Source organism: Trachypithecus francoisi, unplaced genomic scaffold (genome assembly GCF_009764315.1).
Source record: "Trachypithecus francoisi isolate TF-2019V2 unplaced genomic scaffold, Tfra_2.0 Lachesis_group8, whole genome shotgun sequence".
Lineage (NCBI taxonomy): Eukaryota > Metazoa > Chordata > Mammalia > Primates > Cercopithecidae > Trachypithecus > Trachypithecus francoisi.
In genome coordinates, this window is record NW_022681473.1 from 32688979 (window position 1) to 32760822 (window position 71844).

Consider the following 71844-nt stretch of genomic DNA (forward strand, 5'->3'; position numbering starts at 1 on the left):
TGTTTCTCTTTCCCTTCCACAAATAATGCATCAATGAATAACTTTGTAGTCAAATTTTATACAACCCGTAATTCTTCCTTCACAATGAACTCTCAGAGTCAATGTTAATTTTTGTCAAGAGAAGAAGACAATAAGACTGTGTTTAAAATGTTTAAATCATCTGTGGGCCTCTTTGGTACAGAGGAGAGGGGGCTGTAACCCAGCTTGATGCTTTTTATTTCCAATTCTGTTCAGCCTCCAAATTTTATCTCAAGTGTCACCTTGTTCCTATTAGACAAACTTAAAAAGTGAACAAGACACAGCCCCTGTTCTTTGAGATTAATACCTAGCAGCAGAAATAAGAGACACAATAACTTATTATCGCTAATAAATGAGTTTTCCTTCTCATTTAGCATAAAAGCACCTGACTTTTCATCATGAGAAGCAAGAGAACAAAGATGGACAAAAGTATTAGGTTGGTGCAAAAGTCATTGTGGTTTTTGCCATTAAAAGGAATGGCATAAATTAATAATAGCCAATGTTTAAGAAGAACTTACCCTGTCTAGGAACTGTTAATATATTAAATGGTGTACGTTCATCATTTAATTCTCACAGTCAGCCTATGAGGTAGGTTATGATGTTAGATTTTTGCAGAGACTGAGATAGACTCTATTTTAAGGGAGCATTCTATAGTTCATTACTAGAGATTTCTCTGAACATGCAGAGCACTGTATAATAAAAAAGTAAAATAAAAAGAAACAGAGGTACAGGGAAGTTAAGTAATTTGCCAAAGGTAATTTGCTTAAATGGCGGAGCTGGGATTTGAACCAAGGCCCTTTGAGGCAGAGCCCTTTGCCACTGAAACAGGCTGCCTTTGGGTTGGGAGACAGCATCATGGTGACCCAGAATAAGCATTGTGATTTAATCTTCTAGGTACTGTGGCCTGAAAACCAGCTTGCAGTCATCCTCCATGCTGGGGCTCATGGTGGCCAATTGGTGTACCTACCACACACCTATCGGGTTTCCTCAGATTCCAGTGGCTACCTTGGCTGTGGAGAAAGTGAGTCACTCCAGTGTGTATTACCTCCTTGCTCTATTTCCACCTAAGCCCACTGAGGAACTGCCCTCCGTAGATCACCGTGACCTCGGTGATGGCTTTTTCTTTGGCCACCCTATGTTGGCACAGTTTGATGCTCTGGCCTGGTTCAAGTCTTTGTGAATCCAGCCACCGGCAAGCCAATAAGCCTTCCAGAAGACTTCTGGAGGGGCCTCCTGCAGCTGATGAGGCCTGCGTCCATGTGAATCATACATACTGTACATGGAATTGTGTGTGTCATAAAATAAAGTTCAGATTATTCTCTAGACAATTTCTTTTGATTTCTTTGCATATATTTTTGCCCTTAAAATGTCAATTCATTAATACTTTTTATAACAGAGTCATCTAGCTCCACTGATCAAGTGCCTTCTTGCATCAGGGCTCGGGGCTAAGAGCTTTCTTCTCTGAGCCCTTGTAGCCACCTTATGAGGTAGGTACTGTTCAGACCTCCCTTTTACAGAAGATGTAAACTTTGGTGCAGTAAAGCCAGCTTTCTTTTTATGTTTAAAACAACAAACCAATAAACCTTTGACACTTTTCTGTTAAATCCATAACCTCAGTTGGTCACTCATGCCATAGATTGCAGTCTAGAAGAACCTATGAATAAAATAAATCTTTGATGCTGAAATACATAAGGACCCTACTAAAATATGCTCTTTATGTATTTATCATAATAAAAATATCACAATAAAAATGGCTGCCATTTGCTGAATGCCGAAGACACAAAATGCTTTACAGTCATTGCTTTAATTGATCACCATGACTGTTCTATGCAGCAGGTGTTATCACCATTTTCCAGATGAGAAAGTTGAGATTTTAAAGAAGACAGCTGAGTCAGGTTCCAGTCCAAGGTCTCTCTCCACCTCAGTGCCACAGGGAAAATGCATGGGTTTAATCTCTCTGGGCCTCAGTTTCCTGATTTGGAAAACATAATCCCCAGTGACCTCTTCCATCTGGATTCTTGAATGCTTTTTGCATGTATGGAGACTCTCCATCTGCTGTGGAATTGAGTTTCAAATTCCTGCCACGTATAAATTTCTTTGGAATACCCTCACCATGATAAAAACAATTGCCAAGTGCTATTCCTTTGTCATTGAGGCCATTCAGTTCAACCTAGTGATAGATGGATTTTGAGGTTTTAAAAATGCTTCACATGAATAATTCTAAAGCATGAAAAGATGATTAAACAGCAGCCCGGTGTTTGCAGGGATTGATTACCTGAACTCTGGCACTTGACCTGCTCAGGAGGGTCAACAGGGAGCAATCCTTTTATGTGTGTGTCACTCCCCAGTCCTCAAGCTCCTTGCACATACATTATCTCACCTCATCTGCACAGCTACTCTAGAAGCTAGATATTATGATGATGATCCCCACTGTACAACAGAACAGGCTCTTAAGGAGGAGGGTAACCTGCCGAGATCACAGCACTCCTGAGTGGCAGAGTTAGAACTCGAATTCAACCAGGACTTTGGACCTGTCTTTCCATGCTACCAACTCCACATCTCATCACAGTAATCCTGAATTTTCAAATGACACCATGCTCTCCCACCAGTTTTCAAAATTGTGGTGATAGCCCTGTTGGTTCCACTAAGAGGCTCCTGAATCAGAGGCGGTATAGTGGAGTGATTAACAGAGTAGGGTCTATATTAGAGAGACCTGTAGTTGTATCCTTTATCTACCATTTCTTTTTTTTTTTTTTTTTTGAGACAGAGTCTCACACTATCGCCCACTTGGGCTGGAGTGTAGTGCCGTGATCTCGGCTCACTGCAACCTCCACCTCTTGGGTTCAAGTGATTCTCCTGCCTCAGCCTCCTGAGTAGCTGGTGATGCGTGCCATCACCCCTGGCTAATTTTTTGTATCTTTAATAGAGATGGGGTTTCACCATGTTGGCCAGGCTTGTCTTGAACTCCTGACCTCATGATCCGCCCACCTTAGCTTCCCAAAGTGTTGGGATTACAGGCTTGAGCCACTGCGCCTAGCCTTATCTACCATTTCTAAGTAGGGGAACCACATGTCTCTGTTTACCCAAGACAGTCCTGGTTGCCCCAGCATCATGGCAGGCCATCCCCTAATACTTCTGAGCCCCATTGTGGGAATAAAAAAATGGAGGTCACTCTATTATTGTTCTTCCTACCAATGGGCTCCATGTAGGTGTGTGTGTTAGTCTGTTTTTGTTGCTGTAACAAAATACCTTAGACTGGGTCATTTATAAAGAATAGAAATTTATTTCTCACAGCTCTGTAGGCTAGGAAGTCCAAGATCAGAGCCCTGGTAGGTTTGGTATCTAGTGAAGGCTGCTCTCTGCTTCCAAGATGGTGCCTTGTTGCTGGGTCCTCACATGGCAGAAGGGCAAAAAGGAAGCCTAGTTAGTTCTCTTGAGCCCTTTTATAGAGGCACTAATCCTATTCAATGAGGGCTCTGCTCTCATGAACTAATCACCTCCTAAAAGCCCCACCTCTTAATACTGTGAGAGGAAAATAAAAACTTGGGATCCCAATTCGCTCTGCCACAAGGAAAAGTTAAGCTGAAAGCTGAGTCACGCAAGAGGCTGCCTTTCCTTTTGCTCCTGAGCAGATGCCTACCGATAAAGGTTAAATATTTCCATAGGTAGCTACTCTATATTCCCCTTACTGTATGTAAAATACCGATTTACTGAGCAGGAGATGAAGACATAATTGACTATTCCCCTACCTGCTCTTTTTTCCTTGCAACCTGTGGATTTCCATATCCTCTCTCTTTCCCCTGCAGCCTATTTTTCCCTTTAAATATTGAAGCCCTCGAAATCATCCTTGGAGAAATGCACAGACCACAGGCTGTTTCTGTGATTCTGTGTTTTGTTTTGTTTTTTCCTCCCAGGCACGTCCTTAACTTTGGCAAAATAAACTTCTAAATTGATTGAGACCTGATGCATACTTTTTTGTTACAGTATCGTCATCTTGGGTCTTAGGTTTCAGCATATGAATTTTGGGGTGATTCATAGATTCAAACCATAGCAGTGTGTGTGAACACCCCAGCCTGCAGGTTTACATCGAGTCCACCCCCCAACATTTGCCCATTGGCCGTCCTTTGGGACTAGAGGTGGGTAGGCCTGCCACGTTGCCTGCCCTTTGGAAGATATACCTGGGGAAGAGGCTGACCCAGGCTTTGGAAGAGACTTGGGGTCATTTGGGCAGAGAGTTCTGGAGTCATATGGAGACTTGGGGCATGGTCTGGAAGCAGGAGACACTGGCTCTGAAAGGGCAAAATCCTTTGGCCCATGGACTTCTCAACCCTTGGGGAGGAACATAGCGAGAGGAGGAGTGGAATGGGTCTTTACTAGTCCCAAAGTGGGCAGAGCAGGTTGACCAGGATTCAGGGAGATATTGATTAAAACGCCTCCCTTTCATTGGCAAAGGGGTCCTTGTCTGGACAATCAATTACACAGTCATCTCTTTTGTGAGTTGTGTGGCTTTGGGCATGACTTCCCTTTCTAGTTCCCTGATTTGTAAGATGGGAAATCCACCGTGGTAACCACAGATGCTGCTCACCAGTCCTTTCAGCAGTAGGATCACATTCTCCTGTTCTCTTGAAGTTAGATGTGGCCACATGACTTGCTTTGACCGACCAATGTCAGTGAGCATGCGTGACAGGGGCCACTTTTAGGTGGCAGCATTGGATTGCCTGTGTGGGGTCTCCAGTGGATACGGGAGCTTGTGGGGATGCCTTGCTGAGCTCCCACGCCACAGACAACCGGCCAGGCCACAGCCGGCTTTGCAAAAGCAAAGATTATACCTCTGTTGCTTTAAACCACTGAGATGTTAGGGTTGTCTGTTACTGCAATATAACCTGGCTTCTCCTCTTTCCTACAAGTACCAATCTCAAGGGCTGCCGTGAGGGTTACATGAGAAAGAAATGTATGTATATGCTTGGCACAGTACCTGGTACAGAGCTATTAGTGTTTATCCTAGGAGCAATGAAATGCGTAAGTGCTCACTGCACAGACACCTTTGAGGTAGAAGGGAGCCAGTCCTTACAGCCATTTTCTTTGACAGACTTCTGTGGGAGAATTAGACTCCATTTTCTATTTTACGTGAGAAAAATTACAGAGGTACTAAAAGCACATGGGGTGGTGGGACGCATTACACCAAGGGTATGTGTCCCCAGCCGCGGACCCTGGGACTGACCAGAATTGACAATGGGGATGGCTTCTTTGGAAATAGCCCCAAGTTCATGTAAATCTCACGAGTTTACTGATGACACAAGCTTTCCAGCCAGTGCTTAGACTTTTAATACTTCAGTGTGAGCCAAAGTGATGAACATTATAGCACTCATCGGTTTTTATGGGAATTCTATTGCTATAAACTCATTTCAGTACTTCAGAGACAGTCAAATCTCAATTGCATGTTCTTGGAGAAACCTGAGATTTTATTACGAAAGTGACAAAATAAATCTAGAAGGAAAAAAAAAAATCCCGTCAGCCACTCACTACCTCATTCCACGAGACATTTTAGCTGAGCTGCTAACAAGCAGCCACACAGCAACTGTTTGCTGGGCACTTCTGAAAAGATACAACTCATGTGTTTGCTAACAAGGGAACAAACACCATATTCCAAGCAGGTGAAGAAAACCTTCAGGTATTGCAGATTTTCTAACTACATTTTTGTGACACTTGAATTCATTCGAAAACCTACAGTAAGAGACGAGGGGTGTAAAATGTGTGTTCATGTTTTGCTTGGACAGACTATGGCTCCTAGCAATTAATACTTTCAGTCACATTAAGCATTAAATAATGCTTTGTGACATTACAGTATTTCCCATTACAGATCAATTTTGTAGCATTTGCTCATAATCAGACTTGAAATGTTACCTAGAAACAAAATATGTTTTCCTTGAAACAGTCAGACCTTATTAGAAATCTAAGCTTTTACAAATCACCATGTTAACAGTTATGTCCCCTAGCTAAGGTTTTCTTTCTTTAAATAGTGTTAAATTCAGCCCCAGAAGCTCTAGTATCTTTCAGGGTTAGTCTTGCAATGTGTACTGACTTGAAAGGAAAAAGTTAATGCTCCAAGTATATTTAATGTCTTACCACATATAATAATAAATCAACTATATTCCTTTTTGGAGGTGAAAAATGTCATCACCTTTTAAGTTGTTGTGCTTATAATTAGGTTACACAATATTATTTTCTCATTTTTTAAAAAACAGCTTCTCATTACTTTAAAAAAAAAAAGCCATCAGCTTATTTATAGTAAAGCAGAGTTATTCTCATTTCCTTACCACATTATCATATGCTGTGGGTGAGCAAAGAAAGATAAAACATATGAAATTCTGAGATTTGGAGCAGCACAACTTAAAGCTAAATGGAAGAGAACTTTGGAGCCAGGAACACCTGGAGTTGATGTCTTGCCTTGCCATTTAATCATCATGGAATCTTGGGCAAATCTCTCAAATTCCCATTTAGCAATTGTTGGCTATTTTAATATTTTTTACACAATTTTTTTCCTCGGAGGGATATTCCCTTTGATTAAAGCCATCAGCCTCTCACTCATTCAGCAAATAATTCCTGAGCATTTATTGCTGCTAGACTCTACTATTCTACGTCCTGGGAAGCAGCAGTAAATCAGAAAACGAGACTGTTGGTCTCATGGTTTATATTCTAGCTTGGGAGAGACAAGCAATGTCCAAACAATATAATGTCAAGTGGTGTAGTAGGTTAGCTTGAATGGCGGCCCCCACCCCTGCAAAAGACTTATTCACCTGCTAACTCCTGGAAACTGTGAATGTGATTTTACTTGGAAAAAGGGATGATATAATTAAGGACCTCAAGATGAGACCATCTTGGATAATCCAAGTGCGCTCTAAATCAAATGACAAGTGTGCTATAAGAGACACACCAAGGAGAGACACAGAGAAAGGAAAGGCCTTGTGAAGACAGAGACAGAGATGACGCAGTGGAGTGATGTAGTCACAAGCTAAGGAACTCCAAGGAGTCACCAGAAGCTGGAAGAAACAAGGAGGTATTTTCCCTAGCGCTTTTAGAGGCAGAGCAGCCCTGCTGACACCTGGACTTCAGACCCTGGCCTCCAGAACCATGTAAATTTCTGTCACTGTAAATCTTTGTGGCAATTTGGACAGAAGGCATGGAAATGAATATAAACGGTAATGCATGACAAGAATAAAATGGGGACGTTAAACTGGGATTCAAGTTGGGATTACTTTAAATAGTGGGGTCTGGAAGGCCCCCCCGAAGAAGCATCATGTTACCCGAGGGTGTGAGAGATGGGTATTCTGAATGTGAGGGGGCAGCAAGTGCAAAGGGCCCAACCTGGGAATGACCTCGGTGTGTCTGAGGACTAGAAAGTCTGTGAGGCCAGAATATAGGGGATGTGAAAGGGAGAGAGGTAAGGAGATGATGATACTGCTGGTAGGGGCCAGATCCCTTAGGCCTCCTCCTGCAGGGCCTCATAGGCCCAGGGAAGAAGCCTAGATTTTCCAGTTGAAACCTTTTTCAGGAAGATTTTGTAGTTAAAATGACCTACAGAAGAAAGGGCATTAAGCATATTCATTTATTAAATTAGTAAATATGAGTCTATTCTGAACATTCTAGTAATTGGACGAAAAAAAAAACAGAACCTTTATAATCTTATTCATGGAATCCAACCCCACCGTTCTACACTATACGAATAATAATGTCACAAATAGCATCCGTGAAGTCAAACACCACAGGACACAGTACAGAATCCTTAGGGGGATCCTTTATTTCATTCACTTCCTCCTTACAAGGTGAAATTTCAATCTGTACAGGTTGTGTCTGCCAGTTCAGTCCAGAGCTCAGAATATCACCTTGTCCTCATTCTATAAGCTGTTCTGTGGGGACAGGTCCGAGGGTCGTGGATTCACTGGACTGGATGGGACATGATCCAGAACTCCGCTCTGTTTGGCTTCCCAAGGATCCCACCACCTCATTCTAATCAGTGATCATTGAGGAAATGCATTGTATTCCTATTCACTATTTCAAAGATCAGGCCTACCTCACTGGCATATCAAGAAAGTTTTCTCAAGTATATTTAGCGTTTATCATTTTACTGTAGTTTTTCAAATGTCTGACATTCATCTTTTCCCTACCTCTAAATTCCTTTCTTTTTCACATTATCTTTCTTGATTGCTTTTAAATAGAAAAACAAAGACATGGATTTATTGTGCATATTAGCAGATCCATACTGGAAAATGCATGGAGGTTTCATATACACCACTTACAGTAAGGAACAGCTCAGAGTATAAAGTCGAGAAGAAAGAATCTGAAATATTAGACTTGTTCTGAAATAAGCTTACCTAGGATGATACCACTTTTGCTTAATCAGAATTTCCCCTTTCCAACTATTTAACAGTGGCAAATATAAAAAAATCTGGTAGTGAAAATACATAGCAGTCACTTCATATTACTGCCTCCCCCAACCCACTCAACTTCTGAAGAACAGGGGTTTTTCAAGTTTTGTTCCCCTTTAAGTTTTAATGGGAAAAAAAAAAAAAACCTTTTAAAAAGTCATGTTGTACCAAGATATCCCCAGAGACAACTGCAATTTTACCAAGGTTTTCATGTGTTTTGAGAGAAATCTTACTAAAAGAATAGTGATGTCCATTTTCCAGTAAATACTGAGTGAAAAATAATTTTTATACCCCAATCTGAGGTACAAACTTGCTTTTTGTGGGAACACAACTGCTGTAAATTAGACAATTGCAGCAACAATCCGAGACAATAACAGAATGCCTATGACAGTCTGCCATATTCTGGTGAGTGTCTATCAAAGCTCATCATGATTTTTTGTGAGATCTTCCCCATAATTGGTAGCTTGGCTTCCAACGAACATGTTCCAATTCTCCAATATTTCCTCTTTAGTTAGCTTCTCATCCTATAGAAGAGATGAAAGAGCTCTGTCATGGAAGCTCTGATAACTGTACTAGTTCAGCATGATGTTCATGTCATTTCATTGATTTGCAATGTTTAAAATACTATATTTAGCAATTCAGAAGCTACTGGGCACCTCCTTCATCTACCATGACTGCACTGCAAAACTCCAAATCGGAACAGCCTCTTGCTATAAAAACTGTGCTAACATGTGTCAGGGAAGTCCCCGAGTAATTCAGAAGCTAGAATCCATTCGTGTCCACAAGCAGTGTTGGTCTTCCCAAAATAGGCCCTCAAGAATGCCACTTCCCTCTTATGGCCTCACTGCCTAACCTGACTATTGGCATAACCTGAGAATTTGGGGGCAATCAGCAAAGCAGGGAATAGGCAGGACATTTTTCTAAATTTATTGATTTGTTTATTTGAATGTTTATCAATAGATACCGAAGTACTAGGCATTCAAGCCAGAAACCTGAGCTTGCCTGAGGATGTCTGGGCTTTAATGGGATGGGCTTCCTTGTTCCTGACACATCACAGATGTTTGATAAATATTTGGTGACAATGAGTGGATAAATAAGCTGATCCTAGGGCAACACGGGGTATACTTCTTAAATCGTGTCCTGCCCACAAAGTTCTGCAGTCCTAGGAAATGTGACTTAATGTAAGTCTGTGGCTCAGAGCTGACTTTCCAGGAAAGTTGGGGCCTAATAAGCTTACTGTGGGTTATCATGGTATTAGCTCAAGTTTACAGGTCTCCACAAGAAGGAAAAGTCAATAAAGACATAGTCATATGGGTCAATGCTATCGCCGAGAAAAAAAGCCAAACCAATCTTATGTAAACTGTCTCCCTTCAATCAGTGATTCCAGAAGAATGGGAAATACCTTGTTTTTGTCTGACTCATATACCAGATGCCTGGCCTCAGCCTGTGCATGATCATAATCCTGAGGGAGGATCCAGTGGCGAATCTCATCTTTGTCCAACTTCCCGTCCTTGTTCAGATCCCGGAATTCGTTAAACTGCTCCCGTTCTGATAAAACCCAGTCTGGCTCAGGGCCATTCTCCTCATGGGAAAACATATCCGCTAGAAGGGAAGGTTGTTGTTGGTTACAAAGGAAAGTGGGAAGGTAAACCACCCCCGCAAAAAAACTTGACCTCCTGAGCTTTAGGAAAGGCGATGACCAATCCAGAGACCTAACTCAAACAGCTGGTAGGCAGTTTCTTGGGGATAATGATGAAATAATTTATTCATGATGAAGGCCACATGGTGGAGTAGAAAGAACCGAGTTTCGAAGCCGAAAGATAAATCCCGGCTTTTGACTTAGTTCAGTGACTGAGCCTGAAGTTTCCTTGTCTGTAAAATGGAGATGATAATTTATAAATCACGGGGCTATTATGATCAAATGTGCCATTTTGACGTAAAAGCCCTCTACAATCCAAACTGGTACTACATAAGCGAAAACTAATAATAACGACTAAGATTGAACACTATGGTCCTGATACTGTATAAAGTGCTCTACACACATTTTTCATTTGATTTTCACACAACAACCTTACGAAGTGAGTGCTGTTATAATTCCCATTTTACAGATGAAAACAATGAGGTCAAGTCTTACCCAATGACCCACAGCTCATATGAGCTGGAGGCTGCGCAGGAACATGGCCACTCTGCTTTCAACCCAGAGTCTCAGCCACTGTGTTTAGTACTATTGTTTATATCATTTCCAAAGGGCTTTCACTTCTCATTTTATTTCATTCTCATAACAATTCTACAAGATGGATCATTATCCCCATTGTACAAAATGGCAAGTAAAAGAAAAAGGAAACGTTTTCGCACTGTGTGTGTGTCAGTAGCTCTTGGAAAAGAGAGATACCCTGCAGGCAGTTTCTCTGTAATGGAAGCAGAGCTTGGAAATGTCAGGTGGTGAAGGGAGCAGGTTGTAAGAGAAGGAAAAAAAGAGACAAGACCCCTGACTACAAGGTAGACCCCTAACTGACATGTCTACATTGTTTTTGAGAAAGAGCTGTAATATGTATTAGCTAATTCAAGCTTCATCGAATCCTGCAAGAATGGGCTAACTTTTTTCCCCCATTTTACAGATGAGGAAGCTGAGGTTTAAAGCCATTACATGATTATCCCAGGGTCACACAGCTAATTGGTTGAGAAGCTAGGGCTCCTAATTCCAGTGCCCTTCCTACTACACCTCCCCACCACACACTTTTCACTTGTCGCCTCCCCAAGAAGTGAAATGATGAGTCAATACATTGGGTTCCTCTGCCTGTGAGTCACTAGGTATTCGATTTTCAAGCGCAACGCCTCCACCTCCCTCTCTCTATTCAGTGTAAAGAATGGGATGCTTCTTCTAGGCAAAGCCACTCAAAGAGTTCTGCCCCTGACTTTGCACCACTTCAATGTACAGTTCCGGAGGGCTGAGCAGAGCACACACTTTCAATCAAAAGCACTACATTGTTTGTTTTAATCATGCAGTCTTTGCTGTCAGTCTCATTTCATCCCCAGTGCCACGGTGAGAGGTATGCGCCTCTGAACGTGACCCTCGCATGTGGACCCAGCAAGAGGCTGGCACTACTGCTTCCTCTGATGAGGGAGCTGTCAGCATATGTCATTCTATCAGGGTAGTGCCACCAACATCACTTTAATTACTGTGGCGAGAGCTACCTTGTCTGTTACCAATGACACATAAGGAACAGTGTTCGGCTCACGATCAAACATAATTTCTAATGATTAGAGGAAACTCTGCTCTTCATTGCTGAAGGCACTTGTTCTTGTGTCTGGGGTGGCAAAGTAATATAACCACAAAACCAGAGTCAGACAGCAACTCGGGCTCTGGGTTTTACATTTAAAGGTAATTAGTGGCTTCGATTAAAAATCTGTACAAAAATTATACATATTTCATTCCTCTTGTCATAGGTCAATACTTAAATCAAATGATTTTCTGGCTTTTACTTTATCGAGACTTGGGAAAAGAGCTGCCATGAGAAGGGAGCCTGCAGCTGGAGCCATGTGCCATAGCAGGTGGTAAAGATCAAATGGAATTGTCCTTGTTGCCTGCTCTAGTCCTTTCCAGCAGGGGTTGGGCTGGGGGGATTTGGAGCTACCAGGAAGCGCTCTAAACAGTAATGGTGGGTTCAGACCCAAATACATTAATTTGACTCTATGGGACTCCCAACCGAAGGATGGGAAATGAGGGGCACAAAATGACAATATTATTGGGGAATTGTGCACTCTATAAAACATTTATCTCTCTAAGAAGAATGCCTTTCTGCAAAGAGCTCAGACATATAAACAGTTCTGTTAATCACAGCTGCATCTACTCAGAGCTTCTACGCCCCATTGACCCCATTCAGTTTTAGAGTTTTTGCCCTGACACTGTCTCTTCTATCTTCACTGTAAATCTATGGGATCTCCAATGCCCTTTTGCAAAGGTAAAACTAGGCAGTGTGACGAAGGGCACCTCTCAGAGTCGTGGGGCCACCTGTTGGCCAGCCTTGTGTAGGGCCAGCCTTTTGATCTCTTCTCCACCGAGTAAGGTCTAATAATACTTCCCTGATACTACACCACTAGGGCTGATGGGACAAGCAGGCTGGACGTTCACAGGCGTGACTTACAGACTTCCAGCTGTTGCTAAAAGAGACGTCTGGGGAAAGTAGCCAGACATGTGGGTGGGGGGGCATGTGGCCCAGTCGGGAAGCTGAGCAAGACTCTAGGTCAGCACTCACCAATATACTCATCCTGATCCACAAACCCATCCCCGTTCTTGTCGATGTCCTCCAGGGTTTCCTAGGAAGCAAAGGGTAAAACAGAATGCAAGATGGCCATGTGCTCTAAGGAAGTCTGAGAATTCTATTGTCCTCCTTTATCCAGCTTTTACGGCTGAATGCTTGGTGACTTCTGGCTCATCTCCTTACTTCCCTGGGAACTAGTTTCTTATTTGTAAAAAATAGGCAATAGTTTCTGTTCCTAATCCCCCACTCCAATTTCAAGAGCAGAATGCTTTCTTCAAAGCAAGACGTACCTGTAACCCCAGAGGTGCTCTGATGATATCAGGAGGCCCTGCCAGGCCAACCAAAACACCCACTGGGGAACATGCGAGAAAACCAGTGTGAGAACCACTGGATTACATGACCTCAAGAATAGACTCCAGTGCTAACAGGACTATGAATACTGAGTTGGTGTCAGAGAAATGTGAAACAGTGGTCAACTAAAAAATAAAAGTATAATTGACTTTTTAATGTATTATGCTCTGTATTTAGTAAACTTGACCCCTTATTTACATTTTTTTGATTGGGTCAATAATTAAATGAGTTTACTGTTCATTGGCACAGCAACTCAGAGGCATCCTGGGCCAAACCAAAGAGAAAACCTGAGAGCAGAGAGCCACTCCCAAAGACTCGTCATCCACTGTGGATCGTTCCCCACCTGCACTGTCCTCTGCCACATTAGCTATCACTACATGGATGGTGAGTGGTAGAGAAATGATTCTTGGAGCCACCGCCCAGTCCTTACAGTCATGGCGATCACGAGGATGAAGCATGAGCGGACCCTTCCACCACCTGGATAACTAAAACCATCTACAGCTCGTGTAAACAAAAGCTCTAGCCATCTGTTTCCCAGGATTGAAACAGTTGGAACTGGCTTGGTGCATCTGCCCAGGAAAACAGGTGATGGCATTTATTTAATTGTCATGGAAAATGAAGACATTTGGGACCCAACAAGACACTATGGAAAGCAACTACATTCTGAGGCCTTACAAGCAGAGTCACTCCTCAAAGCCTAGGGCCTGATCCACCCACCCTCCAAAGACCTACCCTCTAAGGGTAGCATCCCTTCCAGCCATAATTTTTACTTTACATTTCCACACAGTTTTAACAATCCAATTCATCCCATTTCTTACTCTTTTCCCAAGTTCCTTAAAACTGAAAAATGGGGCATGGGGCAGAGACTAGCTAGTTGCTCACTTAAGCCATTTGCTGTTTTTCTTTTTTCTTTTTTTTTTGAGACAGAGTCTCGCCCTGTCACCCAGGCTGGAGTGCAATGGCACGATCTCAGCTTGCTGCAACCTCCACCTCCCGGGTTCAAGCGATTCTCCTGCCTCAGTCTCCTGAGTAGCTGGGATTACAGCCGCGTGCCACCATGCCCAGCTAATTTCTTTTCTGTCTTTAGTAGAGACAGCGTTTCACCACGTGGGCCAGGCTGGTTTTAAACCCCTGACCTCATGATCCGCCTCCTCGGCCTCCCAAAGTGCTGGGATTACAGGCATGAGCCACTGTGCCTGGCCCCTATTTGCTCTTTCTAGGCACATATCTAAACTGTATTTCCCAGCCTCTTCATATCTAGGAGGGACCAGTGTAACATAAGCGAAGAGGATGTGTCATTCCCTGGCCAGAACAGTAAACAAAGACCCTATCTTCTCATTTCCTCTCTTTTCCTTTGTTAGCCAGTTGGGTGTTGCCAGGATGACTCTGAAGCTACAAGATGGCAGAGCACAAGCAGGAGTGCTTAGAGGAGAACTGGGTACCCAATTGTGCAAAGAGAACAGCCTGGGAGGTCCATCTGACTGGAACAAACTTTGCTAGTGTTAAATGGCTATAACTGGGGGCTATTTGTTATAGCAGCCAGCCTGACTTGACTAATTTACTGGGTAGACAGGTATTCCAACAAACTCTACTTTGGAATCCTTCTCCAGTTCCCTTCAGGCTGAAAAATGTTCTCTCTTTGGAAGAGACAAGATTTGGAGGCAGTTTTCTCCCTGGTCTTTTCCCAGCCCAGGACCTTCACTTATCTTACCAAAACCACAATTTCCTTCATGTGTTCAAACTCTTCAGGATGCAGAAAGGCGGTAAACTCCTCCCGAGTAGCTGTCAGGTCACCATCGAGGTCTGCAGCTTTGAATCTTCTCTCGTCACGTGGCAGCATCTTTTTAAAAGTGTGATGATCTGAAGAATCATGAAACTCCGCAGGGTTTCCTGCAGGATGTATGTATGCAGAAACGGTTTTCAACTGTGCTGCCAAGAAAGGCGTTTCCTGCCAGATCACTCATCCTTCATGCTCAAATGGTACACACAGGGAAAAAAGGTCCCGACCTACTGAGTTCTTTAAAACATTTTATGTCAGAATGCCTCTAATATCAGTCCCCTCAAGCCACCCCGTAATCTAGGCCTCAGGGCATATTAGGGGAATTATTGCAAGTGGTTAAGAGCGCGGGCTTTAGACTATATCACTGCCATACTTCTCTTTGCAGAACTCTGCTTTCATCATCTCATTCTTTGATCTAGAACATACAGAGGCTCTTTGGTACCCAAAACATCTTGTCTCAACACCGTGCCTGGCTTTCAAGATCTCCCCGATTCTGGCCGTGTGCATGTATCTTTGGTTCTCCTCGGGCCTGTTTCTTGGCCATGCTCACCATGTACCCAGCAGGTCTGTACCCCGTACCTCTGTAATCTCACTTCTCCTTCATTCTCCCGGTCCTGTTTGTCTTGGATCCAAGCCCTTCCCATTACTGCATGCATTGCTGCATCTTTGCCCCTCCAATTGACCCACCTTCTCCAAATATAAATCCATTCTCCAAGGCCCCAGTTTCCAAACCACCCATACCAGGCAGCCTTCCCTGACTGCTCCGGCCCGCTCAATCCTTGCTATCCGGAATTAGGCAGCATTTTGAAAGTGTACCACAGACACACTTCCCTTCTGCTTTCTTCTCCCTGTGTGCCTCTGAGATGAAGTTGAGATGGGGTCACAATCTAAGGGATTTTTTTTATTAGCCCTCACAGTCCTTCACTCCCACCTGTAACTTCACTCACTGTAAGGAACTCAGTACGTTCCGGGTTTGCAGAGGAGGGTGTTATACAAGCACGTTCTACTTAGGAGGCTGTGACATCTCCCTGAAGGGAGTGGATATGATGAGAGAGGAGAGAGTCTACCAAAAGCTTGTGCCCCGGGCCCCCGCTGTGTCATCACTCCTGCAGCACCTCTTACCTAGGTAGTAACCATAGGTGGCTTGTTTGTATTCTTCCCAGGAGATTTTATCATCCTTGTCCCTATCATAATCCTTCCAGACTTTGGCGACATTATCGAAGATGTATCTTTTCTGCACCCGTTTGATCCAGGTTTTCAACTCCTCAGTAGTGACAAAGCCATCCCCATCATTGTCGATTCGATCAACAATCTTTCTGCAGTACAAAAAAAAAAAAGAAAAGAAACCTACACACATGCACAAGGCTATTATTAGGGCTTTGTGTGATGCTGGTCCAGCAAAAGATCAAACACTTGCACAATCTAAAATGCACAAACAACTACAACAGAATCAATGATCTAAGGAGGCTGGAAGGAATCTTCAAGTTTATCCTTCCACGGTTGATGTGCTTTCCCCCGACCAGTGCCGATGGCAGACACCGCTAATGGATTGTACCCCTCTGTCCTGATAAAACTAGAGGTGCTCTCAGAATTTTCAGCACTGTGCTCTGGTGATGGCCACTACCAATGCATCAGAGCTGATCTGTAAGATGAAACCTATTAATCTTCCCTGCTGTAGTCCAACATCCTCATTTTGGAGTAATGGAAACTGAGGCCCAGAGAAATGGAATAACTTTTCTAAGATTACACAGCCAGTATTTGGTAAAACTGGGGTGAGAATTCATGTCTTCTGGCTTAGGTCCAATGCAAAAAGTGGAAAATTGTATGTAAATCAAAAGATGAGTTTTGTTTTGTTTTTTTAAATCTCACCACGGTGGATGCAAAGACTTGACACTTAAAGCAAGAGGACATCAGATGGTGGACACAGCACAAATGTCAGGGCTGAAGGAGCCTTGACATCATGGAATCTACTCACGAAACTTGACCAGCTGATCCGCTCTAGGAACCTTAAACCTTTTGCCCTTAGGGTAAAGATTCCTGTACCAGCTCCACAGCTGGCCTAGGTTTCAGGAACTTCCCACTGAACTCCACTGAGGTACCCTAAATGCTAGCCCAGAGCAAACTTCAAGCTGGGAACTCACTTTTATCATCTCTAGATCAGACGGTCCCAAACCAGGACAGCATTCTGGTAGGGAACTTCACAAACACCCCCAAGCTATTCCTAGTGTTTAAAAAAGTTTCACCCTTGTAGTCCATTTACCTGGGAGGAGGTCATACAGGCTAACTCTAGATTTCGTTCTTTGTTTGGGGCTGGAATTCTATCAGCTTCAGTGGCAAAACTTTCTTACTTTTCAACAGACCTTCTGATTGGCAATTAATCTTTGATTAATAAAAAGTGGGAAACAAATTCATCAGTAGTTTGACAGAGAAAATCTCCTATAACTTTTCTTTTAGGTGGGGGGAGGGTGTACACGAGAAGGGGAGGAGTGAATAATCAATGTCTCCACCTCCTACCTGAACCCAAGAGCCCAAGCTCCTCTTTCTCAGGAAGGTGTAAACATCACTAATAGCTTGAAAGTGACCCTTCATTTGCACGTTTAACAGGCCTCAATCCTAAAAGATAGGCTAGACCTGTGATCCCAGTGCTTCAGGAGGCTGAGGTGGGAGGACTGAGGTAGAAGGCCAAGAGTTTGAGAGCAGCCTGGGCAACATAGTGAGATCCTGACTCCACAAAAAATTTAAAAATTAGCCAGGCATAGTGACACATGCCTGTAGCCCCAACTACCGCTGTGCATCATAGCCTGGTCAACAAATCAAGAACGTGTCTTAAAAAAAAAAAAAGAACCAAACACCGCATGTTCTCACTCATAGGTGGGAACTGAACAATGAGATCACTTGGACTCGGGAAGGGGAACATCACACACTGGGGCCTATCATGGGGAGGGGGGAGGGGGGAGGGATTGCACTGGGAGTTATATCTGATATAAATGACGAATTGATGGGTGCTGAAGAGTTGATGGGTGCAGCACACCAATATGGCACAAGTATACATATGTAACAAACCTGCACGTTATGCACATGTACCCTAGAACTTAAAGTATAATTTAAAAAAAATTATTTTATCCTTTTAGAGTTAATCCTAGTAAATGATGTGGACAATGGTTCCAACTTGATCTTTATCCTGATGGCTGTTTAGTTTTCCCAAAAGCATTCATTAAAAAGTCTATTCTTCCCCATGGATTTATGATATAATAAATGCCCAAAGCATATAGTTCTATTTTTGGACTTTCTATACTGTTCCAAGGGTTTGCTTTTCTACTCATGAGCCAGTACCACAGTGTTTTAGTTATTGAAGCTTTGTTATATGTCTTAATACATAAAGGGATATCTCCCCTTCATTGCTCTTGCTTTTTAACATTTTTCTAGCTAGTCTCATTTTTCCATGTGAACTTTAGGACCAGCTTGCCTAAAAACAAGCAAGTTAACAAACTAAATATCCTTTTAATATTTTACTGAGATTGCATTTCCATTTGTAAATTAATGTTTAGAGTATTTAAATCATTATGATGTTAAGTCCTTTAAGATGTTATGATTTTATTAATGTGGTATATTATTTCATTTAAATACATTTTCATTTCTTTAAAAAAAAAAAAGACTAAAACACTAAACTTCAAGCGTGTTCAGGCTTCTTCCCCCAGGAAATCATAGTCAGACACAGCAGAATTATTTTAACATTGTGCAGTGTTGAGCCCAGGTATGTGCCAAGCACTGCTCCAATCCTGGGGACACAGTGGAGACATGCCAATGGGTTACCCAAAGCCAACTGGGAAACAGAATCTCAGGCTAACGACATCAGACTCTACAATCCTCTTTTGTGGAAAGGACAGCATCTAATCTATGCCAAATAAACATCTAGGACAGAGCTCAGCCTGACATATAGTAAGGAATCAATAAATATTTGTTGCAAGAATAAATAAGATCTTAACTTTCTCTTTAACAATCTCAAGTGAGATCCTGGGAAAGGCAGCTAGCGTGGAGATGAAGCCCAGCACTTCCATCAGAACACCTGGATCCCCATCCTGCCTCTGGTCCCCATTATCTGCGTGATCTTGGGCAAGTGTATTGACTCTGAGTTTCTCCATCTGTAAACTGGACACCTACTTCACAGGGAATGTTGTGAGGAATAAAGGAGAGAATGCATGCCTTTCCTCACTAAAGACAATAATCTAGATCAGTGGCGGATGGTAGCTGCTACACAGAAGCCATTCAAATGTTTGTTGCATGAATAAATTAATGAAATCAAGGTGTTAATACAAGGAGCAAACCCAGACCAACTCCATCATCATTTGTTCTCAACACCAACAGGTAACAGAATGAGCAAAACCTCTCGATGGGACCTATGGCCACTTGGAGATACCCTGCTAGCCGCCAAACAGGGCTGACCAACTCTGCTGCAGAGGATGACTGACACACAGGAATAAAGGTGTCAAGAGAAGCCAGATATGGGGGTCTGTATGTGAAATCATTCAAACTTTAAATGTGGGCAAGTAATTTACACTGTGTGGCATATTTGTGAATGCATGCAGCCTACGGGTTCCCACTTTGCAAACCTCTGGCCCAGGTGTCTTTAGGGGCTTTAGAGCTGTCACATTTTCAGGACTGACAGGTAATGGTGACAAAGTTGCCTAGATCCAGCCACACTCATTCCTCCTCAGCCCAATCATGGAGGGGACTACTGAAACAGAAGCTGTGGACAGAGGGGCAGCTTCTCACACGCAGCCCCAACCCAAACTGGACCCATAATTTCCAGCACCTCCTACCCCGCCTCTACCCCAGATTTAACCTACAAGCAAATGGTGCATCCATCACCCATCTGGTGGCTTAGGCCAGAGACCCAGATGTCCCCTTGATTCCACCTCCCTCCTCTCCCCCTTGTTGAGTCAAGAGCAAGAGCTGCCAGTTCTACCTCCCACTGGTGTATAGATACATCGCCTCCTGGAATCTGGAGAGACCAAGCCCCTTTGGCATTTACCCCCTCTCCCCTGCCACTGGTCTAGTCTATACCTCGATTATGTTCTTTGCGTACTGCCTCATGCCAGCCTGACTTTCCCAATGAGTTTTGGGGATTATGACATTTTGACAACGTACAGGATAACAGATCTCCATCTCAGCAAGGTCCTTCCTGCTCTGTCCTTGGTTTCCCCTCCATTCCCACCTCTCACTTCCCTTCCCTGTCCCTTTGCAGACTCACCACCTCTCAGGCCCCAGAACACTTTTCAAACCCTTTAGAAATGGGCTGTTTTCTCTTCAGGAAGGCCTTCCCCTGCTGTACACCTGGCAGCCTCCAAGTCATCCTACAAACTCTGATCAGGTGACAGCCCTAATCCCCTTTCTCTAACCTGCCGCCCTGGTGGCTCCTTCTCCTGGATGTGCTCACCATAGGTTTTACAGGCCATCGTTGCAGCAATTGTGCATAATGGCTAGTTTGTCTGTGCTTCTCTCCTCCACATTTGCTTATAAGCACTTTGATGCCTAGATCATAAGGTTTCATCTTTGTATCTTCCAGTTGTCTAAACTGGGGCCGAGTACACAGTAGCCATTCAAATGTTTGTTGCATGAATAACTGAATGAAGTCAAGGTGTTGATACAAGGATCAAATCCAGACCAACTCCACCGTCACTTGTTCTCACTACTAGGCTGAACTGTCATGATGAAGGCATTAACTGGAAGCTGTAGAACCACACCTTATAAAGTTTTCCAAATCCCAAAACCTCTCCCTGCCTCCTCTCCAGTGACAATGTGGCTACCACTCAGGGCTACAGAATAAATCAGTCTTCAAGTGCCTCAAAGCAATACAATAGACTGAACTCATCAATGGCCCCCATTGTTAAGTCCTAACCGAGAAGAGAAAGTACTGTGCAAGATAAAAGGTAATTGTTTGGAGGTGACTTTGAAGTTCAAAGGTCTTGTTATCAGAGCAGGCAGATGGTGCACCTACACAATAGGTATAATTTATCCTCATATTCCAATGAAACACTTTGGCCTTTGGAGGGCCCCAGGAGCACAGGGATGGCTGTGTTCTCTTTCATGGGGCAGAACGTGAAGATCCTCCACCCCCAGGAATCAGGTTCAGGGAGATCTGAGACCTGGTGCCCAGTAGGCAGGACTGCTGGTTTCTTCCCCAGCCCTGCCTCCATCTGGGACCAGGCTGCCTGCTGGGTCCTCTGAGCAAGGACCAGCAGATATCTCTACACAATGCCCAAGTGTCTCCGCAGGGGGACCCGGGGAGGGTGTACTGAAATGTGCCAAAGTTTTGTTTCCCGGGTTTGGTTCCTGACTCAACGGCCTTTAACAGCCCAAGTGAAAATCCTCCACCACCAAGAGCACTCTCCAGCTTTTTGTCCCCAACAAATCAGTTGCCAAAGAACTGAGTGCTTATGCAGACATCTGCTGCCAACAGAAACGTTTCAGGCGACCCGTTTCCATTCCTGCTCCCTCGTGTTTCCAATCGGAAACTGCGTGTCCCCGGATTTTTGTATCCCTACACTAGATTTTATTTTATTTTATTTTTTATTATTTTTGAGATGGAGTCTCACTCTAGCCCCGGCTGGAGTGCAGTGGCGCAATCTCGGTTCACTGCTACCTCCACCTCCCGGGTTCAAGCGATTCTCCTGCCTCAGCCTCCCAAGTAGCTGGGATTACAGGCGTGTGCCACGACGCCCGGCTAATTTTTGTATTTTTAGTAGAGACAGGGTTTCCCTACGTTGGTCAGGCTAGTCTCGAACCCCTGACTTCAGGTGATCCCTCCGCCTCCGCCTCTCAAAGTGCTGGGATTACAGGAGTGAGCCACCGCGCCCAGACGACAGATTTACAGGGCGATTAGGCAAAAGGCAAGACTACCTGGCCGAGACTAGGAAGTAAGCCTGTCACTCGCCTGTCCCTTCATCTTTTATCCATTCATGTTCATCCCTGAGACCTTAGCGAGTGTCTCAAGCCCTTCTCGCCGGAAGTGGGGGATCAGAGAGAAACTGCGAGAGGGTGGGGAGGAACTCATGTCACTAACAGGCCACTGTGGACAAACTCTTCTTTTGTGCACTCTCTCCCTTCCCTTCTGATGCAACCCGGGGGAGGGGGCGGGCCCTCGCCGTCCTGGCTACCGCGGCCGCTGCCACGTTCTCGCCTCCCCGCGAGAAACCACCCAGGCCGGGGCGCGGCGGCGATCTCCACGCTGGGGTCCCGGGGCCCTCCGGCAACTTAGCCTTAGCCCCGGCGCCGAGTCGGGCAGGCCCCCGCCCTCAGGGCCGCCCGCGCGATTTCGCTTTCGCTTTGGCGGTGGTATCCCGCGTGGCTCCCACCCAGACGGCCCCCGGACACCTGCGCCGCCTCCCGCGGGGACCTGGCCGCGGCCTCACCCCAGCCTCTCCTTGCTCTCGTCCGGGGTGAGCTGGTCGAAGGTCTTGGAGTCCTCCTTGCCCAGGAAGGCCTCGTGGTCGTACTGGAAGCTCTGGTTGTCCTCAGGGGGCCGCTCGCCCAGCTCCGAATCGGGCCGCACCACGCGCTCCTTGCGCACGGTGGGCTTGGCCCGCAGAACCCGCGGCGCCAGCACCAGCGCCAGCAGCAGTCCCACTGCGAACCCCAGGCGGCGGCCACGGCCACCGCGCGCCATCGTCCGGAGGAGAGGGCGGCCGGGAGGGAGGCGCTGAGCAAGCGACAACAGCGGCAGCTCGGCAATGGGGGCTTGGAGCGCGACGACGGCGGCGGGGCTGGGGCCCGGGCCGGCACGGAGGAGGGGACGGCCGAGTCCCTCAGCCAGTGCCCGCCCCGAGCCGGAGCAGAGGGGCGCGCCGGGGCCTTGGGCTGGGAAGCTGCCGGCGGTCCGGCTCACGCGCCCATTGGTCGCTGCGCTGCCGGGGGAGGCAGGGGCCGCGGAGCCACGTCGCCAGCCGGGGTGGTGGGCGCGGGGCTAATGTTTCGCCCCGGCCCCTCCCCGCGATCTCGTTGCTAGGGGCGGGCCCGGGCGAACTGGGCTGGGGACTGGAGAGCTCGGAGGAGGACTGGGAAGAAGTTCTTTGTCAAGCAACAGATGTTCAGGATAAAATTCCCTCTGACTTCCTACAGTTCCGGAAAACTGTAAGGAAGGAGGCACTGCCCCTCCTCAACTTCCAACTGAGCCCTAGACCCTGCTCTAAAATGTGTTCTCAACCCCGGTTTAACCCCATGTAGCAAAATTTGGAGTCTAGTTACAAACGCGAGCCTGGTAGGAGACCAAGACGGCTAAGTCCCCTGGAAACGAGGGTCCTACTGTCAGTCGTCAAGGAGGGTCAAGCGGGAAACTTCTATATGACCGAGAGTGCTTCTAAAGGGAGCAGTACTGTGCGTTCTAGCTGCCAGGGGAACGCAGGCCCCACGCTGGTAGATAGTCCTGTTTCCCAAATGAAATCAGGATTTTAGATTTTTATGTTTTATTTCTAAATGTTGGTAACTCGTTTTACAAAAGCACTAGTTGGATCCAGTCTTACCTGTATTCAGGTGGTAATGCTACCAATACAGATATCTGTCCCATCAAACTTTCTGCAGTGATGGAAATGTGCTCTATCTGGTCTGTCCTGTAGGTAGTGGCTGTTGAGCACTTGATGTGTAGCTTAGTGTAAGTGAGGCATTGAAATTTTCATTTAAATTTAAACTTAAATTGCCACACCGGACTAATGGCTACCCTGTTGGACAGTGCAGGTCTCCAGCAGTCTCAGCCTTTTGAAACTCATTGAAAGCCATGATCCTCTTCCAGAAAAATGCACATACAGCTACTGACACAGGTGCTTGATTAAAGAGTCGGAGGGTTCATGGATCTTTTGAAGCCCCACCTATGAACCCCAGGTTAAGAATCCCTAGAAGGCTGGGCACGGTGTCTCATGCCTGTAATTCCAGCACTTTGGGAGGCGGAGCCAGGTAGATCACCTGAGGTCAGGAGTTCGAGACCAGCCTGGCCAATATGGTGAACTCTGTCTCTACTAAAAATACAAAAATTAGCCGGCCGAAGTGGCAGGCGCCTGCAATCCCAGCTACTCGGAGGCTGGCGCAGGAGAATCGCTTGAACCTGGGAGTGGAAGGTTGTGGTGAGCCGAGATTATGCCATTGCACTCCAGCCTGGGAAACAAGAGAGAAACTCCATCTCCAAAAAAAAAAAAAAAAAAAAAAAGAAACCCTAGAAAACTGAAACCATAGTTGAACCATGACAGCTAGATAGCTGTACTCCCAGAAATTTCCTCCATCTTGCCCTGCCTCCCACCTCCATCCCTGATGTTTTCAAAAAGGATGTCCTTCTTGCCCTTGCAATAAAGATGTCATTGCAGCATAGATGCAAGCCCCTTTCTTGTGACGCCCTCTTTCAGTCAATTAATAAATCATTACTGTCTTCCTACTACAGCCTAAGCACTGGACTTGTGCTGAGGATACAATGGGGAACAAGACAGTCATAGTGTCTGCAGAGCTGTAGCGTATATGAACGGATGTTAGTTCATTCATTCGTTCCATAAACAGCATCTGCTAAATATCAGGCTATGCTGGATTCTGGCTAAGATCCGTGGATCACAAGTCAGCATGACAAGGTCCTGTATGAGCTAGCAGAGGACAGCTCCGCGTTTAAGGCAATGTCTCTGTGACCCTGTACATCCCTACTGGCGGGCAGTGAGAGCTGGGAATCCAGTCCTTGAATCCCCGCTTCCCTTCCTAGTCCCCTTCTTTTCCTTGGATCCCCTGCCCCGCTTCCCACCAGCTGACTTTGCATGGGACAAGAAGTACTGTGCCTGAGACCAGACATGCTTCTCACAGCCAGCCTCGAAGCCTGAATTTCTAGCAATAGAGGAGCATTACCTTGGGCGTGTAAGAGCTCCCTGCTGAAATGCAAGTGTCCTAAGGTAGGCGGTGTAATACCTTCTGTGCTCATCAGGCAAGCAGGATATGAATTGTTGAGTGAGTGAGGGAGAAGGAGGAGTGGGAGGAGGAGCGGGGAGGAAAAGATCGGAGCTAGAAAAAGAAGGGGACTAGGAAGGGAACGGGAAAGCGAGTGGAGACTGGTGACAGTTTTTGCATATTCACAGCTTTGGCCACAGGCTGGCCTGGGTCCCTGGGATTGGTCCAGACTCTCCGAAACGGCATTATCTTTTGCCCTTGTTATAGTTGGCTTCCTGCCAGACACTGGTGGTTTCCAACAGTTAGACTGTTTCAGAGGTAGTCTTGGCTCCTGTGGGAATTACCAGAGAATTCTAGCACTGCTGTGAATCCGGAAGAATTTACATAACTTCCCCTGGGCTTGCCTACATTTTTTCCTTTATGTTTATTTTCATCTCTCCACCCTACCATGAGAGTTTAAGTCCTCCCAACCAAAGGACCAGGAAGGGTGATGGAACAGAATAGTCAAGGTATTGCATTGTGTAATTGCTTTCTTTCATTTTCAAAGTTGTTTTGCATCTCCCCCCATGTGTATGTTTGGGAAGAGTGACTAAGTGCATTGTCATGTCTTAGGTCTTAGGTTAACCTCCATTCTTGATGAAGCAGAGGAACCAGAACAAGAGAAGTAACATTTAGCAGAGGGTTGAACCAGTGAAAAGGAAAAGCGAGTTTCTAATGGGTAAACTGATCAGCTTAGGGTATGCTGGTCTCCTGCCTCTGGCTGAAAGTAGCTCCATCAACTACAACAAAAATCCAACTAGAAGTTACTGAAACAAGAAGAAAACTTTAGCATCTCATGTAACAAGAAGTCATGAGTTATATCAGTTTTAGATTGGTTAATGCCAGTGGTTTCAGGATATCATCAAGGAATCAGGTTTTTTTTGTTTTTGTTTTTGTTTCTCTCTCAGAAACAGTGGGGGAAAGGAATGTTCTCTCCTGTTCTTTGAAAAATAAGCTTTCCCAGCAGACTTTCCCTCATATCTCATTGGCCAGAATTGTGTCATGTGCCTATGCTGGATCCAATGACAGGCAAGGGGAATAGAAATTCCTTGATTGATTTCACCCAATCAAGACTCACTCCTAGGGGCTGGAAAGTACTGTATACAGCATCCTCTGAAGCACATGATTAGAGTTCTGTGGGAGAGAAAGAACAAGCCACATAGCTGTGTCTGCCACAAGTTTAAAAGCACTTTGAAGCCAGGAGCGGTGGCTCAAGCCTGTAATCCCAGCACTTTGGGAGGCTGAGGGGGCAGATCACCAGGTCAGGAGATTGAGATCATCCTGGCTAACACGGTGAAACCCCGTCTCTACTAAAAATACAAAAAGTTAGCCAGGCGTGGTGGCAGGCACCTGTAGTCCCAGCTACTTGGGAGGCTGAGGCAGGAGAATGGTGTGAATCCGGGAGGCGGAGCTTGCAGTGAGCCGAGATGGCGCCACTGCACTCCAGCCTGGGAGACAGCGAGACTCCGTCAAAAGAAAAAAAAAGAAAGAAAGAAAGAAAGAAAAGAAAGAAAAGCACTTTGAGCATCTCTGCCTCCCTCCTGCTTCTCCACCATTCACAATTACATGAACTTTTCACGTCCCAACTCAAATGTCACCTTCTCCATGAAGTTTTCCCTTATGCCTTAAATCAGAATTTATTATTTCTTCATCAATATGCCCAGAGCCTTTGTATCTCACATACTTTTCACAGTCAGCTTTGTATTAATTTTTCTTCCCTCCTAATTCTGAATTCCTTGAGAGAAATGATCACAGCTGATTCATGTCTATGTTCATCAATCCAGGGCCTAGCATGTTTACTGCCTCCTGGCAGAAGTTGATCGCCATAAGACGGATTTATTGTGAGGCTAAGACCATATTCTTTTGGCTCACCACTGTATACTCAACCTAGCATAGTGCCTGGCTCATAGTAGGTGCCCCTAAGATATCTTGAATGAATGATAAAATAATAATAGCTACTAACTTCTGCTTCTGGTCCAGATGGAGTGAAGGAGGGACTGGATTTATCCTCCCATTTGAAACAAACAAACAAACAAACAAAATATATGAAACAACAGTTTTCAAGACACTGGACACCAGGCAATGAACGACATTGGAAACAAACTAGGTGAGTCCTAGGATTACCCCAGAATTACCTTGGCAGAGTTGCCAGGTCACTGTGCAGAGAGGGAGAACTAACATGGATTCAGGCAGACTCCTGAAGTTGAAAAGACAGAGTTGAGTGTCCAGAGAGACCAAGTCAGCCATGGTTCTACAGAGAGAGCTCCAGAGAGAAGATGGCTGCACAGAGAGAGAATCCCAGAGCTCCACAGAGGATCCCCTTGGCCATTCAGCAAAGTGGTGAACAGTGCATGCATGTGAGGCTGAGGAATGAGCCATCTGAAAGGATGGTGGGTGCCAGGCATGGTACCTGTTCCTACCAGTCAAACTGGAAAAACTCATCATTCGTGGGGCACTGGGTACTTAGTAAGGTCTTGCCTCAATGGTGGGGAATAATTAACCCTAGGCTGAGCACTGCTCCAGAAAATGCCTCTCAAAGCACAAAGGCAAGACCTGAAAAGCTCAAGAAAACATACAGGAATACAAAAAAAAAAAAAATCCAGCACCCAACAAGGTGAGATTCACAATTTGTATTATCCAATCAAAGACACAACAAGGCAGGAAAACACAGCAAGGAGAATAATCGGTCTGTAAAAACTGACCCAGAACTGACACAGATGTTAGAATTAACAGAGAAGAACATCAAAACAATTATTGTAATTGCGTTAAATGTTTTAAAAGTTCGGAAGAGCCAGAGAAAATACAAAAAAGACACAAATTGAAAGCCTAGATATCAAAACTTTGAAATCTGGGATGAAAAATGCACCATATAAGATTAGCAGAAAGTTAGATACTGCAGAAGACAAATTTTTTAAATAATTAAATAGTTTATTGAATAAATACAATAGCAAAGAATGCATTCAAATGCTTTCTAAAAAATCAATTTTAAAGGCCTTTCTATTCAGGCTAATGATAAAGGCAGTAATGGCAGATGTGCTAGTTTAACATAATTGGCTTATTTCAGACAGCACTTTTATCTTTTAGTCCACAAGTATATTATTAAATGATAGAGAACATCTAATGCAACCATTTCCATGGGAATAGGAAATACATTTCTAAGAAAGAAAGATGTTACAAACCCCACCTTTTATACCCACACCCACAGTCTAACTCTAAAGAAGATAAAAACCAATGACTTTCTTCACAAGAGCTCACGAATAATGTCACTTTGCTATCAAAATCTGTATCTCTGATCCATTTTGAGCATTGAGACAAGATTCAAATATTCCCAAAGAAAGAAACACAAGGCACATTGTGATCACTTATTCAGCAACAGCGAGCACTGCATCCAAAACTGTCTCACTTAGGAATGAAATAAGGTCAGTCACATGCGTGGACATCTCTCCTGCTATAGTATCGTAGAAAGTCTCAGTGTCGTGAACAATCTATTTGTCTTCTTCAGCAGCAGTTTATATCCACACCTTTCCTCCCAAGTTAACCCCCTCTGCCAATTCTTTATTCTAATTGTGTGCTGTCTCACTTATGAGTCCACATCCTAAAGTATGTCAGTGCCATTTCTGAGTGCCATCTTGCCATCAACTGCTGCTGTCGATTCCTGTGAATACAGTTTTCACAATTGGTGGGGAGATCACAGTTTGTAACCAAAGACACTCATTGTTCATTCATCCCACGAGCCGACAAGTCATTAGTGATCACAACACAGCTTGACCCTGATCAGAAATCCCTCATGCTAACATGTTTTTCCTTCTAGTCCATATCATGATGCAGAGCAGGAACTGTGAAGTCCCTGGTGTGCGTTTTCTCCGTGAGCCTGCTCACCTTGCGTCTTGCGCTGATAAAAATCACAGCCTGTGTAATGGTCAGGGTTTCGTGGAAGTCACAAAGCATATCTAACTTTCATTCCTACAGTATTTCAAAGAGAAAGGTAACAGTCATTTAGTTTTCAACTTTCTTTTGTTAGATATTCATTCTGCTAGGTCTACTGATACATTGCACCAAATCTTAAGACAAAGATAACTTAAGAAAGAGGTCCCCCAGTCTTTACAATCAGAAGAAAATATTAATGAACTTGGAGGCAGAGCAAGAGAAACTGGCCTAAGTAAAAGACTCAGATAAGAATGAATTTTAAAAATTAAAGAGCATTAGTTATCTCTGGGACAAACTTAAATTTCTGTCTTCCTTGAGCTGCTGTGCCTACTGCAGGAGGGAGGGGCTGAAGATGTGTTGGTTGGTAGAGTCTCCAGGGAGGTAGGACTATCCCACTGAACCCAGGAAGTGGGATGTGCCACCTGGAATTATACATATAATTCGACTCTGTGAAGGGGAAGCAAAAAATATACATATTTGAAAAAATGATGTGAAAAAAAATCTCCAAACTTTATGAAAATTATAATCTGCAGATCCAAGAAGCTCAATAAACTCCAAGTTCAAGAAACATGAAGAAAACTCCACTAAGGCATCTCATAAACAAATTGCTTAAAACCAGTGATAAAGGGAAGATCTTGAAAACAGCCAGAGAAAAAAGTTAGGAATCTATTGTCAGTGTAACAAACATAGCAACTTTGATATCTTAAAACAAGTTATTTTTATTTCTGGTGCTATTGACTGAACTGTGTCACCCCAAGTTTCATATGTTGAAGTGTTAACACTGCCTCTCCTCTGCCCTCTGTGACTGTATTTGGAGACAGAGTCTTTAGGAAGTAATTAAGGTTAAATGTGCGGTCACGACAACTCATGCCTGTAATCCCAGCACTTTGGGAGCCTGAGGCAGGAGGATCGCTTAAGCCCAGGAGTTGGAGACCAGCCTGGGCAACGTGGAGAAACCCTGTTTCTACAAAAAAAAAAAAAAAAAAAAATTACAGGCATGCTGATGCACACCTGTGGTCCCAGCTAGTCGTGAGGCTGAGGTGGGAGGATTGCATGAGAGCATGTGAGGAAATTGTGAGAAAGTGGCTATCTGCAAGCCGGGAAGCAAACCGTCACCAAAAGCCAACCATGCTGGCACCTTGGTCTCAAACTTTCGGCCTCCAGAACTGTGAGAAAATGCTTTTCTGCTGTTTAAGCCACCCTGCCTGTGGTATTTTGTTATGCCAAACAGAGCAGACCAATACACCTGGTAATTATATTTCATAATTGTCCATGGCCCTGGTACACCCAGGTTATGTGTAGATGGAGAAGTGGATACCAGTTGAAAGGGAGCCTAAAAATGCAAGAAAGAGAGGGTAACTGATAAAGCACTGTCCTAGATCTATAGAGCCCTTTGGAAATTAAAAGAAAGCTAGGGACTCTCACCTAAAAATTGACATAAAGATTCTGCATTGCCTTCTGAAGATTTGTGGATTACCTGCAGGGCCTCATGGACTCCTCATGATCCCCTGGATCTGAACTGAAATAATCACTGTCCTAGGGAAAACCAGTTGGGTTAGGATCGAGAGCTTGGCTGGAGATAGGGGGTGAGGAGGATGATACACTGGAAATAAACAGCAGGGAGATATTTAGAGGTAGATGCAAGGGCAGTTGTTGGGCATGGTCTGAGTCAATACCGCCACAGAGTATGAGGAGGGTAGGGCAGGAGTGCTGGGGCATAAAAGTGTTGAAAAGATTAAGATCTACTCGAATTCAGGAAAAGGATAAGGAAGTAGGAATGAAGAAAAGAAGTGAGTGTTTTAGGGACAGCAAGCTGGGATCAGATTATATGATTCCATGAGACCCCAACAGCCTGATGGGTAATTTTCACCAGCTCTTTGAGGAGGGTTTTAGCAACAGCAGCAGTAGTGGGAGGAAAAAAAAAAAGTATTTGGGATTGAATGCAAATTGAAAACTGGTAAGGAGAGTGAGGGACGGATCTACTTGCTTTAAACTAGGATTTATTTTAGGTGAAAGGCTAACTGCAAATGATGGATAAGAAAGAGGAATAATGAGAGAGAGAGGAAAAGAAAGAAAGAGAAAAATAGAGAGAGCAAGGAAGGAGGAAATGCAGGCAGGCAGGCAGGAAGTTCTTTTATCCTTTATAAGGATTAAGGTGGTAGCTATCCTTGTCCTGCCCTGGGGCATTGAATTTCTTACTCTGAATATATGAAATTTGACTTCCCATTAGTAGGAAACTTTAAAAAGTCTCTTTTGTTTTCCCAAGGGTCATAACTAACCTCTGTCGGCAGGAAGTTACTGGGAAGGCTCTACTCTACTGGTAGGACAGTAGGGATCCACAGTGACCCCAACCCTTGCCTTCTCTGAGGTAGAGGAGCTTTAAGGCTTCCCTGGCTCTGTGTGGGCTGGAAAGATGAAGCCACTGCCATCCACAGAGTTCGGGGTTACCAGTGGGATCAGACAGGTGGATTCTGCTACCTGCAATCTTTAGTGAATCCTGGGCGAGCCGATGTTACCAAGTCTCCTGCACAGGATGCTACAAGAGCTGATAATGACTTTATCCACAAAAAGTACTTGAAACACACTCAGGGTTGTTATGGATAAACTAAAAGATTTTAAATTTTTTAAATGTTGTACTCTATGGAAAAGATTTTTTTTCTCCCCTTTGAAAATTGTACAAGTGACACATGTTCCTATAGAATAACTCTAAAACACAGATAAACAACAAATGAAAATCACCCCAAATCCTACCATTTGGAAATAACCACTTTCAGCATCTTGTGTATCAGACCCGACTCATTCATATGCAAATGTATAAAAATATGTTTTATGAAAGTGGTGTCATACTACATACATTTTTTGCAACCCGCTTCCCATTCCTCCTACAATTTCTCAGTCTATTGTGAACATTTCAAGTCAATATACATCTGCATCAGAATTCCTTTTTTTTTTTTTAACCACCCAAACTGCATCCTCTCCTTATTCTCCTGGAAGAGAACAGTCAAACATGGCTGTTCTAGTGATGCAATACCAAGAGCCGGTTTCAGGCTCAAGGGATAATGTTGTGCCTTCTCCTTGTGGTGTCCTGTGCTCTACATGTTCAGATAAACTTCTTTAGTAATGAACTATAGAAATGATCCCTGAAAGTATAGTCTTTGTATCAGCTTTCTTAATTGCTGCAAGGTATTGCACCATTCCTTAGCTGCTGAATGTTTAAACCGCGTTTGTTTCCAGTTATCCATTGACATATTGATTCCTTGTAATGAACAACCTCAATAATTTCACTGGCGTGCAAGAATAAACTGTATCGTTTACAAGTGTGCTGGGTCTTAGCTGACCTGGGCTCAGCTTGGCTGATCTCTGCTGGGCTGGGCTCACTCATGCCTCTGCGATCAGCTGCTGTTGGCTGGGCAGTCTTCCTGGTTTTCACTATGCTCTCTTACAAGCTTGGGACTGGTTGGCTATTGGCTCTGCTAGGATGGCCACAGCTGGGATAACTAGGACAATTTGGCTGTCCCAGGTGAGTTATACTCCAGGAGGCTAGCCCAGGCATGTGCTCATGGCCACTCAGCAGAGCAAGGCCTAAGCAGAAATGTGCAAGTGCTTTTGTAAAGATCTGCTGTGTCACATTTGCTCACATCCTGTTGGCCAAAGCAAGCCATGCGCTAGTGACAGAGTGGACTTACGGGGCAAACAATGTGAACACAGGGAGGGGTGGAGAATGATGTATTAGTCAGGGTTCTCTGCAGGGAAAGAACTAATAGGATAGAGGTATATATGAAAGGGAGTTTACTAAGGAGTATTGACTCACACCATCACAAGGTGAAGTCCCACAATAGGCTGTCTTCAAGCTGAGGAGCAGGGAAGCCAGTCTGAGTCCCCAAACCTCAAAGGCAGGGAAGCCGACAGTGTAGCCTTCAGTCAGTGGCTGAAGGCTTGAGAGCCCCTGGCAAACCACCAGTGTAGGTCCAAGAGTCCAAAAGCTGCAGAACTTGGAGTTCAGTGTTCAAGGGCAGGAAGCATCCAGCATGGGAAAAAGATGAAGGCCAGGCGACTCAGCAAGTCTAGTCCTTCCATGTTCTTCTGCCTGCTTTTATTCTAGCAGCTTTTCCTCCCAGACAAAAGGATGGGTTGGATTTCCCTAGGGGAAGGCATTTAGCTGGGATTGGAAGTGAAAGAAACTAGAACATGTCATCCCAAAATATGCTTCTTTGACATAAATATTTTTGAGCAAAAGGCAATTAAGAAGCAGCAAACAGAGGGAAAGCTCTTTCTATCCTCCTCCGCTTTTCCACCTAAAGACAGGATATAAATTCTCCTCTACTGGGAACAGCTGTTGTCCACTCAGATATGGCACAGGAGCAATCTGGAAAGAAACCTTACTCCATTGCTTTACCCCCATATATTTGCCTTCCCACAGTTTCCCACCTCTGGAAACCTACAACTGCTTTCCTTTGTCTTGTCACTTTTCTAAAATTTATTGTTCTTTGTTGAAGATGCTGCATAAGCCAGAGTTCTAAGCCACTGCTTGGAGTTACCTTTGTGAACAGAAAATTTCTGGACCTTCAAAATTGATTATGCCAAAGGGAAAAGTTAAGCCTTGGAAATAGAGTCATATAACATGCTTGTTTTTCTTCTCTGATGCATGGCTGTTTCTTCCTGACTTTTGTGTTGAGAGTTATATTTTACTAGACTTTCTGTTCTTCATTCAAACCTAGACTAAATGACTTTGGAGACAGAGATCCTTGTGACTGTTACCTCTTCTCGACAGAATGTTAAGCAAACTCCTTAGAGCGTAATTAAGAGTAGCCAGTCAATCTTACATCTCTATGTTAGCCTTTGGATGGAAAATATTGTAATTCTGTTCAGTGCCTCCAGTTTTGTCTGTATAAATGATCTTCACCTTTCCCCACACTGAGAATAGCGGTCACTATTCTTTGGTGTCCATGTCTCCTGGGATGACCAACTTCACATTTTTTACTTAAATCAATTCATTTGAACTGGATCCTGAGCCTTGTGGTTACGTTAGGTTGACACCTTTTATTGAAGTTTCTCCCTTGTGATGTGCACTGCACATGTTAATAAACTTGCTTGTTTTTCCCTTGTTAATCTGTTGCTAACAGGAGTCTGTCCCAAGTACAAATTTATGAGGGTTAAAGAGAGATTAAATTTCCTCCCAGACAGATGGATGAGTTGGATTTCCCTAGGAGAAGGCATTCTTTGGGCAGGGCAAGCATGTGCAAGGACTGTGACAGAAGGAAGCAGGTGCAGACAAGGATGTGAAGACTGCTGCAGCTGCAGTGGAGAGAGTTCAGAGAAGCTGGAGTGAGATCACCTGGAGAGGTATAAGGTAGAGGACACTGGACGTGCCTCCCTAGCAGTGCCTACATCCTTCTTCCTTCCAACAGAATCCCTGTTTTGTTCAGGAATCCATACGTCCCCTAACACAGCTTTCTGCATCAGGTGATGCTAACTTCACTCCCAGTTCCAGGTAGTAATTCCTCTCCCAGTTTATTAGTCCATTTTCACCTGCTGATAAAGACATACCTGAGGCTGAGTAATTTATAAAGAAAAAGAGGTTTAATGGACTCACAGTTTCACGTGGCTGAGGAGGCCTCACAATCATGGTGGAAGAGCAAGGGATGTCTTGCACGGTGGCAGGCAAGAGAAGAGCTTGTACAGGGGAACTCCCCTTTATAAAACCATCAGATCTCGTGAGATTTATTCACTATCATGAGAACAGCATGGGAAAGATCCACCCCCATGATTCAATTACCTCCCACAACATGTGGGAATCGTGGGAGCTACAATTCAAGATAAAATTTGGGTGGGGACAGAGCCAAATCATATCCCACAGTGATTGGTTTAGTTATAAGGGTGGGCCCCAATTCTGGCAAAAGAGAAATTAAGGAAAGTTTCACAGGGGACTTCCAAAAAACGTTTCCTCACTCTCAAGAACAAGTCACAAGAAAAGATGGCCCCTATGTGTTCCCCTGAGTGTTGTGAAATCTGGATGTGAAGCCTGGGCCTACTGCAGCTATCTTCCCCTCTCAGGAGGAAGCCAGCACCGAGGATGGCAGAATAGCCGTATGGAAAGAATCTTTCTCCTTGATAAAGGTTGGGTTGCTGAATCAGTCTGCCCTAAAGGCCACCCTACCTCAGGACTTCTGTTCTATGAGATATTAGAATTCCTTATTGTTCAAGCAAGGTTGAGTTTGAGTTTCTGTTACTTGCGTCAAAATGCTATAGAGGATAGACTGAGTTCCTGATATGGTTTGGCTGTGTCCCCACCCAAATCTCATCTTGAATTATAGCTCCCATAATTCCCACATGTTGTGGGAGGGACCCAGTGGGAGATAATTGAATCATGGGAGCTGTTTCTCCCATACTGTTCTTGTGGGAGTGAATAAGTCTCATGAGATCTGATTTTTTATAAGGGGAAACCCCTTTCACTTGGCTCTCATTCTCTGTCTTGCCTGCTGCCATGTGAGACATGCCTTTCGCCTTCCACCATGATTGTGAGGCCTCCCCAGCCATGTGGAACTGTAAGCCATTAAACCTCTTTTTCCTTATAAGTTACCCAGTCTTGGGTATGTCTTTATAAGTAGTGTGAAAACGGACTAATACAGTTTCCTATTTATGTTGTAAGCTATGCTAAGGGTTTTGTTTTGTTTTGTCTTTTTCTTTTTTTAATCCCAAAAATCAATGAAAAGTGATGAGAGAGTTTTAAGCAGAGGACGTAATTCACATTTTCACTCTTGCTGCTGTGTGGAGAGCAGCTCTAGGAGGCAAGAGTGGATGAAGGGAGACCTGTTAGCAGACCTTTCCTTTAGGAAGAGAATATGGAGTATCTGCCTTGGGCCCCACACTTGAGGTGAGAGGCTGCAAAATGCATATCTTTTTAGTGAACCATCATTAAAATTCAATTTTGAGTTTCTGTTTTTAACAGTATCTCCCAAAGCCAATAAAAGATGCCAGTGCCAGTACAGAGTAGCTCCCTTTTAAGGGCCAGTACTTTGGATAAACTCTGCACTGGCTTGAGTTGCCATGGGTACCATATTCTTCTAGGGATAGCCCCAGAGGGTGGCCTGGATAGAGGGTGACAGCAGTGGAGGTGGGGAAGAGTGGGCAGAAACATTTTAGAAGTAATATTTTGGTGATAGAATTAATAGACTCAGTCAGAGAGAGAGAGAGAAAGAGATGACCCTCAAGTTTCTGTGTAAGTGGAGGCAGTGAGGATGCCATTAGGTGAAATGAAGAAATCTGTAAGGGGCCCAGTTTGGGGAAGGGGTCGATTCTGAGTTTAGTTGAACATGTTAATATGCCTTTGGAATATTCAAGAAGAGGTTTCTAGAAGGTGGGATATGGTGCTCAGAGGACAGTTTTGGGTTGGAGTGAATAATACTTTAGTCATGCCCATTTTAGGAATTAATTGAAATCATGGACCTCCATGTGAAAGGGCTTTGGGAGAGAAGAGGCTTGGAAGAGAAGAAATCTAGGACCAGGCCTGGAGGACTGGGCAGAGGAAGATGGGGCCTATGAAGACCACTGAGAGGTTTTTGTCAGAGAGGTAGAAAAGGAACAGAAAAGTGACTTGTTACGGGAGCAAGGGGTCAGAGTATTTCAAAAATCAGATCATTCACTGAGGTGGTGATAACTGTTGAAAAGTCAAAGGAGAAGTGTGATAGTCTCCAAAGATGGTCCCAGGGAACTATGCCTGCTGAAATTCATACTTTCGTGTAGTGCCCCCAACACTGAAGCGGGGCAGGACCCGTTCGTTCAATCACTAGACCGAAGCAGAGGGGACACTACGTGACTATCAAGGTCACAGAAATCCTTGCAACATCCACCTTGGTCTCTTGAAATACTTTCTCAGTGCGATGCTGGCCCCCATGTAAGAGATCTGTTTACTCATAAACCCCCATGCTGTGAGGAAGCCCAAACTACCATGTAAAGGTGAAGGTACCCTATGTAAGGGCAAGGAGAGTGAGGGAGAGATCCCAGGCCCCAGTTGTTCCTGAGATCCAACCTGGATAGCAGCCTTGTGAAGAAAGAAGCCATCTAGGACATGAAGCCTTCAGATGATGCCAGCTCCTTAAGAGGCCCCAAGTGAGAACTCCTCAGCTGATTCCAGTCAATCCATGGAACTATGAGAGACAAAATAAATTCCCGCCTTAAGCCATTGAAGTCTATAACTGGAATAAGATGGAAATTGATCAAAGAAATATCTGCTTGATTCGAAGGAATGGAGGTCATTACTGTTTCTGGGTGTGACAGGAGCAGAAACCGGATCTGAAGAGAGGGTGAAAGCTGAAGAAATTAAGAAAGCAAACACAGCGGCTTTCTGGAGACTCATTCAGCTATGGATGGGGAGGAGGAAAGTTGGAGCTGCAAGAGGATGTGAGGATGAGGGAGAGATTTTCTGAAAGTGGTCTCCACCACGGGAGTATGTTTAAAAGTACTGCCTATGAAGTACTCTTGATTAAAAAAAAAAAGAAAGAAAAAAGGCAGAAATTTGGGGGATAGAGACAAAAGTTATCAGTGCTTTAAGGATGTGATCAGCCAAATCAAGGGTGTGGGATACTCTATGTAACAAATGGCCCAAAAAAATCAATGGCATTTAAAAAACATAAAGGCAGGGAGACTATTAGAGGACAAAAATAACTTAAGAGACAAAACAATGAGATACAGTATAAGAACTTTGCTCGATCTTGATTTGAACACCCCAACTATAAAAAGACATCCTGGAAACAACTGGGAAAATAAAATATGGACTGAGAATTAGGTGATATTAAGGAATCATAGTTATTTATCTGTGATAACGACCTGGAGGTTATGTTTTATAAAATTGGCACTTATCAATTAGAGATGCATAATATGATGGCCCAATATATAGACTTTTCTTTAAAATATGGCCAGGCACAGTGGCTCATGCCTGTAATCCCAGCACTTTGGGAGGTGGAGGAAGGTGGACCACCTGAGGTCAGGAGTTCAAGACCAGCCTGGCCAATGTGGTGAAATCCCGTCTCTATTAAAATACAAAAATTAGCCGGGCATAGTGGTGCATGCCTGTAATCCCAGCTACTTGGGAGGCTGAGGCAGGAGAATCTTAGAGCCTGGGAGGCAGAGGTTGCAGTGAGCCGAGATTGTGCCACTGCACTCCCACCTGTGCAACAGAGCAAAATTCTGTCTCCAAAATAAAATAAAATAAATAAAATATATACATTGATAAAACGGTGACAATTGTTGAAGCTGGCTGATGGGTAAGTAGGAGTTCATTTTACTAGTTTCTCTATTTTTGAATGTATTTGAAAATGTTTATAATTTTTATAATAAAAAGTTTAATTTTTTATAATAAAAAGTTTTTAAAACTATATTGAAACACATTATTATTATTACAAAAAGGATTTAAAGGTAACAATCAGGTTAACATTCTATTGTGGTAGCCAGGTATATAGTGTGTCTTCATTGATGTAATAATTCTCCTCCTGGGATATTGGAGAGAATACTCATACTAATTGCCACTAATGATACTCTACAAAGCCAAAAAGAGCCAAGGGGAAGGATTGATTGAAAGGAGGTGACTGAACACCCGGAAGACAGGAGGCATGTTGATAGTGTAAGGTTCCAAGAAGGAGTTGGGGTGGGATCCTAAGTCAAGGTGAAGGAAGGGGCCCATGTTGGTGGCTGAAAGAGGAGAGACATCTCATTTGGTAGCCTCAAAATCTCAGAGAATTAGAAGTGAGGTCAAGTACAAGAAGATTGGAGGATCAGCAATTAGGACATTTTAGTTTGAAGAGATTTGACAAAGTTATTGAGGGGGATGGGGAGTGTGTTTACTGGAGGAACACAGTAGAATTGCAAGGAAGTTTACAATACTTGCAAGATTTGTTATTGAAACAATGGACCAAGGACTTTAAGCTGGATATGTTGAGAACAATTGAAGGAAAATGCCCATGGACTAAGAGGAAAAAGAGGTGTTGTTAGTGTGGCTACCCTGATGATGTTGACGACTAGAACTACCTCTGCCTGGGCTGACATGTTGGCTCATGCCTGTAATCTCAGCATTTTGGGGGCCGAGATGGGCGGATAATCTGAGGTTGGGAGTTCGAGACCAGCCTGACCCACATGGAGAAACCCCATCTCTACTAAAAATACAAAATTAGCTGGATGTGGTGGCACATGCCTGTAATCCCAGCTACTTGGGAGGCTGAGGCAGGAGAATCGCTTGAACCCGGGAGGCAGAGCTTGTGGTGAGCCAAGATTGCGCCATTGCTCTCCAGCCTGGGCAACAAGAGTGAAACTCCACCTCAAAAAAAAAAAAAAAAGGAAAAAGAACAACCTCCAGAGATTTGGACTTGGTAAGTGTGGAATGGGTATCATTCATCTGTGTGTTTAACAAGGAGTCCAGGTGATACTAATGCAGGTGCACGTGGTTCTTAGACCATACCTTGAGAAACGCTTCCCTGGTGGTTGGATGGACAGTGAAGCCGGCTTGGGGCTGGAGGCCTGTCATTTCCAATGGGAAGTATGCAGGACAGACAAGAGAACATGGATCTATTCGTTATTTTTGGTGGCTCTGTAGTCTTGACCTGATGGATTGCAATTTGGGGGCCCAGTTTGTCCAAATGGACACCTTTGCCAGGGTCCCAGGTGGGCTCAAGCACAAAGGTAGGTGGCCCTGAAAGGAACCCCATCTGTGTTCTTCCTAGGGACTTCTCATTCAAGGACTTTAACCACTGGGGGTTTTGTTGTTTGTTGTTTGTTTTTGCAATTTTTGATTCTAGAAATAAAATTGAGCTTTCAAAATCAAACAACCAATCAACACTGTTGAGATTGGCACATTTGGGCTAATTGTTTTCCTTTTCATTTAGACTTATTACTCACTGTGTGTGAGGTAGCACTTTCAAGTAAATCTTTGGTAATTCCCAGGAATAAAGCAATTGCCTTCATTTCCCAGCAGGGCATACTAAAGTGGGCTCATTTGCAGAGAGAACAGGAATAGCAGTTTTTATAGCTTAAGGCCTGGAAGAAACTGCTTTTTTTCTGACAATCATAATCCACTCATGCTTTAAAAACATGTTTCAAAATCAAAAGGACTCCAAGAGTCTGGAATATGCTAGAAGGATATATTAAGACATAGCTTGTTTGCCAATTCATCTCTAATCTAGATAAATTTACCTCCTATTTCTCCTCTCTTGCAGCTTCCACAGCCACAAACCCGATGAGTTGCCTGGATGTCAAAGAATTGAGGCTTCCTTGAATTAGCAGAAGCAACAGAAATCCAGAGGGAATTGACCTTTTTTCTTTTTTCCCTGGTCTCCACTGTGATTCTCTGATTCAAATTTGCGGTGGCAGAATGAAAGAAAGGCGGGTGCTCCTGGAAGGGAGCACTACCCCAGCAGAGGCCCTGAGGGGAGCAGGTCACTTGGCTGATGTCCCGAAGGCCTGACTGAAGCAGAGCAGAAGCAAGGCTGCCTGGGTTTGGGAGGTGCTGAGCAGAGGGGCTTTGAGTGTTGTCTGGGGAAATCCTGCACCATTTAAATGAGCCATTTAAATCTGACAGACAAATTGGTGTTTTAAGAAGATTTACCAGGCAGTGATGTGCAGGATGAGGTGGGGGTGGGGCTGAGGCGGGGTTAGGGGAGTGCGATGTTAACAGGGGTAGGAGGAGAATGAAGCTAGGAGAATAAAGATTCTGCTTTGAGTCAACAAACACTTACTAAGCACCTACTGTGTACCTTGCCTTGCACCAGGCACCACCTTCAGGCATGCGCCCTCTCAGTGAATAGAATCAGCATCTGCGCTTTCATCTAAGCCAGAACCTAGTTTCCTTGGTGATGCCTTCCTCTCCCTTTTCTCCCCAATGGATGGAGTCCTCCTGTAATGCCGCCTTTTACCTCTGCCTCGTCTCTCCTAAGAGCCACTGACATCTCTCAGGGGATCCCAAGCCTCCAGTCTGCCCTCTGTAACTCCTCCACCTGGAAGTTATTGGGGTGGGCTGGTGGGGGTGGCCTGAAACATATGGAGGCAGGCCGCCATTGCCAACAGGAACCTCTCAGTGGGCTCCCCACTGTCCTCAGGGAGAAGTCCAAACTCTTTAACAGAACCTGGAGGCCCTTGATATCTGGGTCCTACTTAGCTCTCCTTTATTTTCAGGGCTCTTGCCCTGAATCTCGCCCTGCCTTGAATCTTGTGACTCAGCTGTGCAAAAATACTGTCAGTACCTCCTCTGAAGGGTCACATTCTTTGTCCTCTTCCCTGTGGTGATAATATTCTCCTTTGTACTCCTCTCCACTGACTTATTCTTCAGAATGCATTTAGAGACCCCTTCCTCCCACAGTTCTTCCTGGTTCACAGGTCCCTCCCAGTGACTTCAGGAACTCTCTCTGCCGCTCTTCTGGGGCTTACGACATATTGTCACTGACTATTCTCCTCTATATGTAAGTTTCCAGAAGGCAGGGACTGCCTCTTCCTCCTCACCCAGCACCCTCCTGACACATAAAATGTTCTTAACAAATATTCACCAAATGTGAATGAATAACTTTACCAGAATCTGGGGTGGAGGCAGGAGGGAGGTGTTGGTCCCAATTTACAGATAAAGAAACTGAGATTCAGAGAGCGATTTAATCATTGTTCAAGGCCTCTCAACTTCAAAGCTCAGAATCCACTTCAGGGTGCTGATTTCCTGACCAGGGCTTTTTCTTCCTCTTCGCAGCCACAGAAATGGAGGTCATTGAAGAAAAGAGTCCCGCACAGTGCATTCCAGTCTGGCTGGTCATTCAGCAAGCTTCCAGTAGGGGCCACTGAGGGAATGAACGCAACAATCGGTGGAGAGTCTTTGATATATTAGGAAGGGAGTTCATAAACTGGAGTATTATTCGGGTTAGAGATTGGAAGGGGCTAGGAGTCCAAATGAACCGTTTTCCAACATAATTTGAACATTCATTTCACTATGTATTATTCAAAACACAAGCCCTCTCTGTTTCTGAAAGCTGAAGAATCTGGTTGCATGTGTTCATTAATCTTTTTTTTTTTCTTCACTCCAATAAATGCTCTTTGCCTACCTATTTTTTTTTTTTTTTGATTGACTGGAAGAACCACATTGCAGAATGATGGATATTATTCATTTAACGCCAACATTTGCTTCTCCCCTAAACTGGCGTTCTGTTTGTGATTGATCAGACTTCTCCCCCATTTAGCACCCATGTAAAACATTGCAAAAGATTGGGTCTGCAGCTCGGATAACATTTTTGCAGCGATCTATTCAAGCCACAGCAGGCATGCCGAGTGGCATGGAAGCTCTTAATGAAACGTCGGCGGATATTAGGGTTTTATGGACTGGAAAACAGTACAAATCAGAGCACTTTGCTTACTGTTTATCTGTTTAGAACATTTTTATTTTCTAAACCTAGCAATGTTCATCTTTTTCATCCAGCATTTTGGTTTGTTTCTTCACGTATTGATTTTCCTGTTCACTGGCATGCCCTGATGAACTCAGAGTACTCAGGTGTGCTGTCTATATGAGCATGGGACAGGAACAGGGGCAGTGGGGAGCATTCTCTGCCCTGAGACCCCTTAACTCCAAGGATAGGAGAGAGCAGCACTCACTGTCTTTTTTAAAAAGAAAACTTGTCTTTCCCCTGTGTGGTTTTCCCTTGAGCCATCAGGATAGCTAGGCCGATCATTGTAGTATTGTCCCAACCTTCACATACAAATCCTACAGCAAAAGCTGTGTTCTCGCCTTACATTTTATAAGGAGATGTAATAGTCAGGGTCCCAGCATGAAACCAAATCCATCAGGTGGTTTACCCAGGGGTTGGCAAATGTTTTCCATAAAGGGCCAGATAGTAAATATTTTTGGCTTTGCAGGCCACATACAGTTTCAGTCACAGGTATGTTTAGACATACCTAAACAATGTACGTGCCTGCGTTCCAGTAAAACTTTCTTTGCAAAAGGAGACTGGGAGGGTGGTATTTGGCTTGTGGGCTAAAGTTTGCTAACTCCTGGTTTAAATGAAAAGACTTAAAGGAAAACGTATAGATACCTGGTCAGGGTCAAAGGAACAAACATGGGATGCTGAGATGTCTAGAGACTAGCAGCAGCAGGAGGCTATTACTCCCTCAAAGGCTTATAGACATGGCGTGACCAGCACCCAGAGGGAGTGGGTTCTGGAGAGGCACTAAGGCAAAGAGGATGCAGGGAAGAAATACCCCAACCTCTTCCTCCTCCCTCCTTCAGATCTCCTGCTGGTGCCTCCTGTTGTCTAACTCAGTCAGGGGCCAGCCAGCAAGGGGCTTGGTGTTGGAGTCCTCCGGGGTCAGCATCTTGGAGCACAGAGCAAGTGGAGCCGAGTGGAGAACAGATCAGGGAGGAGGTGGGGTGGACGCAAAAGGAGGCAGAGCCACGTGGAGACGTCTATTTGGGGACTAATTTCTTAGACCCACTCCTTTTTGAAGTGAAATTCAGCGTGACTGGCAGCATCCCTTGACCTTGGCCATGCACCATGACTTTATTCCAAAGAACTAACCGTCCCCCTCAGGGGATAGGTAGATGATCTAATTCGGGCCAATGAGACACAGGCACATAACTTTTTGAGCTGTTGGGAAGTAATCGCTTCATCAAAGGTTTGAACTTTGGCAGCCAACTGAACACGTGGTGGGGCCCTCACCAGGGAAGAGCCTGTGGTCATTATATACAAAGGAAGGCAGAGTGCATGGGGGTGGGAGGAGCCCCGGTCCTGATACTGTCTGTCCCTGAAGCCCTGGATCAAGCTGTACGTGAAATAGACACCTCATTTCTTAACTATGTGAGGCAATGCATTTTCCCCATCCCATCCCCACCTTTTTATATTTTTCTTTTGTTTTGTTTTGTTTTGTTTTGTTTTAACCAAGACCAGTTCTCTGTTTCCGGCAACTGAAGGGATCCTGCCTAAGAGAGAAAATCTAAATTTGTCTCTGGAACCAAGGTCTGCCCATTCCAGAGCTGTGTGAACTTCAGATGAGGTACATCTAATCACCAACACATGCAAGAAATAATGATTCTCCTGTGTGCGTAAATATTTTCATGTGTGTGTGCAGCTGCATTCAAGCAATGATATTTATTGCTGGCATATTCATTTCTGAAACACATAAAAAATCTTTCTGAATATCTACGTGGTAGGAACCTCATGTGTCACAAAGCTAATACATAGGTATGGTGAGATAACCATAGCAACCCAGCAGGTTCTGCGAGATCATGTCATGTGAATCACTGCAGCTCAGGGACACTGATGGTACCTGCCTAGGTCTATATTGTTTGGGTGACTTTTCCTTTGCTTGAACAGAGAGCTTCTTACCATGCGACACCTCCCATCAATCAGTAATTCATTCCCCAAATGCTGAATTTTGTGGACCAGTAAAATGTCCAAAATAGAGAACCGGAATAAAGTTGTCAACTTTTTATTTTGCTCAGTGAGGACATTTAACAAAAGAGATAAAACAAGCAACTACCATCTACTCTCATCCTCATTTTGTGAAAGAAAAGACACTTTCACAGTCTGAAATTACAGAATAAAAGAGAAGCCCTTAAACAGAACCCATTTATCTTTAAGAAAAATGCTCGACTTCAGGGATGCTGTCTGGTTGGACGCTTTTGCACAGCTGGCACACCTGGATGAGGGGCACGCAGGGCCCAAATCCAGTTCTCTGCTTGCCAAGCCATGCCCCCTGCACGGGCTGTGTCCACTCTGATGAAGAGGCTTGCTTTTCTTTACACAAAGGTCTCCCTGCTTGCCAAGCCATGTGCTGACAGGACTGTGTTTGCCCAGAAAGGGCAACCTTCTCTAATCTGTGCAAAACACTTTCAGAGCTGGCAGCGGCCCTGCACTACATTGTTCTGCTTTAAAAAATTTCACGGGGGCTGTGCTTTGACCAGTGCCTGGCGCTTAGTAGGTGCTCAATAAATATGTGCTTAATGGATGTTGAATGGCCAACGGGAACTCCATCAAGGACCTATCTGGTCTGCAAGTTGACGTTAGGGGCCATCGTGATAGTGTGCAGTGAAGCTATGGGAGTCAACTTCACGTAACTTTCTTATCTCATCAGTGTTCAAATGGAAGGGAGTGGAGAGAAAGATAAGAGAAGCCCCTCCTGCTTCTTCCCTCTTTGAGAGGACCATAAGGAAACCAGCCTTGTGCTTGCTATGTGCCTGTTAGCTTATTTAACACATTTGGCAGCTCAGGCAACTGAGCCTTTGAAGGGTTAAATAACCTGCTCCAGGTCACCCAGTGGCAGTGAGATTTTGACTGCAAAGTCACCAATGTGGCTGGGATTTGTATAGAGAGTTACCCCAGGTTCTTGCATTCAAGGAGTGCATCTGTGGATGTCTGCCCTGTGTCCCTGGGAAATTGCTCAGCTGTGGTGTTTGTGGTCAGTGTCTCCCCATCTCACTTTTCACTACCTCGGTCACTGGCTACCCCTATCAGCTCCCTGCCCCATCCCATCTGGAGTCATGGATACCATGACTAGTTTCTTAGGATACTGTAACAAATGCCCATGCACTTGGTAGCTTAAAATGATTTAAGTTTGTTCTCTCACAGTTCTGGAGGCCAGAAGTCCAATATGAGCTTCACCAGACTGAAATCAAGATGTCGGCACAACTGTACCCTCCAGTTTTTAGGGGGAAATCTGTACTGCTTCCAGTTTCTGGAGCTACATTCTTTGGCCCATGGCCCCTTCCTCCATCTCCAAAGCTAACTGTGGCATCCTCAGATCTCTCTCTGCTTCCGTCATCACTGCACCTTCTGATGCAGTGACCCCGATACCCTGCCCCTCCTTTTTTTAGGGACATGTGATGGCGTTCAGGGCCCATCCAGATAAGTCAGAATAACCCCTTCATCTAAAATCTTTAATTTAATAATGTCTCCAAAAACCTAACTGTGTAAAGTAACATTCACCACTTCCAGGGATTGGGACCTGATACCTTTGGCCATTATTTAGCCTACTACAGAGGGTAAAGACCTGCCCAAGGTCATACAGCAAGTGTGGGGTTCAAACCCAGGCAGACTCCCTCCAACCCACACTTGTCCTGCTAAAGGGATAACAGACCAAACCATGGTTCATATCAAGTAAGGGATGATTTGACATCCAGACATGGCTATTTGCATCAAGCTATTAAATTGCCTTGAATATTTTTGGAAGTGAAAACTAAATTAACCAACTCACCCCTCTGTGCAGCTAGGCCAGGTCTCTGTCATTTTTTTAAATGGACTTGTGAAGAAACACAAGTTTGTTCTGCTGTTTGTAGCACAGTCATTGGACTTGGGACTATTAATACATTTGGAATATCTGCTTAAGGGCCAGAGAGTGGAAAGGGAGGTAGGCACTTAAGGAGGGGGCAACATTAAATGCCCAAGAAACTGGGTTTCTTCTCAGCCATAAGCCTATCCTCCAAGCTGAAACCATTGGAATCTGGTGTCTTCTAGGAGGGCCCGAGGGCTGATGAGTGCAGAGGTTGAACAGAAGTGCCTGATTGTCTATTCACTGCTTGGCCAGCCTAAAAAATCTCCTCTATCTGACACTTTTCCTGCTTTGTCCTGTGTTTGCTAGTCACAGAACTGAGTAAAAAGAGTGAGCAGATTGTGTAAAATCTCAATGATCTCATGATTCCGATCTTAAGAGACCAGGGAACAGGTGAACAAATCCACTCTTAACATTTATTAAGAATCTACAGGCCGGGCGCGGTGGCTCAAGCCTGTAATCCCAGCACTTTGGGAGGCCGAGACGGGCGGATCACGAGGTCAGGAGATCAAGACCATCCTGGCTAACACGGTGAAACCCCATCTCTACTAAAAAATACAAAAAACTAGCCGGGTGAGGTGGTGGGCGCCTGTAGTCCCAGCTACTCAGGAGGCTGAGGCAGGAGAATGGCGTAAACCCGGGAGGCGGAGCTTGCAGTGAGCTGAGATCTGGCCACTGCACTCCAGCCTGGGCGACAGAGTGAGACTCTGTCTCAAAAAAAAAAAAAAGAATCTACTATGTGCCAGACACATTAATATAGTATTAATCTTCCTTAACCCCATTTATAGCTGAAAGAACTAAGGCATAGAAAGGTTAAGTGACTTGTCCAAAATAAGACAGTAAAGCAACAATCTGAACCCAGGTCTGGGTGGCTGCAAAAGTCATGCCCCACGTGACTGGTTTTAGAAGACCTGAATTCTCCCATTCTTTCTTCATCTGCTCTTTAATGTGGAGAAAGCTTACTCAACCTATGGCCCAAGATGACTATGAATGAAGCCCAACACAAATTCATAAAATTTCTTAAAACATTATGAGATTTTTGTGTGTGTGTGATTTTTTTTTTTTTTTTTAGCTCGTCAGCTATCACTAATGTTAGTGTATTTTATGTGTGGCCCAAGACAATATTTCTTCCAGTGTGGCTCAGGGGAGCCAAAAGATTGGACATCCCTGGTAGAGGTTTAAGGTCTGGCCTCTGGAGTCAGAATACAGGAGTTCAAACTCTGATTCACCTCCAGGCTCTGTAAACTTTGCCAAGTAACCCAACCTCTCTGTGACTCTAGGACGCTGAGATTCATAGCACCTACTTCAATGGAGTTCTTATAAAAAAGTAATGGATTATTACAAATAAAGTGCATGGAACAGTAACTGGCTCATTGCAAGTTTAGCTGTTACTATTATTATTATTACTATTGGCACATCCAGTAACTTAGGCAAGAGAGATAGTTTATCATCAGGATGTCACTAAAGGTCATTGACGTCAAGCCAGAATTGAGTACAACTACTAGGTAATAAACAGGACAAAAATCCATCTCTTTACCTGGTAAAAGGCATGCAGTTAATACAAATAAACACGAAACCCAGAAGCTGGAAGAACTGAGTAGTACAATAATTATAATACAACTGTGTTTTCTTTACTTTCTTGCAGATTTTAACTGAGAAATACCCCCTTAGTATCTGTGACATGTTTTCCAGAACTCAGGGTCTCAGCAGTACCACAGTGCAGGACGGGCACAAAAACAGTTTTCCGAGTTATCAGCATGATCGAATGTCTGTGCGACAGAGGCAGATTCTCAATCACTTCCCCATTCACTGTGACGGGAGCAGACCTCACCAACCGCCTTGCACAGCCTATGCATCAGAAACAGTCAAGAGGCTGCTCTGTGCCTAATGCTGGCCTGGGTGCTGCCAGGGAGGCAGAAAGCAAATAAAGCATTGTCCCCATCCTCCAAGGTGACTTGTAGAGTCAAATCATCACACATGAAGTCAGACAACAGTGTGAGCTCCAAGCGTTAGCACAGGGATGTAGGAAGGGTATGGCTATGGGTTGGCTGCAGAGGTGTGAATGTGCCCCATAGGAGGTGGGACCTGAGTTTGACATTTGAAGAATAGTTGGGATTTGGATAAGGAAAGGGAAAAGGAAAGGGCATGCCATCAGAGGGGCCCAGAATCAGCAAAAGTGCTGATGGGGAGAAACTCCCGTTGAACAATCACCTGCTGATCCTGCGCACTGCACATTATCTCTTCGTTCAACCCCTTCCTCAGTGTTTCCCATCGGAAGCCTATGGTGGCGATCACAGAAGAAACCTTCTCAGACTGGTCTCAATGTAAAGATTTATTGTTTGGAGCTCAGATATGGGACTGCTGGTGCACGTGGTAAGGCATCTGACAGTGGAGTTGAGTTCAGGTTTTTTGGAGGAGGAGAATGAAGAAGGCTAGGATAATGGAGAAGTAAATGATGAAGGCATAGAACTTGTTGAAGAATACAGAGGCCAAGAGTGAAATGGAGAATTTAAAAAAGAAGACAATGAATAAATGGAGTAACCCATTTTGCAAAAATCTTACTGTGGCTTGACTGCTTTTGCCTGGTGACTCTTTGTCCTCTCACCTGAGTGGAGAAATGTAGTTCCTTCATCCATTCCCTTTGGAGTCTGCCTGTCTGTAGAGAGCATGTGCTTGACTCGGCTCTTGGCTGTAGGGTAAATGTGAGAGTAAAGGCTTTGCCCTCATGCTTGGGAGGAAGCCTGTAGCTTTTCTACTGATGCCTGTTCTAGGGGAACACATCTGATTAGCTTTGGCGTTCAATGCTGGGGGCCTGTGGTCAGAGAGCTAACATGTGGCCAATGACAGTTGAGCAGAGGTGATGGGTCACTTCTAAGTGGAAGTTCTGAGAGTCAATGTGGAGCTCACCATACTTATGCTTCCCTCTCCTCCATGATAATTGACAATGTTCCAGATAGTGTTGGTTCCAATTGCTGTGACTCTGAGTTAAGGTGCCGTAGAACAGATCCTCAGCTGAGCCACAGTGGATCCGTAATGTCATAGAGAACTAAACTTTTGTTTTTAGCCAGCAAGACTCCTGGGCTGTTTGTTACCGCTGCATAAGCTGCCTCTCCTGCCTAACACGAGGTCTACGGTTGCTCCTACACATCTAAGCAACTTTCTGCAGCAGCCCTATTAGTAGTAGATTGACATTTGCATCTCCATCTGCCATACTTTTTTTTTCCTTTTCTTGAGCTCTGTTGGGATAGAGGTTGCTATTATTTGGATTCCCTCATACTCTAATAAGCGCCCAGTCTGTGAACTCCAGGTAAAAATTAATCTTGCATCTCACTCTACAAAAAGGAAAGTTGGAAGCATCAACAGAAAATGTATTGGTGAGTTTTGATGCTGTGAAGTGAGTGGAAGATTATTTAGATAAATGAATTAATCTGATTGAAATTGTTCCCAGAAGTAAATGTCAATGAACCAGACGTGGTAATTTCTTGCTCATGAAGTAGTGTTAGTAGTTTATGTTAAAACACAAGCACCGAATTACCTCTTGGGGCATGGATGGTGTAGACAGGGCAAGTGGCCACCATGAATGGAAACTATTTGTGTCAAATATGGTTAGCTCAGGCAGGATGATGGGCCAGACTCAAGGTTCCTAGAATTTAGTCGTGAATCATAAACAATAAGGCAAGGCCAGAAATACATCTTTTATGTAGAAATTAACATCAAGCTGTCTGTAAGCATCTGCTAAGCAACATCCAAGTGGCTTCTGTGTGCTGGCGGCTTCGCTTCAGTGCTTCAGAATAACAAGTGTTGCCTTCAGAGGGAACAATTGCTCTCTTAAAATATGTGTGGGAATCTTAGGAGATAGCTACCCAGTCATATGCACATTTCCGAAAATGGGTTGCTGTTAAAATGTGTGCCCGAAAAAGGGATTAAACAAACAAAATATCAAGAAAATGCTGAGTTATAGTTTTTATGTTTTGTTTTGGATTTTGTTTGTTTGTTTTACTGTAGAATCTTCTCAGAGGCTCTCCAGAAGGGGTTATGTATTAGTAGGAAGCAACTTCTTGAAATTTTTTAACCACAGAACAATTGACCAATCAATCAACTGATAGATAGATAGATAGATAGATAAACAGATGGAGGAATGGAAGGATGAAGGGATGGATATGGGCATAGGTAAATAGAAATATTTGTCATTTTATTTGACTGTTTGTAAATAATAAAGAGTATTAAGTGAATTTATATAATAAGTAAACCTTTGACTAGATAGGCTTCCATTGATGTGAGCTCTTACAGTGAAAATTTAATCAACTGATATTTGGATGCTTTTGGGCACAGAAAACAAATTTCCATATACAAGGGATTAAACAATAAGGTTATCTGTTATCTCACATAAGAAGTCTGGAGGCAGAGTGGCTTCAGAATTGGTTAATTCAGCAGCTCTACAATATTATTTGAATTTAAATGTTTTCTTTCTTTCTGTCACTGCTTTCCGAAGCATGAAGGGAATCTCTCCCTCTTAGCTGCAAGATGTTGCTGCAGCTTCTGATTCCCACACAAAGCAAACACAGTCTTCCACAAAGTTAGAGGGAGGGATTTCCTCTTGTGTGGCTTTTTTTTTTTTTTTTTTTTAGGGAGTCTTCCTCTGTCACCAGGCTGGAGTGCAGTGGCATCATCTCAGCTCACTGCAACCTCCGCCTCCTGGGTTCAAGCAATTCCCCTGCGTCAGCCTCCCAAGTAGCTGGGATTACAGGCACATGCCACCACGCCTGGCCAATTTTTTGTATTTTAGTAGAGACAGGGTTTCATCATATTGGCCAAGAGGGTCTCGATCTCCTGATCTCATGATCTGCCCATCTCGGCCTCCCAAAGTGCTGGGATTACAGGCGTAAGCCACCATGCCCATCTTTTTTTTCTTTTTTAGGAAAGAAACTCTTTCCCAATAGCCCCCAGCAAACTCTCCTTATCCACATGGCAAGGTTTGGGGTACACATCTGTGCCCTGAATGCAGTAAAAACTGGGAAGGGAAGTATTTTACATTTAAGGTCTACAGAGTAGAGGATGAGTCCTACCAGCAGGGGGGGAGTGCGATGTCTCATAATTGTTGGTAGGCAAGCAGCCAGTAGTGTCTACTATGTAATTGCACGAGCTTAGTGTATTAGTCTAGGTTCTCAGAGAAACAGAACAAATATGATATATATCTCTATCTATCTATCTATGTATCTATCCATCCACCATCCATCCATCCATTTATCTATATATCATCTGTACATCCACTCACTCATCTGTCCATCCGTCTATCTATTATCTATCTAATATATCTATTTATCATATATCATCTCTCTATTTTCTGTCTATCTTTCATAAAGAATTGGCTCACAAGGTTATAGAGGCTGAGAAGTCCTGAGATCTGCAGTCATCAAACTCAGGAAAGCATATGGTATAGTAACAGTCTGAGTCCAGAGGTTGGAGAAGCTCAATCAATATTTCAGCTTGAAGACAGAGAGAGCGAATTTTCTCTCACTGCACCTTTTTGTTCTGTTTAGGCCTTCAAGTGATAGGATGAGGTTCATTCACACTGGGAAAGACCATCTCTTCTACTTTTTGTACTGATTCAATGTTAATCTCATCCAGAAACCCTCTCATCAAAATACCTAGAATAATGTTTAACCTAATATTAGGGCACCCAGTACAGCAGTCAAATTGACACATAAAATTAACCATCACACTTAGGCAAGTTACCTCTTCAAACCTTAGTCACTTCTTTGTAAAATGAGATACCTAATTGGTTGTTGTGAGAATTAAATAAAATAATGTATTTACTTAGCATAGCATCTAGCACAAAATTTGCTCTCAAAACAGATTTTTAAGCACAAAATTGAACTTTGTTATAATACCAGAAATTTCATCAACTCTCTCTCTCTCTCTTATGCTGCCTCAGGGTCTCAGCACCTTACACATGCTGAGTTAGTCATGTCAAGTAGTCCCAAAGGGCTATCACACATAAACTTGGAAATCAGCCTATCCTCTGCAATTGCTACACAGCCATGGTATTTTTCTCTTACCCTGGCTCACTGCAGATGTCAATTGCCTGCAAATCCACTTAAGATGAGAATACTAATGTCCATGCCACACATGGACTGTACTGATCCCGAGATGATCCCCTTGAGGATTACAGAGCTGGGTTCTCAGCAAAGGTGGGGGGAAAAGCCCTCCAAGTTGCATAGAATCCTCCATGAAAACCACTTCTGCTTCTTCCACAGCTCTTCTCTCTATAGCTCACTCATTCAACAAATATTTATCAAGCATCCACTATGTTCTAGCACTGTGCTAGAGAGTAGCTCACAGGTGGTTGGTAGGTGAGCTGAACCAAAGGTGTCTATTCAGTTGGCAGTGAAAAGTTGAAGAGTTGGGGAAAAGAATCTGCATCTTTCTCAGACCAAGGATGCCAAGAGGTCACAGGGCTTGTGCCCTCCCTGAATCCTTGGCAGTTAAAGGGGTGGGTGAGGGTGGGGAGAAGCATAAGAATTTTGCAACTATGGTCTTTGAGAGTAAAGACTATTGCTTCTCATTTTGTCTGATGTTTACGTCAGGTTTTCTGTAACTGGCCTGGCCAGGGTGCCATTTTGGAATGGGAGTAGACAAAGACAAATAGAGCTTCTCTGTCTTTCCTGGTTTGTTTGTTTGTTTTTGTTGTTATCATTACCGTCTTTTGGGATTTGTAAAATCCATGCCTGAAACTGAAAACACCAGAGAATAGGGAGCTGAATTTTCTTCTTCCTTCTACCCCAACAAGGGTATGTGTTTTGAAGGCAAATGGAGGTTCCAATATTGGTCAACATTGCCAGTGGTGTCACAGGTTAAGCAGGTTGGATTCTAAAGTCAGTCAAGGAATATAAATTATTCTGTTTACAAACACACAATGCATGCATATGTTCATTGCAGCACTATTCACAATAGCAAAGACATGGAATCAACCTAAATGCCCATCAATAATAAACTGGATAAAGAAAATGTACTTATATACCATGCAATACTCTGAAGCCATAAAAAGTAATGAGATCATGTCCTTTGCAGAAACATGGATGGAACTGAAGGCCATTATTCTTTTTTTTCTTTCTTTCTTTCTTTATTTTATTTTATTCAAGACGGAGTCTTGCTCTGTCGCTTAGGCTGGAGTGCAATGGTATGATCTCAGCTCACTGCAACCTTTGCCTCCTGGGTTCAAGTGATTCTCCTGCCTCAGCCTCCGGAGTAGCTGGGATTACAAGCACTCACCACTACGCCTGGCTAATTTTTGTATTTTTAGTAGAGACAGGGTTTCACCATGTTGGTCAGGCTGGTCTCAAACTCCTGACCTCATGATCTGCCCGTCTTGGCCTCCCAAAGTACTGGAATTCTATAATTCCAGTGAACCACTGCGCCTGGCCAAAGGCCATTATTCTTAGGAAATGAACACAGGAGCAGAAAACCAAATACTGCATGTTCTCACTTATAAGTGGGAGCTAAAGGATAAGAATGCATGGACACATAGAGGGGAACAACACACAATGGGGCTATTGGAGGGTGGAGGGTGAGAAGAGGGAGAGGATCGGGAAATATAACTAATGGATACTAGGCTTAATACCTGGGTGATGAAATAATCTGTACAACAAACCCCTGTGACACAAGTTTACCTATATAATGAACCTGCACATGTACCCCTGAACTTAAAATAAAAGTTAAACAAAAATAAATAAAGACAGTGAGCATAGTAAAAATTGCCTAACATTAAAATAACCCTTGAGAATTTGAAGTCCCATAGATACGGCTTTGTGGATCCCAAGCTAGAGCTTAGTATGTCTAACACAGATGCTTTTCTCTCAACATGCGAACAGATTGCTATGCCTGTGTTTGAGCACCAGATGAGGTATTTGGCTTGTGTTCAGGGATTATGATGAATGCAAAAGTGGTTTTGAGTTGTTTGTTTTATGTTGGTTAAGTGTGAATAGTTTGCATATATTTAAATAAGTGTATAAATGAGGGAAAATCGTTGGAGAGGACACGGCTAGTACATAGTGTGCTGGCCAATTCTATTAATTCACACAAAAATGATTCAAACGATTTTTATATTTTTTATTTTTGAAAATTTCAAATCTAGAGAAGAGTTAAAAGAATAGTATAATGATAATGAATGCTTACATACCCAACACCTAGCTAGTTTCATCAACTGTTAATATTTTACCATACTAATACTCTCTCTCCTTCTCTAACACACAGACACACCATACACACACACACACACACACACACACACAGAGTGTATTAGTTATAATGAGGTTTCACAAATTGAGTATGCACTTGTAACCAGCACTCAGATCAAGAAGCAGAACATCATTAGCACCCCTGGAATTCCCTCTTGGGTGCCCTTTCTGACATCACCTCCCAGGGATATCCATTAGTCTGGCTTCTAATGACTAAATTGGTTTTGTGTGTTTTTTAACTTGATGTAAATGAAATCACATTTTATATGCTCTTTTTAGAGTCTGCCTTCTTTTGCTCAACAGTATGTTGGCCAGCTTCATCCAAGTTTTTCTGTGCAGTTCTCTTTTTCTGTTTAGCTCTGTCTTTGTGGCTGTCGCTATTCAAGGCACTGACTTTTTTGAAGCATCCAGGCAAGTTGTCTTATAGAATGCTCTGGGATCTGGATTTGTCTGATATTTCTCTTGGTTAGGTTCAGTGTAAGCATTTTGGTAAGAATCCAACAAAGGTAAAATTGTGTGCTTCCCACTGCATCCCATGACAGAGCACATAGCATCAGTTTGTCCCATGATTGAAGATGCTAACCTTGATTGCTTGGATCAGCCAGCATCTGACAGATCTCATTACTTGTTTATAATTAACAAGGAATCTTTGGGAGGATACTTTGAGATCATGTAAATATCCTTTATCTGACCAACTTTTTACTCAGTCATTTTAGCATCTATTGATGATCCTTGCTTGAATCCATTGCTTTGTTGGAAATGAAATACTTAAGAAATTCTCTTGTAAAACTAAGACACTCTCGAGTACTAATGTTTCCTAACCTCCAGCCTCTGCAAAGATACAAGATAAACATATAGGCTATTCCCTCTTTTTCTACCGTGTTCCACTTTTTTTTTTTTTTTTTTTTGAGATGGAGTCTGGCTCTGTCGCCCAGGCTGGAGTGCGGTGGCCGGATCTCAGCTCACTGCCAGCTCCGCCTCCCAGGTTCCCGCCATTCTCCTGCCTCAGCCTCCTGAGTAGCTGGGACTACAGGCGCCTGCCACCTCGCCCGGCTAGTTTTTTGTATTCTTTAGTAGAGACGGGGTTTCACCGTATTAGCCAGGGTGGTCTCGATCTCCTGACCTCATGATCCGCCCGTCTCGGCCTCCCAAAGTGCTGGGATTACAGGCTTGAGCCACCGCGCCTGGCCCCGTGTTCCACTTTCTACCTTATCTGTCATATTTTGTACCCTGAGAGGGTGATCCTGAGCCCAGCACTATGCACATTCTCCTGCAGTCAGGTTTCTGGTTGGGTGTCACCCATAAGAGCCTGCTACAGCCAAGACTTCCAAGGGCAGGAAGAGAGAGTAGTCAGGGGACCCTCCTGGCTTCCAACTTCAGCCCTTCCAGCCTTAGGAATAGTAATATCTTCCTGCTCTTCCAGTCTCTGGGTGCTTTAATATTTCTTTGTTCACTTAACTCTGTCCACACCTTTATAAATAGTCATTTCATTTAAAAAATATATATTTTTAACCCATCTGAAAACTTCTGCTTCTGGCCAGGACTCTAGCTGATTCAGTAAGTTTCACTCCAAATCTCTAGTTTTGATGTGAAGGGTGGGGTTTGTACTGTATTTTTGTCCATCAATCAGTCAGGGTTTTTGGATAGAGGAATGAGTTACAAAGGGGAGGGCAGACTGCAGGGAAAAGACAAGAAAGGAGTGTGTAGTACCTCAGGATTGGTAACACTGGGCACCATGACCACTCTGGATCTGAAGGGGCAGTGAGAGGCACCATGACTTTTGGGTAAGGGACATAGCAGACTCATGGCAACCCTGCAGTGAGAAAACCAGAAGAGTAAACAGAGACTGCTGGCCTCTCTACCTCCTCTCTCCTGCTGTTGCTCCCACTGACCAGACTTGACAGATCCACCCAGTTCCTCCCTCCTGGAACAGAGCATGGTGGAGAAGTGGGGGAGTGGGATCTGAGAATATCCAAAGTGTGCCTTAGTTCTCCTTAGTTCCTGGCCCAAAATATGCCATCACACCCAAACACACCAAATCCCAAGTGCACTACAAGATCGAGAGGCCTCAGCCTGGTGTTTAAGAACTATCTTTGAGAGGTACTAAGTATTATGATGAAGAATGAGGTTTTCAATTTCAGCTGCATGCTTGGACCAGTAACTTGACCCATGCGAGCCTTATCTGTAAAAGGGAATATGAACAGTACCTGCCTCTAGTTGTGTTTGAGGATTAACCGAGCTGATTAATACCTGTAAGGTGCTTAGCACCTTGCTAGGTACATACTGAGAGTTTCATCAAGGTTTACTTTTACTAGCATTGTTACTATCTTTGCACTTAGCTCTGGAGGACCTCAAGATGGATCAAATTTGTCCCCAGAAAATATCTTGATGCAGAAAGGATACTGATTTTGAAGCCTGAACTCTTGGGTTCAAATCCTGCCACAGGATTCTCTTCTTCAATGTGGCCTTAAGTTCTCCAAGCCTCAGTTTCCTTGCTATAAAATGGAGCACAAACACCCACTTCACAGACTTAGATGAAGATCAAAGCAAATGAGATAAATGTACATGAAAAGTTTTTCTAAAGTGGAACGGCACTCTGCTAATGTTCAGCACTATAATTAATAAGCCAGCGAAGTGTTCTATGGCAAGCATTTTTCTGATGATCTTCATTGCTACTCTCTTGTTGACTCAGGACATGTCAACAGATGACTTCCGTTCAACCTAAATGTCCCTTGCCCAAGCTAATTGCTAATTTAGACTTAAACTGTGCCCAACTCACGATTAGAATTCAAACCTTGGAACTCCATTAGGGATGCATAATGCTACATTTTCCTTCACTGAAATTAATCAGCTGCAAATGATTAAATTACTATATATAGTGTGAAACACAACAAAGCTGTAATTTTTATATAAATTCCAGAATGTTACATTATTTCCCTTCAGCACTGACATCAGAATAATTCCTCCACAATCATTGCTTTGTCTTCTGTAAAATAAAATTTTAAAAACCCATTGCTCTTCAAGCGTACCAAAGTCTGCGTTCAATATTTAATATGATTAATGTTTACTGTATTTGTTGTGGGGTTGTCTGCTAATTGTGGCGTTAAACCGCACCCCCTTCATCATCTTCGGGGGCTGAGGGATGTTGGTTCAGAACCACTGTTTGAGAAAGTATCAATTAAAATTCAGCTCCATTGAACACATGAATCCTTTTTGTTGTTTGTTTGTGGTGCCCTGCATATCTGGTGGCAACACTCTCCTTCACTCCCCTTCTCCTAACTACAAGAACAGATGGAGATTCCAGGCAGCTTCTGAGGAAGGATGTGGTGAAGCCACAGGTTTGCTCAACAGGCAAATGGGGGCCAGAGATATCCAGGGTACAATGCCAGCAATAGGCTTCTCTGGTGAAGCCCTCAATGCTGGAGCAGAATGGGAGTGATAATTAAAGCAAGGCCTGGATGTTGGCACTTCATGACCCAAGATTGTATGTGTCTTTAAATTTTGTGTCCTAGTCACTTCACTCTTAAGGACCTGGCCTCTTTATGTTTTGCACCCCAGGCACCTTGTCTGCATCTGTTTCCCCCTCTGATTGAGTACTGAATTGACAGAAAACATGGAATGATGACCCAGTGTGAATAGGCTCTGCATGATTAACTTTGGATAAGTCCCTTTACCTCTCTGGGAATTAGTTTTCTTATCTACACAACAGGAATAATTATCTCTGCTGGGAAGAGTTAGGAATGAGACCATGCTTTAGAAATTGCAGGATGCTCTCCAGATATGGGGGTCGTTGCCACTGAGTGACAGATGTTCCTCTAGCCTACCTCCCTACTGTGGCAGGTCTTCCAGTTCTCTCCTCAAAGTCCTGCAACCCTTTTGGGAAAAACCCTGGGGAAAGTCTTGGAAATGCCACCAAACAAGGACTCTCAGCCCCTGTGCGGCCTCCAAAGCCCAGTGAATGTCTCCCAAGTCTGTTGCTGCTTCCAGCTGCTAGGGCTCCATTCTGCTGCTGGCTTTGAGGCCACACTGTGTCAGCTATACTGAGGCCACCTGGCAGTGATGGAGGGATGTCTCCCATCATCCTCTCCCATTCTCATCAGTTCTGAAGGACAACTGCCTTACTCTCCCATGGTCTCCTGAGGAATGTGTGAGCAAACCATTCTTCCAGCTTCTCTTGGTAGCCCCTCTCTGTTGAAAGTCCATACAGGAAACCATGGAGACTGGCTTCCAAGTCTCCTCTCTCCATGCCCACGAGCACCTGCAGATTTATTTTAGCATTTTAATAACCTATATGGACACACTGGCGCACCCTGGAAAACATCAGCTCTAGGTCAAGATATGAGTTTCAGCCAGGCATGGTGGCTCTTGCTTGTAATCCCAGCACTTTGCGAGGCTGAGGAGGGCAGATCACTTGAGGTCAGGAGTTCCTTTCTGTCTTCTTCCTCACCCCTGTGAACCAAGCCCACCTCAGCAGATCCCTGTGCGTTAGTGGTTGATCCTTTCATCCTCACTGGAAACAGCTCTCTCCTGGACTCTCAGTAGCTAGAAGGTGGGGTTCTGAATACTTAAGCCCCCACAAGTTACACAAGAATAGGAAGCAACCATGTACCATTTTGGCATTGAGTTGTCCTTCCAGAATTAGGGAGAGATTTCTTTCTACTGAATCAATTCGAACCTTCTCTTTCTTGCTGTGTCATCTCTGGTCCATCCCTAATGGACTAAGAAATGCTCAGGTCAGGGTGGGATTAAAATGCATATCTTTTTTTTTTGTTTGTTTGTTTGAGATGAAGTCTCACTCTGTTGCTCAGTCTGGAGTGTGGTGATATAATCTCGGCTGTCTGCAACCTCGGCCTCCTGAGTTCAAGTGATTCTCCTGCCTCAGCCTCCCGAGTAGCTGGGACTACAGGCACATGCCACCACAGCCTGCTGATTTTTGTATTTTTAGTAGAGATAGTGTTTTACCATGTTGGCTAGGCTGGTCTCAAACTCCTGACCTTAAGTGATCCGCCCACCTCGGCCTCCCAAAGTGCTGAGATTACAGGCATGAACCACTGCTCCTGGATGAAACTCATATCTTGACCTAGAGCTGACATTTAGCCAGGATGCACCAGCATGCCCACGCAGGTTATTAAAATACTGAAATATATCTGTATCAGCTTGTTAGTAGTCACTGCCAAATGCCCATCTGTGTCACTGCTGCTCATCCTCTTCTCTGGGTCCCCTGGACTCCCCAGAATCCAAGAGAAGGGGCCTGGCACCCCAGGGATGTCCAGGAGGCTGCTTTGGCTCTAGAGCCAGGGTTCTTTCTGATTAACTGGTTCTTGGGCCACACTGATTCATTAGTTTGAAGATCACCTGATGCTTTCAGCTAATTAATTACACTGCTTTTTACATATAGCCACTTCGGACACCTGTGGGAAGAATGTTTTGGGTTCTATTTTAAAGCATACTGAAGCTCCTTGTAAAATGATTTCAGTGCCAAACAGTCTTGTCACTGGACATCACTGTCCTTGATAAAATTTCCTTTCCATCAACAAACTCCAGCCTGGCAATCCCAAACTGCCCATTTATCAATATGCTTTCAGAAAACAGCAATAGCCAATATGTACTGAGTGCTGGTCACAGCCAGGCACCATACCAAGGGCTCTATATGCAAGATCTCATTGAATCCTCTCTGTAATAGTGTGACTCGTAGCCATTACTATCATTATCATTTAACAGATGTACAGACCAAGATTCAAAGAGTTTGGGTAGTTTGTTCAAGATGTTCCACTAGAAGGCAGCAGAGCTGGCTTTAAACCCAGGCCAAGGGTCTCCAAAGTGCTTAACCTTTAAGCTAAACTGGTTATAGTCTTATATGTGTTCATTTTCTTGTTGCTGTTGTTATTGTGTGACGTCTTAGTCTGTTTTGTGTTGCTGTAACAGAATGCCACAAACCGGATAATTTATAAAGAGAAGAAATATATTTCTCATGGTTCTGGGGGTGGGAAAGTCCAATATCAAGGTGCTAGCATCTGAGAAGGACTTTCTTGCTGCATCAGCCCATGGTGAAGGGCAAGAGGTGAGACAGGGAGAGGGAGAGAAAGCACAAGAGAGAGACAAACTCACTTTTACAACAAATCACTCTCTTGATAGCAAATCTACTCCTATGAAAGTGGCATTAGTTCAGTAGGAGAGCAGCATCCTCATGACCTAATCAGATGGCGTTACACAGATTCATTGAAGACAATTTAGGAAGTGCACAGAAGTAAAAGGTCTTAAAGGTCCCCACACCCCCTACACTGCAGTGCACTGGGGATTAAGTTTCCAACACATAAACCTTGGGGACAAATTTAAACCATAGTGTGCACCACTGTAGCACCCCAGTGAATGTGTGTGTGTTTGTGTGTGTGTGTGTGTGTGCATGCATGTTTGTCTGTGTGTGTGTGTGTCTGAGAGAGAGAGTTAGAATGAATATCTGTAGGATGAAGGGAGAGGCACATGTAGTTACTACCAGATCCCTGTTCCCTGTCACTGTATGTGGTTCCTTCTGATCATCTGGATTGTCTGAAATAGAAACCTCCTGTATGTCAAGGGCTCTGACTGACTTTTCTCAAAACCTAGGGGAGTGCCCCATGCAAGCAGGTCCTCTGTGATGGCATCTAGATCACAATGGGGATGAATCAGTCAGTGAAAACTTCTGGGGAAGGAGGGAGGAGTCTGCTAGTTTCTTTCTGCCAAAATGAGATGCCATTGTCCTTTTCCTCCCTCCTCTCCTTTCTTTCTTCCCTCATTTCTTTTCTTTTTGTCCCCTTCCATGTCATTATGGAGAAGGGCACTGGAGGCTTACTGAAGAGCAATGAGAAATAGCAGTGAAGGCCCAGAGCATTCCTTGTTTCCAGATGGTATGTGTACCTGTGGATCTGGGGGAAATGTGGACCATTTTGGTGGACTCTGGTGGCTTTCCCCCTGCTGGATTGTCTTTGGAGTGGTTTTCTTGGGAGTGGGCAAATTTAAGATTTAAAACAAAATTCAAAATGATGGAGTGCAGCTGACTTCTCTGAGGGTTTCTCCGCTTCCAGATTAAGCTAAGGCTATACCCTGGCTATGAATAGCGCGGCCTCCTGGGGTGTCCAAGCCTGGAGAGATTCTGTCTCATTCACTCCTTGTAGACTCGTTAGCCTGGCTGCAGGCTCTCTTTGCCTTCAGCACTCCCCAACAGCTTATGGCTGGCCAGCGTCTCCACCATCTTCATGCACAATGTGTACTCTACATTAAAGATCCTCTGACCAGACAGCATTGTGGATAAGATGACTATCTGCTTTTTTTCTTCACCTTTGAGCCCAAACTCTCACTTACCATTAGGGCTTGAATGAGCTGCAAATCCAATGTAATCTAGAAATGCCCACCAAAAAGACTAATTTGAACTTTGCCTAAGGCCAAATTACAGGGGATAGGGAGGGTAAGGGAGGAAGAGAAAATGTACTTCTTCTGCCTATGTCATAGCATTTACCCAAAAACCTTGTCTGTCCTACTGAGGGAAGAACTGAGCCAGAGAGCCAGCAATGTGAGTGTGGGCAGCTTCTGGGTTTGAGTGTTTTCTTTCAAGTTCCCCCTCCCCGCCAGAGAACAAGCCCTCTGCTCCATGACTGGTGTGGGCTGAGATCTGAGATTCTAATTGCGGAGTGAAATTCTCCCAATGAGGCGGACATTGCCATTGCGCCACCTGCTGGAAGATTGAAAAAGAATTTGAAACTCAGGGTTCAGCCATCCAACTAGTGGCTTCACAATCAAAATGATTATTTTTCATAATTCCCATTTTGTCTTATTACACAAGTTACACAGGTTCATTGAAGACAATTTAGGAAGTTCACAGAAGTAAAACAAAACAAAAGTCATCCATAATTCTGTCACCCAGCGATAACCATTGTTTATATTTTGTTGGCTTTCCTTCCAGTCTTTTTTCTAGTTGGATATATGTAAATTCATATATGCTATTGGTATCACTCAATATATGTTATTTTATAGTTTGCTTTTTAAACTTAACAATAAATCTTAAATATCTTTACTTATCATTAATTATAACCTGCAACATGAGTCTTGCTTAGTAGTTTTTTAATATTCCTACACCATACACCTAGAGTCTGTTCCTATATATTAATTACAATGTTTCTATGCTTTGATTTTTACTGAGTCTAGTTTCTCACCTCCTTTTTCCTCCTCTTCTTTCTTTCCTTCTCCTTTCTTCCTGCTTTACTTTCTTCTTTTTCCCTTTACTTATTTATTTCTCTCCCCTAACAAACATCTGCCATAGATATTGTTTGGGGCAGTTCCTTGGGTCTATCTGCCTCACTCCATCATAGAAGGAGCTCCAAAGACTTTCACTTGGGCCCTAGAGCTCTCTTCCAGGTGGGCTCTGCTGTCTTGCCATAAAAATAGAACATTCTGCACTCTGAATAGGTACAGACAAGAAAGATGGAATCCCAATCTAGTGCCTCCTCCAGTTCCTAGTGAAAAACAGGAGGCTAGCAATTTGCTGATTGTGTACTCTGTACAAGCTGGACTCCATTCTAAGAACTTGATATGAATTATCACACATAAGTATCACAAAACCCTTACAAGATATAGTCCGTCCTTCCTTCCTTCCTTCTTTCCTTCCTTCCTTCCTTCGTTCCTTCCTTCCTTCCTTCCTTCCTTCCTTCCTTCCTTCCTCCTTTCTTCCTTCCTTCCTCCCTCCTTCCCTCCCTCCCTCTCTTCCTTCTTTCTTTTAAGCTTAGGACACCAAGCTTAATAAAAGCACACAAACTTGCCCAAGATCACCAGCCAGTAAAGCCTTAAACCTCAGTGTGCAATGACTACCTATTAAAACAAAACAAAACAAACCAAAATAATATTTCCAGCCTCTCTTGACAAACTGGAAGATTTGACAACACAGGTTTGCATTCCCCTGTAACAACCATTAGCTGGAGCTGAGTAGCGGTGCCCATATTCCATCAGCACAGGTTTTCCAGTTGCTCTGTCTCCACTTCTCATACATTCTCCTCATGGTAGAAAAGGACTCCCTACTGCCAATGACACAATGGGACGGACTGACTTCGACTAACAGAACAAGAGAGTTTACAGAAAGAAAATGACAGGCTCAGAGCTGCATATTCCTGGCTCTGTCTGAGAACCAGGATGTGTCTACGGCTGCCTTAAAAAAAATCATCTTTCTTTCCTATCCATGGGTGTGGAAATGGATGTGGAGGATGCTAGACCATGGAGGGAGGAACATAATTACAGTTCAGACTGAAGTCGTTGCTATGGGTGCCACTTCCAGAGCTACTAGAGTAAGTACACACATGAGTGGCTGAGAGCAGTTGTTAGCTTCGTTGGCTGATGATGGCCTGTGCTAAGTGAAGTTGATATAACATAGAACAAGAACTGGAAAAACTTTTTCTGAAAAAAGACAGGCAGTAAAATTTTGAGCTTTGTGAGCCATGAGATCTCTGCTGTAACTAAACTCCACCGTCGGAAGTACTAGGGCAGCCATAGATGGTATGTACATGAATGGCGTGGCTGTGTTCCAATCAAGCTTTGCTTATAAAAACAGGTGGCGGCGTTATTTACAAAGGCAGGCCATAGTTTGCCAACTCCAACATAGAAGAAGGAGTCTAAAGATTTAAGAATAGGGCTGTTGGAGTGGATTTAGCCTCTGCGAACGATCCCCTGTTTAAACTAGTTGGATTTTATTTTCCAGGGTAGATTCTATTTTCTTCAACTGAGCCCTCACCCATACATCATTTCCCCACTTTCTGTGACTTTTGAAAATGGTCAAAATAAGAAATTTACCTGCATACAGCTAGAGATTGGGGATGGGAATTCAGATTTGGATTCTCTGACTTGGGTTATTTTCCAAATTGTGTTAGTGGTTGGGTTCCCAACAGACCAGAACTCCCATGAAGGCTCCTCTTTGGACCCAGAACTTCATAGGTTAATGGAGCCAGCAGAGGCAGAATCACGCCAAATGGGATCGGACCTATGGGGAAGTCACCGTCCTTGAAACGCATCTTTCAAATACCAGGCTGACAATGTCATTTAACACAGCAATTTCCAGTCCCTGAGAAGAGATTTGAGTCAGAACGAGAGGGAAGTAAAAACAATTTAAAAAGAGAAGCTTGAGAAGTCTAGGCATCTCTCCTAAGTCTGCAGTCTCTGGATGCAAGGGTTAGGCTCAGAAAATGAGAAAGTGGATGGAGAAAAGGCCTGCCAGGGAGTGAAAGGCTGTCAGGGACTCCTGTGTTTGTGTTTTACTTGAAGCCGCTGGTGGTGTGGGTGGTGTAGGGTAAAGGAGAAAAGAGAGGACACTTCTATGCTGGCTTAGTACAAATAGATACCATTCTCTAAAGTTGGAAGGGAAGGGGCCTCCTCCATTACAAGGAACTCCCCGTCCTGTGTCCATGGAGAACACTGCTGGGTGACAATGGTGCTCATTTCCAGTGAGCTTTGATGTGGTCATGGTTGGGATTCATAGGCTTGTCAGCTCAGCACTCCGGGCAGCCTCCTGCAGTCAGTCAGGACAGACCTTAATAATAATGATTATAGTTCATACTTATAGGGCATCTATTGTGTCTCAGGCCCTACGCATTAGCTCCTGTAATTCTCACAACCTTATGAAGTACAATCTTCTCTCTGTATCCGTGAGGGATTGGCTCCAGGACCCCTACAGATACCCAAATCCACAGATGCTCAAGTCCCTTATAGAAAGTGATGTAGGGCCGGGCGCGGTGGCTCAAGCCTGTAATCCCAGCACTTTGGGAGGCCGAGGCGGGCGGATCACGAGGTCAGGAGATCGAGACCCTCCTGGCTAACACGGTGAAACCCCGTCTCTACTAAAAATACAAAAAACTAGCCGGGCGCGGTGGCGGGCGCCTGTAGTCCCAGCTACTCGGAGGCTGAGGCGGGAGAATGGCGGGAACCGGGAGGCGGAGCTTGCAGTGAGCCGAGATCGCGCCACTGCACTCCAGCCCGGGCGACACAGCGAGACCCCGTCTCAAAAAAAAAAAAAAAAAAAAAAAAGAAAGTGATGTAGTATTTGCATATCACCTATGTGCATCTTCCTATATACTTTAAATCATCTCTATGTAAGTCTCATGACTTATAATACCTAATGCAACATAAATGCTATGTAAATAGATGTAATACTATATTGGTTCTTATCATTGTTATAGTAGTACTGCTAATTTTAATTGTTTTTCTCATGAATATTTTTGATGTGTGATTGGTTGCATCCACAGATGCAGAACCCACAGATACAGAGGAGTGACTGTAAATACGATTATTTTCCCCATTCTGCTCAAGATGAATTCCATTTTCCTGCATCCCAGATTCAATCCACATGGCTTATTTTACACAAGAAGAAACTGGTCACATCACAGCAAATTGTAGAACCAATGAGATCCCAGAGCTGTAAATAACCAGCCCATTTTCCCATGCTGCTTCCTTGGTACAAGGTATGTTAGCATGAGGGCTAAGCTGCTAGAACAAAGAAACCCAGAAACACACTGGCTTTAATAAAAGAGCAATTTTATGTATCTCTCACTAGGCAGTCCTAAAGTGAGCAGTTCAAGGTATCTCTGCTCCATCAGATAATTCAGGACCCAGTTCATGTGGCCTTGCCAGATTCCAGGATTGGGAATGACCTAGGTCTGGCCAATCAGAGTCATGTTAATTGGTCCAGTGCCCCAAGCAGGACCAAAGAGAGTCAGCCTAGGATTTCTGTTGGAACCATGGGGAAACAGACACTCCTTCTTACATGGGAGTGGCTAAACATGATGCAAACATGGGCCTTAGAAGGCTTTTGGCTATTTTTACCACTGCAAGAGAAGACCCCAAGAGTGATGAAAATAACAGGGAAAATTAGAGCCAGTACAATGAGAGAAATACATTCCAATGACAACGTTTGAGACCCAGAATCTGGCTTTTATGCATGAAGCCAATCTACCTCTGGACTTTTAAATTTTTGTAAGCCAATAAGTGTGCATTTTTGACCAAAACTGTTTGTGATGGGTTTCTCTTATTTACAATGGAAAGAAACCTAATACATAATGAGCTATTTCCTTAAGACCCACATTTCCTGCTCCTCCTCTAGTTGTTATAGTGGGGCTCACAGCATCAGATCTGGGGGAAGAGGAGAGAAATTCCACTGAACAAAGAGGCCTAACACTTACCCTTGCCATCATCTCACTCCTTCCTCCCAAGCCTCTTCTTAGTACTGCTCACTACCTCCTTCTCCCAAACACCATCCACAGGCCGCTCTTATATGACTTCTTTTTTATTGAATATTTATTTTAACTAGATTTTACCTGAATGTGAGTGTGTGTGCCTGTGAACACATGTCCAGGCATGTGTGACAGTGGTTCTCAAACTTCAGTGTGCGTCAGAATCACCTGGAGAACTTGACAAACACAGTTTCCTGGACCCCATCCCCAGATTTCATAATTCAGCAGGTTTGGGTGGGGCCTAACAATCTGCACTTCTTTTTTTTTTTTTTTTTTTGAGGCAGAGTCTCTCTCTGTCACCCAGAATGGAGTGCAGTGGCCGGATCTCAGCTCACTGCAAGCTCCGCCTCCCGAGTTTACGCCATTCTCCTGCCTCAGCCTCCCGAGTAGCTGGGACTACAGGAGCCCGCCACCTCGCCCGGCTAGTTTTTGTATTTTTAGTAGAGACGGGGTTTCACTGTGTTAGCCAGGATGGTCTCGATCTCCTGACCTCGTGATCCGCCCGTCTCGGCCTCCCAAAGTGCTGGGATTACAGGCTTGAGCCACCGCGCCCGGCCACAATCTGCACTTCTAACAAGCTCCCAGTGATGCTGATGCTGCTGTCCAGGGACTATACTTTGTGAACTACTGGCATATGGGATGGGGGTAAAGAGTAACACCTGCCATTTCTAGAATGTTTTTCAATTTTTAAAGACTTTTGATGCAATGTATTTTAATTGAACCTTCTGGTTATCATGTAAGATAGGTAAGACAACTATTACTGATCTATCTATTTTACTCTGACCAGAAAACTCAGCCTCAGAGCGATTAAATGATTGACCAAATACTCACAGCTAGGATTTGCAGAAGTTGAAACCAAAAACCAGATCTCCTGACTGGAGTTAATTTTTGCATTCCAGTATGCTATATGGCATGAAAATATAATTCAATATTAAGAAATGGAGCAAGGAGAGAGAAAAAGAAGAGGGAGGATCAACGGTAGATGGGATGGCTAAAGAGAGAGAGAGAGAAGAGAGAGAGAGAGAGAGAGGAGAGAGAGAGAGAGAGAGAGAGAGAGAGAGAACCTGGAACCTAAAATCAAAACCTTGAAAAACATGTGGCACACTGAAGACAATCATGGGCTTGGCATTAGTCAGCCCTGAATTTGGTCCCAGTTCTGCTACTTTTTCATCCTTGAACCTTAAGAATTTTTTTTGATGTCTTTGATCTCCAATTATGAAATGGAGATGATGATGCCTACCTTGAAAGATTATTGTAATTATTTGATGAAATAACACAGTCAAGCTTTTAGCAAGAACTTGGCCCAGAGTTAGCTCTGCACAAACTTTAGCCACTGGAATTTCATTTAATTCTTGCGATCCTTCTGCATGAGATGTTTTATTAGTGAAGGGTAGACTGAGTCACTGTAACACATGACATCTCTGGACAGCTTGCAGAATAAAAAGTGTATGTCTCACGCATGTGACAATTTAAAGTGAGTGTTCTAAGTTGATGGGCAACTCTTCTGTGCACAGTCATTCCAGACTCAGGCTGAGGGCAGCTTTTTCAACACTTATCTTCCCAAATCTCTCTTGTCATTGCCATTAACCAGCAAACAGGAGGGGGAAAGAGGAATTAAATGAGGCATAGCCTGGTTTTAAGGTGTCATCCCACAAGGGACACATATCTTGCCCCTCATATTGTAATGCAGAGGTCTAAGTGACATGGCCATATCTAGTTTCAAAAGAGCTGTTGGGAGAGAGTCCTCCTTGGACCTCTTGCATTCCTACACATCTTGCTGAATATGCCAGAACTTCAAGGACCTCACTGCTCTTTTATTCAGGCTGTTTATTAGGGTTGTTTATGCATACAGTTACCTTAGGAAATGAAATTACATCTACTCATCCTTCCCTATGACACCACCAGGGACAATGAATAGGCTTGCTTATTGCTTACTATAAAAGTGATGGATTCCCCAAGCTTGGTGCTCCTCAGTTGCAACGTAAACCCACTGTATGCATAACATCCATCTGGGGCCATCATATTATCCCCATGAGACTCAGGGCAAGAAGAACCAATGTAAATATGCTGATGCTCCTGCTGCTTGATGTGTCATGAGTACTAAACTCCTTTGTCTCTGACCTAAGGGTCTTTTGTCTTCCATTAGCACCACTGAAACAGTCAGAAGCTAACATACTAGCTTTCAGTAGAATCAAATCCCAGGCTTGGCAAGAAGTTGAGAAATATGATTCCTACCTGGGTAGCCATGTCTTAGCTATAATCTTAGACCTATAGAAGAAGGACAAAAGGGATTTTGGTGATTAGCTAACAGTCTCTTTCATAGATGTTCTTATCTCCATTAGGAAATGAAAACTCAAAGAAGCAAAGTGATATTGATATATGATTTAGCTCTGTGTCCCCACCCAAATCTCATCTTGAATTGTAATCCCCACCTGCCATGAGAGGGATCTGGTGGGAGGTGATTGGATCATGGGGGCAGTTTCCCCCATGCTGTTCTTGTGATAGAGAGTGAGTTCTCATGAGATCTAATGGTTTAAAAGTGTTCGGCAGCTCCCCACCTCATGCTGTCTCTCTCCTGCTGTCTTAGAAGAAGGTGCCCGCTTCCACCTTCACCTTCCACCATGATTGTAAGTTTCCTGAGGCCTCCCCAGCCATGTGGAACTGTGAGTCAATTAAACCTCTTTCCTTGATAAATGACCCAGCCTCAGATAATATCTTTACAGCAGTGTGGGAGCAGACTAATGCACAAAGCAATTTGCCCAAGGTCTGGCAAAAAGCAGAGCTGTGATTTGAACAAGTCTGTTGAATTTCTTCCACTAAAATGAGAAGTCACACCACAGGAATGTATTATTGCAGCCATGCAAATGTGTACAGAAGCCCATTTACTGTGAAATTAGTGGTAACCCTAACCCCACCTTAATCCTTACCCTAACCCTTCCAAGGCTCTGGGAACGGCCCTAGTAATGTGTTCACATACAATTGGATGCCGTGTTAAAGAGCTTGGACTTTAGCATGTAGGCAGTAGGGAGCCATATGAAGTTCTTGAGCAGAGATATAATACTGTGACTGCAATGTGGGAAGTAAATTGGATGGAGAGAAACACTGGAGGCAAGGATACTGAGTAGGAGATAGTGGTCATGGTGCCTGGCCCAGAGTAGTGGTTGATGTATGCTGAATGTATGGCTTTGATGAAAAATGATAATGGCCTGAACCAGTAGAAGGACAGGATGTATGGGGGTGAGTGGCCAGATCATACATTCTTGCAACATCCCATGCTTGGGAATCATGCACATTACATTCAAGATAGCAGCTACTTCTAGGGGCAGGAAAGGAAATGTGACTGGGTAAGAAGTCAAAGGGGCCTCAGTTCCACTGATAGTATTTTATATATTAAACTGGGTAATGTGTATTCAGATAGTTCCTAAACTATACATATTCTTTTTCACTTTTAACTTATGATCATGAAAAATTCTTTATACCTTTTGTGAGTCTTAAATATTTCCTAATAGAATGTGTAAAATACATTTTAGAGGCAGAATAGAAAGGGTCGTATTTTGAAGTGATATCTGTGTACAGCCCTTCGGAAAGATCTTTGCATTTCAACAGAAGACAATTCATTTACATAAAGAATATCTGAGAGAGGAAGATCTAGTTCCAGAAATCTGTAGATGGGAAAGATATTTTCAGGGGAAAGAGGAATCTTTGGGGCCAGCCTGCAGCCACATGCGTGACTGGCCCTGACTGTCCTACCCAACTGCATACAGGACTGGACCTGGGGGGCCCTTAGGAGGGTGAACTGTACCTGCCTTCTGGCAGGGAATCTCCCTGGTGAACCAGCCAGTGTTTGTGGAGCACCCCCCACCCTCCACCACTGCAGGGAGCATGTCTGCAGTAGCCGTTTGAATAGTAACACCTCTTGCCCCCAAATGCTTCAGTTCCCTTTGTGAATTTTTCTTAATTTTTTTAAAGCCAAGATGCGCATGCTAATCTTTCTCCTCTCTCAGCTTCACATGAAACCCTGGCACACAGGCTTGCATTATTCATGAAGGCTTACATTAATCAAATGCTTCAAAGTTTCATAAAGTTTCTATTTTGGAGCACACATTCTTTGTAGGGTGGGCACTTAGTGGACAATGGGATTGTATTTTGGAGCTCCTCCAGCATTCTTAATTCCCATCTGCTTTATTTGTTGCAGCTGTTTTATTTCTTCCCCAGAGGCCACATCTCAGTATTCTGTCGTATGCAGAGTGTTTTCAAATAAATGTGAGCACCAGGAAATGTTTTCTAGGTTGAGTGGATGCAAAAGAGATTCAAATTGTTACACTTGGTTTGTCTTCTCTGACTCATGTCTCCCTGTGATGCCCACATGTATGATTGTGGCAGAGGCTGCTGCATGCTCTCCAGGGCATTTTCTCTTTTTTCCTTAAAAATTGAAACTGCCAACTTTTAGCTGAGCCATATAGAATAAGGACTACATTTCCCAGCCTTCCAGAATGCTCCCTTGCGGCGGCCATGTGACCAGCTTCTGGACAATGGGTGTAATGGAAGTGTTGCCCCATGACCTTGGGGCACGCACCCATTTCCTCTTTGCTTTCCTGCTGGCTGGAATGTTTTATGATGGCTGGAGCTTGGACTGTGAAGAGGAATCAATGTGTTGAGCAAAGCAACAAGATAGAAATTGCTGAAATCCCTAACCGTTGGAATGCCTTACTAGCCCTGACTTCCTGAAAGGGAGAAAACTACCATCTTTCATAAGACATTATTTTCTACAGGAGGGTGAAGCTTAAGGAGGTAGAGGAGGGTTGTGATGCACTTACTAATTCATCCCTGAGGGTTTTGTAAGAAACACTTTAATTTGCAAATCAGACAGTATTTTACTGGTGTAATATTGAAGGTCATAACAGAAAGGACTGACCTCAAGGTGCCAAATCCTAAAAGCATAAACATCTTCCTGTGTAACATTAGACCAACTCTCTCCATGTCTCTTTTGCCAATACCCACAGTATGAGCGCTAATGCACTGAGTCTCCCAGGAGTATTCTCCATTGCACTAGAAGGAAAGAGGAGCGGACCCAGCTAAGCAAGGATAACTTGCCCTAACATCATTAAGTTGCAAATGGTTATTGGATTGTTGGTATATTTCTCATTATAAAAGCACAAGAATAAAAATCACCAATATAACTAAGAATGTAACTGGATTGTTTGTAACACACAGGATAAATGCTTGAGGGCATGGATGCCCTGTTCCTCATGATGTGATTATTTCGCATTGTATGCCTGTATTAAAGCATCTCATGTACCCCAGAAATAGATATATCCACTATGTACCCATGAAAATTAAAAAATTGAAAATTAAAAACTTACCAGTGATCACTGG

General features: G+C 43.9%; 1 protein-coding gene, 1 long non-coding RNA gene and 1 pseudogene across 3 annotated transcripts; 1 reads left to right on the top strand and 2 right to left on the bottom strand.

Annotated features, from left to right (window-relative positions):
* Positions 1-7796: 7796 nt before the first annotated feature.
* Positions 7797-22872, bottom strand: RCN1 (reticulocalbin 1). Of its 2 annotated transcripts, XM_033205276.1 has the most exons (6): positions 22250-22872; positions 15960-16153; positions 14769-14947; positions 12701-12761; positions 9847-10046; positions 7797-8968 (listed from the first exon to the last, which is right to left on the bottom strand). In XM_033205276.1, exons 1-6 carry the CDS (start codon positions 22501-22503, stop codon positions 8861-8863), a joined length of 996 nt encoding a protein of 331 aa, XP_033061167.1. In that variant the 5' UTR covers positions 22504-22872; the 3' UTR covers positions 7797-8860. The 2 variants fall into 2 exon arrangements, with proteins under 2 accessions (XP_033061167.1, XP_033061169.1); XM_033205278.1 differs by lacking the exons at positions 7797-8968; positions 9847-10046 and adding an exon at positions 10185-10316.
* Positions 22873-24018: 1146 nt separating this feature from the next.
* LOC117080320 lies at positions 24019-40328 on the top strand. The gene is made up of 3 exons (XR_004435782.1): positions 24019-24751; positions 33893-34062; positions 39917-40328. It is a non-coding gene; the product is annotated as an uncharacterized LOC117080320 (long non-coding RNA).
* LOC117081921 lies at positions 31669-31868 on the bottom strand (annotated as a pseudogene).
* Positions 40329-71844: the final 31516 nt, after the last annotated feature.

Coding starts and splice junctions, on each gene's coding strand:
- RCN1 (XM_033205276.1), bottom strand. CDS start 22,503: ATGGCGCGCGGTGGCCGTGGCCGCCGCCTGGGGTTCGCAGTGGGACTG. Junction 10,047..12,700: donor GGATCAGGATGAGTATATTG/GTGAGTGCTGAC, acceptor CTTCCCTTCTAG/CGGATATGTTTTCCCATGAG. Junction 8,969..9,846: donor ATGAGTCAGACAAAAACAAG/GTATTTCCCATT, acceptor TCTCTTCTATAG/GATGAGAAGCTAACTAAAGA.